This window comes from Sorex araneus, chromosome X (genome assembly GCF_027595985.1).
Source record: "Sorex araneus isolate mSorAra2 chromosome X, mSorAra2.pri, whole genome shotgun sequence".
NCBI classification, from domain to species: Eukaryota; Metazoa; Chordata; class Mammalia; order Eulipotyphla; family Soricidae; genus Sorex; species Sorex araneus.
The window spans coordinates 341245223-341317311 of NC_073313.1; the positions used below are offsets into that span (position 1 = coordinate 341245223).

The 72089-nt window shown below is 40.8% G+C and overlaps 1 protein-coding gene across 2 annotated transcripts; it reads left to right on the top strand.

Annotated features, from left to right (window-relative positions):
- The first annotated feature begins 20038 nt into the window (after nucleotides 1-20038).
- SOX11 (SRY-box transcription factor 11) lies at nucleotides 20039-42098 on the top strand. 2 transcript variants are annotated; one of them, XR_008627286.1, is made up of 2 exons: nucleotides 20039-24032; nucleotides 41996-42098. XR_008627286.1 is itself a non-coding variant. In XM_055120931.1 (1 exon), exon 1 carries the CDS (start codon nucleotides 20176-20178, stop codon nucleotides 21577-21579), a length of 1404 nt encoding a protein of 467 aa, XP_054976906.1. In that variant the 5' UTR covers nucleotides 20039-20175; the 3' UTR covers nucleotides 21580-29312. The 2 variants fall into 2 exon arrangements, 1 of the variants encoding a protein (XP_054976906.1); XM_055120931.1 differs by lacking the exon at nucleotides 41996-42098 and having other exon boundaries at nucleotides 20039-29312.
- Nucleotides 42099-72089: the final 29991 nt, after the last annotated feature.

The following is a 72089-nucleotide window of genomic DNA, read 5'->3' on the forward strand; positions in this document are numbered from 1 at the left end:
TGCTTCTGAGGCATGATAAGACATTGGAGAATTTTTCTGGGTGGGGTTCACACCTGGTGACCAGGGGTTACTCCTGGCTCTGCACTCAGGAATTACCCCTGGCGGTGCTCAGGGGACCATATGGGATGCTGGGATCAAACCTGGGTCAGCTGCGTGCAAGGCAAACGCCCTACCTGCTGTGCTAATTGCTCCAGCTCCAACATTAGAAAATTTAAAGAGAGAACACAGGTCCTGCCTGTCTTGCTTGCCTTCCCAAGGGTTACCTCTAAAGACAAATTATATTCTAATTTGTCTCAGAACATGTCCGTAAGGATGCTTTCATAAATTTGGCCAACATGTTTTTGTTTTGTTTAGGAGCCACATCCAGCAATGCTTGTGGCTTACTCTGGCTCTGTGCTCAGGGATCACTCCTAGGAAGCTCATGGGACCATATGGGCCCTAGCAATTGAACTCAGGGTGACCACATGCAAAACAAGTGCCCTACCCATGGCGCTAACACTGTGGACCCACATTTGACCACCGTATTTTAGTCATTTATAGAAATTTATAAACATTTCTATAATTCACAGTTATAGAACTTTCTGGGATAGAAGTAATGACAAATGTAATCAAGCTCTTCTATACTCCACTTGATTTTCAGAATTGTTTTGGAAACAACTTTTGCTTTGCACTTTAAATATATATATGCATGTAGGTATATATATATATACATATATACATATATATATATACAATACATCTATACATAGATCCAACATTCTTTACCCCAACACCACCACACCATAACTGGGGTCAGGAGCAGGTGGTGGTAGTGTAGTAATCTGAAGTAATAAGGGACTTGGGGAGGTAGTGATTAGTTGCCCTGAGCATGGAAGGCGTGGCTTTCTTTGGAAGGGTCTTTATCTTCCCTTTACAGAGTACTGGTGCCCCTGAAATCTTTGGAGGATGCAAGCTTCCCATTTTAGGAAGGGCAGCCCGGAGCCTCCTTCCTACACCTGGCTGCTCACACACATCAGTGATCATCTTACAAGGGAAAAACGCAGCTCCTCCTTCCAAGTCCCAGGTGAGGCCCAAACGGTTGCCTCTCTAAGAAGCTGCCAGATGATGTCAACATGGCTGGTCGCCGACTCCAGTTTTCACAAGGCTCCAGCCTCAGTGAGGAAGAGGCCAATAGAAGCTATAAATTGCGAGCCTGGGAATGCAGGGTCAGGGGAAATAGAGCTGGTTTCCACACCCTGATAAACTGCGGTTCCGCTCAGTGCCCTCGGCCCTCCTGTCTTACTGGGAGTGCTGTGTCAGGGCCCTTGAGAGCTCTGGCCAGCGGCCAGCTCTGCCATCCAGTGTCTCTCCCCGCTGGCTCTGTGCGCATCCAGAGGCGCCAATGCTCACGAAGCACCTGGCTTCTTTCCACCAGCAACCACAGTTCCTGCAGCTGAACACCTGCCTGCCCCACTCATGCTGCCAGGCTGTTCCGGCTGTAGGGCTCCAGGGCAAGAGGTGGCACCGTGGTGGCCCAGGCTGCTGTAGAGTATGTCGCTTGGGGAGTCTGGGAGGCGGCAGCTGGCAGAAGAAAAAGCAGATGCGGCAGCAGCAGTTTAATAAAAGGGGTCTCGGGAGAGCTGTGGTGCAGGCAGGTGGCTGGGGAGGCGCAGGAGAAGGGGAGAGCCTGCTGTCTGGAAGCAGCTGAGAGAAAAACAGAGTGTGTGTGGAGGGGGGAGTGAGGACAGGGTTTGGAAGAAGGGGAATCACTGCCCAGTCGGATCTGAGGGGCTGAGGGGCGCTCTCCAGGTAGTCAGGGTGACTACTGGCAGAGAAAGATCCTGAAATGCACCTCTTGAAAAAGTCATTGCAGCCTTCAAAAGCAAACACACCCAACGGTAAAGATGAAACAGGATCTGTTTTCCTTTACTGGATAGAGAGAAAATAATTATACTTTAGGTTTTGGTGTGTGTGTTTTTTTTTTTAGAACTGTTTAAAAGCCAAATTTTTCCCATTTCAGTGAAAGTCCATACTTCGATGTTTTATTCCCCCTTGTGTTCAATTAAGCTACTGGAATTCCTGTGATTTTTTTTAAAAAGCTGTTTACTCCAAACTGAGTCATCCTGAGTGATATATGGGTTTATGAGCATGAATATCTATACTTGAGTAATAAGTCAGTAGTAATTGAATATCTGCATGATGGTCATAAGCTTCAAGTGCAATCACATATAATTAATCATCTTATAAATAATTATTCTGATGCTAAATATATTTATATTTCTGCCCGGTAGTCAAGTATTATCCAAATATTAAATATTTATTGCATATTTCTTAGAGTTTACACTTGAGAGCTCATCTCAGCAGCTACTTCCTCTCTTCCTGCAAGCCATCAGGTCCTACTCAATGAATTGAAGCACCTGCATTAGTCCTTTGCTTAGGAAAGTAATGTCTAAAAATGAATGTAACACTAACACCAATTCACTGGAAAATATTGATTCCTTAAAGCAATGTCCTATTTAAAAAATTAATACCTCAAATGTTCTTTAAAAAATGAGTTTTGATTTACTGATTGCAAATTCAAGAGCCATCCCACACATTTGGATGAACCAGGAGAACAGCAGAGTGGTAGATCCCAGGCCTTGTATGTTCAAGCCTTGAGTTTGAACTTGAGAGCTCCACTGGGTGTGACACCCACTAAACACAGACACACACACACACACACACACACACACACACACACACACCACTTGGCTGAGAATGTGTTAATTTGAAGATGAGTCTGAAAGTGCTTGTGGTACGCACAGAGAGACGAGACTAATATAATGCCCTGAAGTGGGACAACAGAGCTGCACAGAGAGTATGGCCATGCTGGATGCAGGGTAATGCCCAGTGACTTAAGTGAAAAAGCAGAAATCACATCTGACCTCACTTCCACCTGTCTCTGCTCTGTCCTCTCTGGATTCTGTTCAGCAGTTTAAGTTAAACACTTGAGTTGACCCAGAGCTGCAAAGTTGCATGACCAATCTGGGGCCTATCCCCAGCACCATCTGGACCCTGAAGCATGGTCAAGTATAGCCCTGGAGGACCCAGAGCGGTGCCAAGTGTTGCCCAGTTGGCCTCTAGTACCTCTGGCTGGCACTGGTATTTCCTGGCACTGCAGGACCTGAGCTAAGCTATATTCCAGGGTCCTAGCATTCAATCTGTGCTGGCTAGTGAAGAATTGCAGGGAGTGTCCCCCAGGGACCCCTTCCCCAAAAACCAGTTGGGAGGCCCTCACTTTAAATACTGCTCATAAGGTAGCAAACATTTTCAACAATATGTCTGTAAGTGCCCCAAAGAAAAACAAAAACAAAATACAGAATCATTATCAACATATTACTGGTGCACTTCAGATGCACTGAGAGTTTCATATTTAATTTTAAATATTCATCTATTTAAAATAGATAAATAAGAAATTTCTATACAGACAAGGGTATAAAAAACACAAATCCGTGGCTATACACAACACACATAAAACACACAATAGACACAAGCTTGTAATATAGGTCTTAATATTCCTGTAGCCCAATTGAAAGAACATGAGACACATGCTATTTTGGTTTTGCATAAATAAGTGCTTTTAAAAATTAAGAAACAACCATAGCTCCTACCTCATATTTTCATTATCATGTTATGTTTCACAATACTGCAACAAGCGATTGTCATCTTGTATCTATAAAAACAACTGGAGATGCAGGCAAATGCAGAGTTTAGCAGCAGAAAACAGCAACCTTGCAAACAGGAAGCTGTAAATTCAATCCTGGAACCACACACTTGCTCTGAGTGGTCCCAGCATTTCTGCCGTCTGAGAGCACCCTTCCACTGCAATAGAGTGTGCGATCTTCCAGGCATAGCCTAGGAGCACTACAAATGAAGGATGGATGAACATATCTGTTCAGGGTTCGATCCCCAGTGAGCAAATGAATGAATACCGCAGAGATACTGGCTACTACCTTAATCAGAGCAGGCACCAGCACAACAACTGAATAAGCAGAACCCTGTGCAAGTACATATGCAAGCACTGCAACTAAACTGTGTGACGTTTGGTCAGTACTAATGGTCAAATGAGCAAGCCACACAACTAAATGTGCAATCACCTGATCACCATGATAATATCAACAAAAGAAGGGAAAGGGGTAGAGAAGTTCTGAACATAGAAATGAAGCCTTTGTCACCTCAGTTTGGGATATAAGGAAAGATTCCCATTGCAATTACCTGACCTCTCAATCTTCCAAGGTCAAGCTCTAGTAAAAAGTCATGACAATTTTAAGGGAAAGAATGCCTAGCACTTTCCCTTTTGAAGTGAGTAAGTCTTTTCATCTCACCACAGTAGAAAATAATTCAAAGTAATAATAAAAAGGAATTTATTATATAAAAAGTCATTGTAGTATGTCTAAGAATCATTTCCTTGTTTAATCTATGGTACCAAAATGCTATGGTACCAAACACACACACACACACACACACACACACACACACTCAAAGGACTGTGAAGGCAAAATCCTGAACTCTTGCTTATATCTTCTGTGACAGCAAGAATCCTGAATTTTTCCTTTATATTCTCAGATTTAAACTAAAGCTAGGTGTATAGTAGGAGCACATTGAATATATGTCTGACTAAACACTTTCCTTGATGATTGTTTGGAATGAAAGTATATACTTAACACATACATTAATGAAACGAAAGAATGGTGGAAGTATAATGATGCTCCTTAACAGAAAATTCTGAGGCAAAAATGATCTGAAAGTATTTCATTACAACATATGAAACAAAGAAATTGTTCCTTGTTTAAAGTGAAATATTTTGCTAGTCATGATAGCCTCACTTCTTGAAAAACTTCCACTGACGTTAATTGGAATGACTTCTAGCAAGGATCATGTCATTCCAAACTCCAATTGACTCTTACAGAAATGTAAAATTGAGTAGGATCTAACTTTTAAGCACAGTCATAATTGCTTACTGTGAGAAACTATTAATTCTTCAGGTGAAAGATACAAAAAATTAATCCAAGGTCAGACTGACATCTGATCTAGTCATAAGCTACACTGTGCTCCTCTCATACATAGATTAAACATATAGGAATAAAATTAAACATAATATGTTTGAAATGTTACTTTCAGTATAATTTGACTTACATGTATGCTAAGACAGTCAAATTTTGAAATTGGGGTCCTGTGAGTTTGACATCATATTGTTTCTCTCCAGACTCCAAGTGGAGTCAAAGGTGGAAAATACCACAGACGCTAGCTGATGAAATAAATCACCAATGAGTTATTCTATAATTGACTGTATTATTTATTGATGATCCCCTATTTCTGTCAACTCCCATCTAGCTGAAATTGCAAAAGTATATAAATAGGATGAACAATATAAAGAGCAAAATTGGCATGGTGTAAGTAGTGTGCATTATAGTTGAACTTCAGCAGAGTTAGCCAATATTTTCCCTATTGTCCTTTTCATCTCCTCCTGCAGCTCTGAGCTGGACAAGGACCCTGCAGTTTTGCAACTATTGTTCTTGGAATTCCATACTCTAAGTTCCCTGGCTTCATTTCAACCTAACTTAATTTTCCTAATCTATCAAGACAACATTGTCAAGTGATATTAAAAAAAGGTGGCCTTTGGGGACTGGAGCAATAGCATAGCAGGTAGGGCATTTGCCTTGCACACGGCCAACCCAGGTTCGATTCCCAGCATCCCATATAGTCCCATGAATATTGCCAGGGGTAATTCCTGAGTGCAGAGCCAAAAGTAACCCCTGTGCATCGCCAGGTGTGACCCAAAAAGCAAAAAAAAAAAAAAAGTGGCCTTTAAAATATGCTCTCTCTGCTTACCATCTCTTTATTCCAGAACATATTTTAACCAAGACATCATCTAATATAAACTAGAAATAATCACATTGACAGGATAGATACACATTTAACAAGATTTTTTCCCTAAATTTGGTCTCAGTTCCAAAATATCTTGAGCAACTTTTGTACAAAAGATTTATCATAAAGGTACCTCAGAGAGAACTTCTCAGAGAGAACCAACTAATGCTAGAAATAGGTAAGTAATAAGAACCATTTTTCCAGTAACAAAGTTATGGCTCACACAGAATAAGCACCCAAGTTAGACTCCGAGATTTTGGCATGAAATTGAAACTTCTTACTCAAAATTTTGTTTGCTAGGGGCTGGAGCAATAGCACATCTGGTAGGGCATTTGCCTTGCACTCGGCCGACCCAGATTTGATTCCCAGCATCCCATATGGTCCCCTGAGCACCGCCAGGGGTGACTCCTGAGTGCAGAGCCAAGAGTAACCCCTGTGCATCTCCAGGTATGACCCAAAAAGCAAAAAAAAAAACCTTGGTTGCTAAACAATCTTTAGGACTTATTCATTTTAGAGTGCAATGAATGAAATATGGTTATATGCTATCAATGCCACATGGAAAAAAATCCATACTAAGTATACTGCAGAATATTGAGGACACAAAATATTGTCTCAAAAGCTCTAACTATTTAATAAAAATGGTATGGTAAGGAAAATGCAGTATGTTCTCTACTCTTTACTTAGGGAATCCATGTGGATATGATACATTGTCTTTGGATTTAAGGTGGATGACTTGAGATGGGGAAGTTTTTTCATAATTCTCATATTTCTCTTCTGGGAAACATGGTCAAATCTAGACTTGAATCATGTCAGTGAGTAGGAGTTTTTGTAATACCATGTACTGGGTCTTGAGTAAGTAATGTAGCATAGTTCTCTAGCAATTTTTGGAGAGAACAGAATAGGAGTGTTGCTTGCTGCAATTAACATTAATGCAATAAACAAGTCACAGCTGAGGTAGCTGAGCAAGTAAATGTATGACCAGGAAATACTATAAATATCTTTCCTTTTATGCCTCAGATTCTATTTTTCACTGTTAGAATCAAAAAATAAACCATGCTGTCATTGATTCACCCACATTATTGTTAATACCTCCTTGCTTCCTGCTCACGCCAAGGTAAATGGAGGCGTGTCACGTGGTATAAGAAACTGTAGAGCTGAGACCTGGGGAAAATGTTAAATATACTAAGACAAACAACTTCATTGTTCTAAGAAATGCACTGAGAGATGAAGGAGAGACAATTGCACTTAGCTTCAGAGGAATATTTTTTCTAAAACTCTGGGATTATAACATTATCTGGCTAAGGACAGAAATTCCAAAACCCTCAATCAGATTCAAGCTCTTTGCAACCTTGGCACCCTGGAGCATGTGACGGGAGAGGAGAAATGGGCACCAAAACACCCTATTTTACTCAGAGTATGTCTGCACATTACATGGAGCAATACTTGCTTCGAGGCATGGCAATACATACATTTGTGTAGATATTTATAGATTTTAGGATCGCCCATAGTTGTGATTCTTAGCTCACTAAAGGAAAAGAAATCTAGTCAGAGAACTCATCCTCAGGGAATGAGAATTAAGGTGCTGGAAATGCAAGCATTTTTATTGTTGGAAAATGCAAGAGTCAATGAGCAGAAGAATAAGTCAAAAGGCAATACATCAGGCTACACTGGATTATCCCTTGGCCCAGCCCCTAGGGCATCACGCCTGAGGAAAAAAAATGGATTCCTAATATCTTGGTAACATATTGAAAACACAAAACTATATCAGATGGAAAAATAACAGACAAGCTCAAGGGAAAAAATATTACTAAAATGCCTTTCACAATGATCTGGACTGAGTTATCATTCAAGACAAATCAGAGATAAAAACTTGAGACGGGAAAGCATATGCCCTTTTTTGGTTGTTACTGTTTTGGGTTTTTTTTCCCTTTGCTTGCAACTAATGCCAAATTACCTTAGTCTATATGTTTTGTTCCACATTTATTATTCTCTTCACTTCACTGACTAATGTTTAATTAAACTGAATTAGATGGAGGCACTTTTCTGCTTTAAAATATGAATGGGAAATGAATATCGCTTAACTTTAAGGTAATTCATAATAAGGGACTGGATCCATTCTATAGCAGGTAGGGCATTTGCCTTGCACACAGACGACCTGGGTTTAACCCCTGCCATCCCATATAGTCCCCCAAGCACTGCTAGGAGTAATTCTTGATTGCAGAGCCAGGAGTAACTCCTGAACACCTCTGGGCATGGCCCCATGTTTTGGGGCCATAATATAAATTTTTGGCCATGTTTTGGGGCCAAAAACATAATAATGTAAATCACAGTAAAATAAGAGAGACTTTTAGTCGTGATCTTAAGATTGTCTTCTAGCTAAACTTCCACAAAAATGGTAACATCTCTAAACTGAAAACTCACCTTCATTTCCTAATATTTGTCAGCTACTCCTTTCACCAAAAATACACCAGAGAAATTGACTACAAGAATTTCATTGTATAACAACATTTTAGTGCTGAAATAAGTCCTTGTAAATAGCATGGAAAAATTTCCTCTATGATAGTCCTCAGTCCTGTAATGTCTCTCAAGTGTCATTTCTGGACCAACTTGGGTATGGAAAAATGAGTAAATTTGTCTCTTTGTCACTGGGAAGTAAAAGTGATAAATATTATAATAAAGGTATATGTGAAATGCTCTACAGGCTGCAAAGATGCAGCAACCATTCTGCCAAATATGGGAGACATAGTAAGCAAATGCTACTATAAAATGTTGTGATACTGCAACTGCTCCCCAATAATATTTTTCTGACTCTCAGTGCTCTAAAGAACTAGAAACCATCTCTACAGCACAGATCGAGTTCCAAACTTAAATTGATTGAGAGATCCTCCGTTAGCTTAATTAGAGTGTTATCAGTACGTTTTCACTTCTAAAAGAATTATGCCTGAGGCTCCAGAATTAAATGGACAACACAGCACCTGTACCCCGAAGATGTGACCACCAAATGCAGTAACAAAAGCCCTACTGTTTTGAGTTAATTGGACATTTTCTTATCTGCTTCTGTCATCTCCTTGTGGCCTATGAAAAAGGAGTCTAGAAATTCAGTAGAGGAAAAGTAATTTGAAGAGAATATACAAGAAAATAAGGCTTTATGGTTTTTTTGGCCCATCTATATATGTTTCCTAAGCTTCTATAACAAAGCACCACATTCCAAGGATTTAAGCAACAGCAGTCTACTAGCTCAGTGATCAGGCCAGAAGTCTGTGTCAGATATGGGGAAGAATGGGTTCTCCTGAGAGTGAGAGACTCTAAACCAGGCCTTTTTCTTTACTTTGTCCATTCTTTATAATGTCCATTCTCATTGTCAACCTCCCTCTGCATATGTCTGACTCTATGTCCAATGACCCCAATTTTAAAAGGACACCATCCATCATTAGAGTTCATCCTAATGTCCTCATTTATCTCAATCATCTGCAAAGTCCTCCTCTCTAAAAACATTCCCATTTTGCCATACTGAGGTAAAGATATAAACATATAAATTTGGGGTGAATTTAATTCAACCTCTGAGCCCTGAAAGTCCACATCCTTCCACATGTAGATTCCATTCATTCCATAACAACATCTGCGATAGTCTTAGTCAATTCCAACATCAACTTAAAGTTCAATATCACCATTTAAAGTTGGGGATGGGTGACCTATGATATCCACTATTCCAAAGTACAAATATATTCCAGGCATAGAATAGACATCCCCAATTAAAAATAAAAAAAGAAAAGGATAAACGAGCCATGGATCCCACTTAAACCAGAAACCTAATCATAAAATTACCTTGGAGTTCAATATTTGAGAATAATTCTCTTGGGCTTCTTGTTCTGTCCTGGGCCCATTAGACAGTACCTTCACCTTCCTTTGAAGATCTTGTCCTGGTATAAAGACTGCTCATTGTCTTGTAGCCAAGACAGATTTCTGGCATAGGAGGAAACTCAGAAAAGACAGAGGTTTCAAAATTCTCTGGAGAAGTGGCAAATAAGCTGCACTTATTTGGAGCTGCACTAAGACAGCAGAACAGAATGCACTAGATACAGATTTTTTTACCAAGAACTGGCATAGAAAGAACTTGAAAAATTTCGATGGGTCAGAAAGTAGAGTTCCCAAGAGAACCCTGACAAGGGAGGCTGGACACCCTCTTTCAGATACTATGGAATGGAGGGTTATCAGCTGAAAAGAAACCCCAGGGAGTCATCTGCAGAAGGGACATACTCCACTCCAGCGAAGAAAACCAAGGTTCAAAGGACATTGTCTTCCAGTGACTCCCAAAGCTGCCCAGCATCTGAATCCTGGTGGGTTGCAGTGGGTGGGTTCTGCCATCTTGGGGAGATTGACACTTTGGATCTCATTCTCAGCTAGCCTGATCTGGTGGGAAAAAGTAAGCCTTGAATGATAATCCTGGGTCAGCGAAAGAAAACCAGAGCTACATATCCTGATTAGTCCCAGATAATCCTGCAAGCTGAATATACCATTCACACCCCTGATTATGATACAAAAACAAAGAAAAACTACATTTATCATTATATCATTGACCAGCTGCTACTGTGGGAGAAAAATAATGATGACTCTGACACTTTTAGTCAATTGAAAGAACATCATGATATCAATGGAAGAGGCAGCGACAAGTTGGCAGTGGATATTTTAGGTAACTTAAATGGTTTTCGATTTATTTTCGAACATTCAAATTTTCTATAATAAATGTATCTGACCTTTAAGTGGAGAGAATAAATGACAACTGTCAACAATAATAGATTCATATCAATCTGACTATACTAGACATATAATGAATCCACGTATGCCAAATCTATGACCAAAATAATTTTCTCTAATTAAAGGTTTCTATAAGAATAATGTGTTTAGTGGTAGAAAATTATAAAAGGGTGAAAAGCAGACGTAAACTTGGAAGATATCTAGACTCAAATGTCTCAATACAGATGAGAAACTCAGGGGTATCCACTGGTATCAAGGTTATACAGTTGATGTACAGTACAAGAGGATGAGTAGAGTTTCTTATCAGTCCCACCATCTCTCTGTTCTCTGCAGAGCTGTACCTCAGGGTCAGTAGACCTGTGGGTCTTCTTGTTGTCCACTCTCCCCCATTTCTACCAGTAGATGCCCGTCCATTCACACAGTAACTTACAGCTATCCTAGTAGAAATCAAAAGCAGTCAAATCTTCAATGTCCTTTCTGGGGAAGAGCACAAAATGCTTCCTCTCTCTCTCTCTCTCTCTCTCTCTAATTTTCCTTCAGTTCACTAAATTTTGGTTCCTTCTATAACAATATAATAAATTAAATTCCACTTTTAAAACATATGGTACAAATAATATAAACATCCCATTATCAGAAATATTTAAATATAAATTTTTGAATATAAAAAATGAACACAAAAGAAAAAGAATCAAGACACCAACAGAATGAGCATGGATAAAGGGAAAAAAAGAAAGTAAAAGAAGGGAGATATAGACTTAACAGTAAACATCAAGTTCAGGAGTCAGTCAAGAAGAGGTTTAGTTAGATGCAGAGCTAGTAGTTGATTGCAGTATTATGATCATGGTAAGTCAGAAAGAATCAAGGCCAGGACTTTATCTCCTCCCATCCAGAAGTATTACATCTAATATAACGAATTTGATCTATCATCTGGTGAGGCTCACGTATACGTACCTTCCTCCTGTCCTGCCCCTAAAGACCACCACCCTAAAATCAACTGGATTCTGATGACTAGTCAAGAGCTCTCTGAGGCCCCACCACCTTAGTGGAGATCATCAAAAATGATGATATATCATGGCTCTGGGCAAGGAAGAGATTAGACACGCCAACTTGGAGAATATTTGTCAAGAAATCACATCTGGTGAATTTTTTAATTGTACTCTCAAAATTCATGAAGAATCATGAAGTATTCTTTTTTTTATTTTACACACACAGGCACACTCGTGCGCGCACGCGCGCGCGCACACACACACACACACACACACACACACTGCTTATCCCTTTTCTTAGTGTATTAAACAACAACAAAGATGCTGATACAAAAGAGAGCAAAGTCTCTAGGAGAATAGCCTTCCTGTCCTGAAGGGACATTGTATGCTCTCTGGGAAGTGTACCCCAGCATTCCTGCAGCTCCTGCCCCTCTCCTTTGTTCAAATGGCAAAGGATTAGCATAATGTGCAGAAGCCATCTCCCCACCTCACCCTAATGCTATGTTCTTCTTTCTTGGAGCAATAGGTGAGGCAGCTAAGGATAAACAGCAGCTGAGCACACCATTTGGGTTGTACAACAACATAGCTTAATTAACTTAAAAATATAGTTAATTTTTTAGAAATTTTTAAAGAAATATTTATGTTCTTTAATAACTACTTTAAAAACTTTGTATGCATTTGTTATTTACTTTTTGCATAGATAGATCCCAGTTCCATGTTTTTCCTAGAACAGTTTCTAAAAAAACACTGAAGTTAACCTATATTTTTAATGAAAATGAGATTTGTCTAAATTGCTAAGGAAATCAAGTTCTAACAGATACCAGGTTAAAAGGAACAGCATGAATGTGTGAAATGGCTTTGTCTTGAACCATAGACATCTCTCCTGTAGTTGTAACTTGAGGGGGGGTTGTATGTTTTTTGTATGTTTTTATTTCTGGTACTGAATATGCACAGTGCCATTATTGTATCTCTGGATATTTAAAAATATATAGGCACTGTTCTAAATACTTGTTATATATTCAATTATGATTCTATAATGTTTTAACTAATGTGCCATTTTACAAGTGAATAATATTTCTGAGAAATGTGGTGCAAACTATAACTAGTAATTCACTCAAGACATTGTGAAATGAGAAGACAAATCAGAGAATGAAATAATCTGCAAAAGCTACATAGGATAAGGACTACCATCCAATATATGTGGGGGAAAACCTTGAAATTCAATAAAAAATTAAGTGAAGCATCTGATTGAAAGGTGAAGACTAGATCTAAACAGATACCTCATCAAAGGAAATATACATAAGTATAAAAGATTAATTAACTTAATCTGATGTCATCAGAGTATTGCAAATTAAAGCAACAATGGATTATCAACATTCACCCCTCAGATAGCCAAAATTTCAAACATTGGCAACCTGAGTTCTAGCGGGATGTGGGTAATAAGAAGACAACATGGCACAATCACTTTGAAAGACAATCTGGAATTTTCTGAAAACTTACCATATCCTTACCATTTATTCAGGCAATCATACTTCTGCATATTTACCACAAATAACTGAAAAAATATATGTCCGCACAAAAACTTCTCCGGTGTGTAAATAATAATAGCTTTACTCATAATTTTGAAAAATTTGAAGCAGCCAATATATTCTTCAGTAGGTGAATTAGTAGAGTGTGGAACATCTAAATAACAGATTATTCTTCAATACTAAAGATAAGTGATCCATCAAACTTGAAAAGACATGGAAAAAACTTAAACAAATAGCATGATTTAAAAGTTTATCCCAAAAAGGCTACATTTTGTGTTACAAGTATGCGCATTATAGGAAAAACAAAATATGTAGAGTCAAAAAAAGACCAGCACTTAGCAAGGGTTAGAGGGAGAGGAGATAAATAAGTGAAAAATAGATAATTTTAGTTTTTAAATTTTATTTTATCTTCATAAAGTTCACAATTGGGGCTGGAGCTATAGCACAGTGTGTAGGGCATTTTCCTTGCATGCGGCTGACCCGGGTTCAATTCCCAGCATCCCATATGGTTCCCCGAGCACCGCCAAAAGGAATTCCTGAGTGCAGAGTCAGGAGTAACCCCTGTGCATTACTGGGTATGACTGCTCCCCCAAAAAAGTTGTTCACGATAGTTCATAACATTTAATATTCAAACACCAATCCCACCATCATTGTACCTTCCCGCCACCATATTTCGAACTTTTCCACCCGAAATCCCAAACAGTGCTCCAAAAGCAGAACCAAAATAATTAATTTGTATTGCTTGTTATGAATAATCCACTAAAAATGGTCTAAAAGTTTCCTTAAAGGAAGCTGTGTGAAGATTGTTGTATTTCACCCTTGAGCCATTAAGTACTTTTATAAGAGATAATATACGGTAATTTCTTATAAATATATATTTATGCATTCATATTATTTATATATTTTATAATGTATAATATAATCCCTGAACAGCACTGGGTGCACCACCACCCCCCGCTAAAAACAAGAGCCTTCCTCGCCCCAAGGGACCCGGCAACTGACCTTCACTACCCAATGTCTCTCAGAAAGCCTGGCAAGCTACCAAGAGTATCCCGCCTGCACAGCAGAGCCTGGCAAGCTCCCCATGCCATACTTGATATGCCAAGAACAGTAACAATAGCAGGCCTCATTCCCCTGACCCTAAAAGAGCTTCTAATCATTGGAAAAGATGAGTAAGGAGAGGCTGCTAAAATCTCAGGACTGGGACAAATGGAGACGTTACTGGTGCCCACTCGAGTAAATTGAAGAACTGGATGACAGTGATACAGCATTATATATTATTTATATATAATTTTTATATTATAATGTGTATATATGCATATATACATATATATATATATATTCCCTCTGAAATTGGTTGCCTTCTACTTTAAACCTCTTCAAATGTGGTGGGCTACTCTTGGTACGTCAGTGGCATAGAGTATGAGATACTACGCTCCCGGAATACTAAAACTTAAAATACATTTACACAACAAAATCACTCATGGGTGAAACTCCTTCAAGCATGTGGAGAGCAGCTGTGAGCATGGCTGCAATTGAGTTCTGGGGGGTTTTGGCTGCTGGGGCTCTGTTGAGGCAGGGAGGGGAACTCACTTGCCCCCTTCTAGTTGTCCCTGATGTGACAGCCTGGTACAAGGTCTGGAGGCATCTCTGCAGTGTGTAATTCTCTGTTTCTCTCTTCCTAGAGAGCTTTATTTCTGAGCCTCTGGATCATGGCTGTTAATGAGATTATATGGTGCCAGGGGCAGTTTGTGGGTGTGACTGCCAAGCTACCGGTAAACTAGGGAGATGAGGGGAAGTCACCTATCCCCACTCCATGTGAGCCTGTAAATTTGAGTCACAAGCCCTGCATACCTGGGTTTTTCGCAGATTCACACATACAGGATTTTAAAGGCAATTCAACTACCTAGCATGATACTGATGGGTACCTATCATATGCAGTTGTCTAAAACCACTAAATATATACAACCAAGAGTAACTTTGGTGGAAACTATGACAATTGTTGATAGTGATATCTTTGTATTTTAGAAATGTATCTCCTTATGACGGCTGTCGATGATGGGGGAGACTACGTATGTATGTGAATTATCTGTACCATCCACTGAGTTTCTTTCTTTTTTTTTTTTGGTCTTTGTTGTTGTAAGCTTAAAACAGCTCTAAAAATAAAGTCTATTTTAAGGAATCATGTAATTCATGTGAATAGCAAAGAAAAGTTGTGAATTTCAGAAGCAGCAGGTTTGTTGAATTAAGTTTTTATTAAGTCTACCAAAGGCTACATGATAAAGGACTACATAATAAGACCAGAAAACATAAAAACACTGAAAGGTAGAGTTTTAAAACCAAGATAGACCAGTACAGAATCTTAGCTCTCAATACCTAGGGCAATGTTTTTCAAACTTCAATAATGTCTCATCAACAGACTGATTCAGATGGCTTTAACTCACATTGTTTAAATTAATGGAATGGAAAGTAGCTGGGGCTACATTCGATAAGGAGATATTGGGGAGTGACACTTTTAGGTCTCTTCATTGTGTGTACAGTCTGTATTTAAGGATATACAAATATATCTCAGAAGTTTTATAACTGCTACACCTATTACCTATGCTTTTGTGAAACATACTTTGGATGGGTAATTCAAAGAATAAACTAGTAGAAATACTACTTTTTGTTTTTCTCAATATTGTTTTAGCTACTGAAATGTGTTCTGAAGAATCAAGCAGGGAAGTGACATCGTTGACCTTGTATGTTGGGAGGAAGGCAGAAGGAGCCCAAGAAATTCCTTGACGTTACTGGTGCCCACTTGAGTAAATCAAAGAACGGGATGACAGTGATACAGTATTATACATTATTTATATATAATTTTTATATTATAATGTATATGAATACTTATATATATATGTATATTCCCTCTGAAATTGGTTGCCTTCTACTTTAAACCCCATCAAATGTGGTGGGCTAGTCTTGGTACATCAGTGGCATAGAACCTGCGGACTGAATACAGTGAAAGAAATTAAAAGTAAAATATTTGGGGAAAGAAACCTCTAGGTAAATAGAATATAACACAAGAGCTCTATAGCATTGAGAGGTTAGGTTGGAAGTTAGATAATAAAAAATTCACCTGTAGGGACCTCAGTGTTTCCCTATATGTGTGTTAAATAAAGATTCTGAAATGGAATCCTACATTTCTCTTTTAATCAAGATATATGTTGTGATAAGTTTCACCAGCTAGGAAATACACAAAGAACAGCTGTGAAGCATCGGGTGTGTGTGAATGTATGCGTGTTCAAAGATGAAAAAATGGGGAAACACATGTAGTCAGAATATTTCTAAAAATGGCATGTTCAATTCAGTAAGTTGAATATTTACCCAGTAGTATTTATAGCATATTATTTGCTTAGCAAAGTTTTTCTTCAGAGAAGAAAGCAATTATTTGTTCAGATTTTAATACAATATTGAGAGATTTCTATAACTATCTTACTCCCTTAATAATTGTCTTTCTAAATCAAGCATTCCTTAATAAGGATGCAATTATTAAATGATAATGACAATGACCAAAAAAGTTATCTGTGTTCTAGCCAAATGTATATCTTAAAACTCTGAACAGTAAGCATATATTCTAAAAAGTGTATTGCTGGCAAGAAATTTGTGTGTCCTTCTTGTAAACAGTTATAGGCACATAAATGAACTGCATATTGGCTTTAAAAAGATATAGGTAGACCTAATCCTGATATATACAGTATCTTTAAAAAATAGCAGATATATTTCCACTTTACCAAATCACTGTCAAGAGTAGGCATGTCTTGGAAAGAAAACCCATTTTCTATTTGCTAGCTTAAAATCACTTTAAATAGTTACTGCTGCTGTTGCAAATTTCTGATTTTCACAAGTAAATACTGTTCCATGAAAAGAAAGCAAGTCCCAAATATGTTCTCATTCCTTACTTTTTACAAATGTCATACTTATTTTAAAATGTTCCCTTAGGAAGCAAAAAATTAAAGTACACATAATAGGTAAATTAGTCAGGTAGTTTTCCATTTCTCAGTGAAATATTCACTAAAGTGACTAACATTAAATATGTATGGTGGGCCCATGTTACAAAACAGCTATCAAGTGAATCCTTATAGATAATTCTAACCTGTCTATAATACCGAGGGAGAAATTTGCCTTTGCACATTGCTTAGTACCCCAGGAACTCCTGCTCTACGACTTCCAATCTCTGCAAAGTGTTTACTGCAAAGACTCATCAAATTACACCACTTACCTCTCATTCTCAGGCCAGTCCTTTCACACTATTAAGCAACCCCCTCACTGCATTTTCTGAGACAAATGAACCACCTTTCCTTGAACAGTGATTAGATTTCTAATTTCAAGGAGTAAATTTCAATTATATATCCTCTAACATCATCGCACCATGAGAATAAAATCCATCATTTCCCAGTCCTACTACACTGTAATTCGTACTCAAAATTTAAACATGATTTGTGTTAAAGGGTGAAGGCAAATGAATATTGGATTTACCAAACATTTCAAATGCATTTTCTATCAGAGCCTGAACGATTAGATGCCTTCATTGTTTGCATGAAAATAATGCAACTGAGCTAAATTATTTCAAGCCCACTCGCTAGAATGTGGATTTGTACTGTGTTGGGGGAGTGGGAGAGAGCTTCTCTAGGGGTGTTCCCAGAAGCTGAACTAGACGGAAAATCTGAGAAAAACACGATCCAGTGTTTGCTCTGATAGGAGTGAAGATGAATTTTCACACACCGCCAGGGTTTTATACATTTCCAGACTCCAGGTCACACGAAGGCAGGACTGTAAATTCTTTTAGCTCCGATTGTCCTAAAAAAAATAAATAATAATAATAATAAAATAAGCGCCAGCATTATTAAAATTGTAAGTATGTGATGCCGTTTTTGCTATTTCTTTAGGACGAATCTGAGGTGGACGGTACAGCGATGGTAGCAATTTCTTTTAAATAATGAACTGTAAAAACATGGTACCATTTCATGTTATTAAAGTCCGAGCGGGGGTGGAGGGAGGGAGCAGCGCTTAGGTAATGCCGTGATATGTGCGGGGAGAGCGCCTGAAAGGAAGCACGTTTGGGTCATTTCACCAGTCTTAGCAGCTGACTTTTCTTGTGAAATACTCCGGGCAGGATCTTAGGAACTATTCAAAGTTGCCAGCTCCCCCAACGCTGGCGGGTGTGAAGACACGTATGACGACAGACAATGAAGAGGAAGCGGCGGTTTTCTTTTAATTGCCCCCAGAATATCCTTAGTTGGATGGGTAAAAAGGGACTAAATAAAGCAGCACAAAGGGAAACGCGTTCCGAAGTAGCACGGCAAGATCGGCAGGGCACGGGGCAGCTTTACCAAACTAAAAGAGTCTGAGCCTGTGTTCTAAAGGCAGCCCCAACCCACCTTTTCTCGGAGAGTCAATACTGGAAACTTGGGGTGCACCTTGTTTTCTCCTTGCGGTGTGCTGTTCACCCAGACGGAAAGGCGTGCTAGATTTTTGGACGAGGCTGCTCTAGGGGGGTCGCTGACAGAGAAGGGGGGGAGGGATGAAAAGGAAGAGGAAGGCTGCAAAAGAAGTGAGGGAGTTGGGGGGAGGGGTCCGGGAGAGGGGCGGGAGCGGAGAGCGAGCGGGGTAGACGGGTGACGCAGGGGTGGGGGCTGGGGGTTGTGCAGTTTGCAGGTCCTAGACCGGGATTTCCAATCAGCATCCCGAGTGGCCAGATTGAACTCGAGGACCCAGCCCCTGCCAAACCCCACACAGACCGTTACTCCGGCCTCTCCTCCTCGGGGCGGGGCGCGCGGGGGTCCGGCCCAGCCAAACCGTCCCTGCGGCGTTTCCTTACCCCACGGAGGAAGGGGAACTGATGGAGAAAAAAGAGAGAAAGAGAGAGAGGGGGAAAAATGAAGAATGCAAACGAATAAAAGAGAATACCGGCTTTCGGGTTTTAAATGGATTTCTTTGCTCTAGAAAGAGGGAGAAAGAAGAAAAGAGCCCACGTGCCCGGGGAAGGTTGTTGTGTTAAAGCGCCACCTTCCGTCGGCCGGTGGCGCCCCGGCTTCCCCCCCGGCGGACTCGGTCCCCTGCGCTCCGGGGCCGCCAAACCCTCGCGGGGGGACGGACCGGGGAGCAGCTGCGCCCACCCCGGGGCGGGCAGGGCAGCACCCTCCTCCAAGGCTGTGCGCGTGCTCCTGTGTGCACACGGGGAGGGAGCGCGCCCCGTCCGTTCACACCGACGGTCTTCGGGGGTGGAAAAACTGGGCACAAAGGGGCTCGGGGCCTCTCTCCCGGGACCCGGTCCGGAGCGCGGGCTTCGGGACCCGCCGGGCTCGCCCCGGGCACGCCTGCTCGTCGAGGTGCCGTGGGCGGCTCCCGAGCATCCCGGAGAGAGGCGCATCTGTGCACACACGCGGATTTTTTAAAAATAACATATTTCTAGACTTGTCTCCTCCCTCCCCCTCCCCACCACATAGCCCCCATCTTTGCAAAGCGGCCCCGAGGGCGGGGGGACGGGGCGGGGTCTCGGAGTTAATAATGGGAGATGGGCGGAGCCGGTCCCCAGCCATTGGCTGGCCCTGGGAGTGATGTCACCCATATGACACCCTGATAACTAGTTGGTAGAGAGCCCTCAACTTTTTTGCAGAAGGAGCGCGCGCGCCTGGGAGTGCTCGGGGTCCGGCACTTGCGGCGAGAGCCACGAGCCGGAGAGAAGGGGGTCCCGGGCTGCTTCGACCGTCGCCGCCGCCGCCGCCGCCACCACCACCACCTACGTTTCTCCGGTCGCGGCCGCAGCTTCCCGGGCACCGGGCGGCCGTCGCCGCCGAAAGCACCGCAGCCGCTGTGTGCAGCCTGGAAGGGGGGGCGGGGGGGAGGGGGGGAGCCGCGGCCGCGGGGTGCCGAGGACTTTGCAACTTGCCCGGGAAGGTGGAGGGGCGAGAGGGGGAGGGGGACCACCGCACGACACCGAGCGGCCCGGGTTGGAGCGCCCAGCCCCGCAGCGGATCATGGTGCAGCAAGCGGAGAGCTTGGAAGCGGAGAGCAACCTGCCCCGGGAGGCTCTGGACACGGAGGAGGGCGAATTCATGGCTTGCAGCCCGGTGGCCCTGGACGAGAGCGACCCGGACTGGTGCAAGACGGCGTCGGGCCACATCAAGCGGCCGATGAACGCGTTCATGGTGTGGTCCAAGATCGAGCGCAGGAAGATCATGGAGCAGTCTCCAGACATGCATAACGCCGAGATCTCCAAGAGGCTGGGCAAGCGGTGGAAAATGCTGAAGGACAGCGAGAAGATCCCGTTCATCCGAGAGGCGGAGCGGCTGCGGCTCAAGCACATGGCCGACTATCCCGACTACAAGTACCGGCCCCGGAAAAAGCCCAAAATGGACCCCTCGGCCAAGCCCAGCGCCAGCCAGAGCCCCGAGAAGAGCGCGGCGGGCGGCGGCGGCGGCGGCGGCGGGGGTGCGAGCGGCGGCGCGGGTGGCGCCAAGACCTCCAAGAGCTCCAACAAGAAATGCGGCAAGCTCAAGGCCCCCGCCGCCCCCGCGGCCGCCGGCGCCAAGGCCGGCGCGGGCAAAGCGACTCAGGCGGGGGACTTCGGGGGCGCGGGCGAAGACTACGTGCTCGGCAGCCTGCGCGTGAGCGGCGCGGGCGGCGGCGGCCCCGGCAAGACGGTCAAGTGCGTGTTCCTGGACGAGGACGACGAGGAGGATGAAGACGACGACGAGCTGCAGCTGCGAATCAAGCAGGAGGCGGACGAGGACGACGAGGACCCGCCGCACCAGCAGCTCCTGCAGCCTCCGGGCCAGCAGCCGCCGCAGCTGCTGAGACGCTACAACGTCGCCAAAGTCCCCGCCAGCCCCACGCTGAGCAGCTCGGCCGAGTCCCCCGAGGGCGCGAGCCTGTACGACGAGGTTCGGGCCGGCGCCACCTCGGGCTCGGGGAACGGGAGCCGCCTCTACTACAGCTTCAAGAACATCACCAAGCAGCATCCGCCACCGCTCGCGCAGCCCGCGCTGTCGCCCGCGTCCTCGCGCTCCGTCTCCACCTCTTCGTCCTCCTCGTCCAGCAGCAGCAGCGGCGGCAGCAGCAGCAGCAGCAGCAGCAGCGGCAGCAGCAGCAGCAGCAGCAGCAGCAGCAGCAGCGGCGGCGAGGACGCCGACGACCTGATGTTCGACCTGAGCTTGAATTTCTCCCAAAGCGCACACAGCGCCAGCGAGCAGCAGCTGGGGGGCAGCGCGGCGGCCGGGAACCTGTCCCTTTCTCTGGTGGATAAGGATTTGGATTCGTTCAGCGAGGGCAGCCTGGGCTCCCACTTCGAGTTCCCCGACTACTGCACGCCCGAGCTGAGCGAGATGATCGCAGGGGACTGGCTGGAGGCGAACTTCTCTGATCTGGTGTTCACGTATTGAGAAGGGGCGCCCTGCGTTCTCGCTCTTTCTCTCGGCGGGTGCAGAGCTGGGTTCTTTGGGAGGAAGTCGTGGCGATCATGATGATGATGATGATGATGATGATGATGATGATGATGGTGTTTGTTGATGGTGGTGGTGGTAGGGTGGAGGGGAGAGAAGAAGATGTTGATATGATGTCGTGACACAAAGAAATTGGAAAAGATGAAAATTTTGGTGGAGTTAAAAGTGAAATGAGTAGTTTTTAAACATTTTTTTTCCTGTCCTTTTTTTTTTTTTTTTGGTTTTGTTCCCCCTCCCCTCCCTTTCTTTATCGTGTCTCAAGGTAGTTGCTTACCTAGTACGGAGTTGTGATTTTTTTCCCCCAAAAAATGTGTTTTTGTAATTACCATTTCTTTTTTTCCTGAAATTCGTGATTGCAACAAAGGCGGAGGGGAAGGGGCGGGGGAGGGGAGGGAGGACCCGCTCCGGAAGGCGCTGTTTGAAGCTTGTCTGTCTTTGAAGTCTGGAAGACGTCTGCAGAGAGGACCCTTTTGGCAGCACAACTGTTACGCTAGGGAGTTGATTGGAGTTTTTTTGTTTGTTTGTTTGTTTTCTGTTTTATTTTTCTTAAGAGATCTTAAAGAACTGGTGTGTTTTTTTTAACGAACACAAAAACAAAAAGGGACCATTACAACTTTTTTTTATTATTATTTTTTGGAGGGAGAAAACTGATGTCTTCTATGCATCCGATTCTTAACAAAACTGCAGGGAGCTTGAAAAAATGCAGACTGTACAAACGCTTACAAAAAAAAAACTGTGAACTGACTTAAGATCAGAGTTTACTTTTCAGATCAAATTGTTTATGGTTTTACAAATGTGATTTCTACTTGCCAACTTTTTTTTTGTAACTTGTTCCCTTATACCTCCTTGATTGAATACCAGACAGCCTAGACCTCAGTACAAAAGGTATTGAAACATTTTTGATACATAACAGACCTCAGTCTTTTTTAAAAATTAATATATTTTCAGGCGTATTTTTGTACAGTGAAAAGGGAACATTCTTGCTGTGTTTTTTCAGTAAGACTTTCAGGCACTTCTTCCCTTTTGATTTTTTTTCCTCTGTTTTTTAGCATGCAAGTATGTTGGTACGTTATGTCCTGGTTTTAAAAGGATTAAAATTTTAAAATAATCCTTGCATCTAAAGGCCTTGTGGTTTAAAAAAAAAAAAAGCAAACTTTTTTTTGTACAGCTATAGTAGAGATTTGTTCAATATTTGTAGGTAAAGATTTATTGAAAATGGTGATATAGACCTCAGAGCTGTTATCTTAGTTTAAAGATTGTATATGTACTGTACTATAGTAGGACTTTATGTATCTCATACGCTGTGATATGTGGATGGGGCCCCAGATGGAAGGTTTGAAACTGGATTCTCGATTTTTAGCAAAAAAGAAAAGGCACATAGTTTAAAAAGTTTCTCATTTTGTGCAATATAATCTAAATAAAGTACAGACCATCTGCATATTTTGTAGCAAATGGTGGCAAAGCAGACTCAATGCACTGTCGACATCATTGCCTGTTTTTTTTAAAAAAAATTTTTTTTTGTGCTGGAAGTCTGTTTCTTGACAATTTTTAAATAAATCAGCTGGAACTGATAGAAGAAACTCTCATCGCCAGTAGTCTCGATGGAAGCCAAACTGGAGGTCCTGTTGGCGCAGAGCATTCAGTGACCAGGCTGTTGTAAGCGCGGCTGGGAGGTGGCAGAAGAGAATTCTCCATGTAGAGGGTTAGGCTGGAAAGTGCTTCATTGCCAGGCCAATTTCTTTCCTCTTCATTCCGTGGTTATTGAAAAACCGAGGAGGAGAATCCTGTCTTCCCTTTTCCTCTGCTCCCCTCCCCCTTTCCTTTCTCACCTCCAACTCCCGACCCCTCTCCCCACCCAATCTGGTTGTCCGGCGAGTTGGCGCTGGGAGGGTGGGGTAGCTGGCCGGGGAGGGGCGGGCTCGCGTGATCAGTGCCCCGCGCTCGCCTTTGGGGGCGCGGGACGGGCTCCTTTCTTCTCTTCTTGGCTGCGTGTCGTGGCGACAACCTTCCTCCGGAGCCGCGAGCGCTCCGGGCGCTCGGCTCCCCGTCGCTGCTGTCCCTTAGAGGGTGGAGCAGGCTTCGTTTTGTGATTCAAACTCTTCCCACCACCATCCTGCCCCCCTCCCCCCCACGCCCCTTTTGACGTATCTTTTCTGCTTGTGCTTAGAGGTTAGACACAGCTTTGGAGTGCGACCACAGTTCTTGACTTGGAGAGGTGACGAGTGCCAGGGGAGTGGTTGTCCGCGTCCGGCTCTTCTCTTCTCCCCCCCCTCCTCCCCACGCCCCCTCCCCACCCCTCCCCTGGCTGGGGAGCTCCCCCAGGATGGGCGATGCAGGAAAGGCGGCGGGGCGCGGCCAGGGAGAGGCTGAGCGAACAGGCGGGAGACTGGCAGGTCGGCCCAAGGCGCGGCGGTTACTGTGTGACGGGAGTCGCAGTCACCTGGGGATTTGTACGGGACGCGAGGGGTCAGGGGGAGTTAGGGCGGGGGGGAAGCCCACCTCCACGTGGGTCAGGAGGAGATGATCGCGGGGTCCATCGAGGGTACCCGGGCCTCTCGGGACAAGCCCCTGCCGCCCCGCGCGCTCCAGGGTGCAATCGGGGCCCGGGAGCGCCGGGATGCCCACGCGGTTGCCTGGTGTCTCCCGGAGCCAGAGGGAAAGCTGCTAGGCTTTGGGGTGGGGTGGTGGAGGGGGAGGGGGGCCCAAAGAGGCTCCCGCCACACCCAGCGCCCTGAGCTCGAGCACTGGCTCCCCTGGCCCGCTGGCCGCCTCTGAGAAGGCGGTTGGGCTCCTTGATTGTTTTCCATCTGCCTCCTTGGGGCGCGGGCGCGACCCCAGCGCGCGCGCTCCCTGCTCGCTGGGGACCATTTGCCTGACTCCTCCGCCCTCTTCTTCACGCGCACCCCTCCACCACCACCCCTTCTCTCCCCCCCGCCCCCCCAGATCCGGCCTGAGCTTCCGAGCCCTCGCGATCAGCCCTGGCTGGTGACCTCAGCGAGCCACGCTCACCCCTGGCTCGGGTCCCCCCCTTCCGTGCCTTCCGCCCCTCTTTTCTCCAGGGGGCCGCGCAGCGCCCGGCGCGCGGTTTTCAGCCTCGGTGTTCAGCCTCTCCGAAGTGCGGCGCTTGCAATAGAGGAGACTTTTCTCTTGTCTGTTTGAAACTTGGTGCAAATCAGCATTACTGGTTTTTTTTTTTTTTTAACCTATTGAAATGATTTCCTAAGGCTTGGCCTCCAGTTTTACTGAAATTTGGCGAGACCTAACAGAGGTGTTCGCACACCACCAAGAGCTGCTAGGCCCAAGGCGCCCCAGTGCACCCTGGCTGCCTCCCCTTCCACTTTTGCGCTCAGAGCTCGGGCCTCCCCCAGCCTCGCGGTGGCTCCGGGCGAGCCTCCCCCACCCTCCGGATGTGAAATTAGCAAGCTTCTGCTGCAGATCAGCAGATTTTCTTTTCTGTGACTTTTTCCTTTCGGTGAACCATCACATTTCGGTAGTACACTTGGGAAAAGAGAGTCTGATGGCGTTAAGGTCCTCAATGTAGAACTGGATTTCTCTGGAGTTGTTTACTTTTTTCCCCCCCAAATGCTAAACTAATGCAGTTACTGGTCGGACATTTATTTTAGCCACGGATAATTGAACCAGCGGTTTACAATTGACAGTTCTCTCTGTGCTGGTGATTTTACGTGGCTGCCCTTTGCTGCAATTCTAAATCTTGTTGAAAACACAAACCCCTTTACAAGACTGAGTCTATGTATTTTGAAAATCTGAAAACTTTGCATGTGCTCTATGTTTTAATCATAGATGAATCTTGGACATTTTCTGTGGTGAGGTAGAAACTTTACGTTAAGTAAATTAGTGATATGTAATAAATTGGCCTCAGAATGGAAACAGTCATGACTAAGAGACAGAAAAAAAAAAAAGAAGCTTGGTAGACTTAAGTTTTTTGAGAGTACAATAAGAGAAATAGAGCTAAATTAAAAGACCTGTTAGAACTCAGGACCGGCGCTTAAATGCGCTTTCCACAATATTTAAGGCTGTTTTGATGAATGCATTGTGAAGATCATTCTTAATGAATTCTTTATTGAATGTCTAAAACATAATATAATACACAAGGTATTCTTGCCACTGGATAGTCTTCAATAAAAGTTGAAATGCATTTTTTTTGTCTCTTAAGTAAGTCTTATTTTAACTAAGCATTGACAGAATATTTTAAAATGGAAATATGGGGGGTGGGGTGGGTGTGAGTGCATTGCAGCCACTGGGTATCCTGCTGTTTATAACTAGTTCACAGACTTTGATGATGGCATTTTGGTAAGATTTACATCTTTAAGAACTTGAACCAGCATTCTCTTATTAATTCTTTAAACTGTGGAAATAATCTTCCAGTTCTTACACTCTGAGATGCATCCCTTTTATTTTTTAAAAAATATGCTAATAAAAGGCAGTGTATTTAAACTGTGCTTTGCAAATATTATGTATGTTATGAATGACTACAGTCACAGGGCAAATTATTTGTAGAATGGTTATCCTTTAGCTAAGAAAAAAAATCATTTCAGCCCTTTTTGGGCAGAGATGTTTCTTTTTTTAATGTTAATCAAGGGGAAGTGATTTAAATATGCATGCATATAGCAGTCAGGATGATTTAGTTGTTTTTTTCCAGAAAGAAAAAGACTCAAAAGGCAAGGCTTGTTTTTCTCTTTTCTGGGAGTTGAAACAATAATCACTTGATATTGGTACAGTACAAGAAATTTACATTTGTTTTACAGTTCAGGATTTAAATGACTTTTGCCCAAGGATTCTGAGAAATAAAGCAAATAAGTTGCTCTATTTTAAAGTAGTCATTCAATATAAATATATTATATCAATCTTAACTTTTTTATTCTCTGATATGATTAATAATATGTATATTCTTACTTTTTCTTCTAATGAGCATATGTATCCTTGTGGACACTTTGGAGAGAGGTTTTCTTGAACTCTCCCATTTATAGAATCTTTATACTCTTTTACTGCGTGGTCCCCTGCTTTTAACAGATTTCTGAGGCAAATATATTTGTGCTTTTTTCTTATGTAGGATGACCAGTGAAATAGTTTACTGAGTTATCGATTTTATCAGTAGATAAAAAACTTTCTTTATTACAGTTTCAGGGAAGATTTTTTCAGGATATTTCTCAGTTACTCTAAGGGCCAAATTTTATAAAATTTCCATTAGGAATGTCAGTTACAAATACCCTTTGTATAGCCTAGGCCTGTGAGGATACCAAGACTGAGCCTTATGTATCCAAACAGGAATTTACCAGTTCCCAAAGTAACCGTCTCCATGTAACAATGCTTGCACATGCTTTTCTGACATTTGGCTTATTTTAATTATTTGGATATTTTCCTCCCTCATTGTTCACTTATTAGATTTATTCCACTCTCTCTCCTTTTATTTGATGATCTGGCAAATTCTGCCCTTTGTTCACAACTCAGTATTTTTTGCCCTTTCTTTAGAGTCCACATTTTCAATCACAGTAAAGATTAAACAAAATGAATTGAGCTCTCTTCCATTTTACTTGCTACTGGCTTTTTTTTTCTTGAATCCTAACATATCTTCATTTTTTTCCATTGTAGTTATTTTTTAACACTACCTATATCAATTAGCTGCCTAATTAGTTTTATCTATTCCATGTGGATGCAGTGAGTTTATAAGAGAATTTCACAAACAAGTAGTTTTTTAGTGAACTTAAACAGAATTTTAAAGGAGACCTATTTTTATACTCAATAAAAGCACAAAAGTGCAGAAAGTATAAAATGGCTTACAAAGGGAAACATACGTTCATAATGTTCCATGTATAAAAGTAATAATTTTATTGGGTAGAGATACTCTTAAAAGATTCAATACCTCTGCCAGTGCACAGATAGGACTGTTTTAAATGACTTGGGAACTTCTATTGCCTGCAGTTGCAAGCAGATGACTTTTCTGTAGAGAAAACAAACCACTAAAAGCAATATGATCGAGTTGAGATGTGGTTTCACATGAGCAATTGATGAAACGACCTGGACATGCAAAATGGAGGCTCCCTTTTCATTGTTTGATCAAACTTCTTGTATGTAGTCAATAGACTTGGGTTTTCTCTGCTGTGAAAGTGACAAGAATAAAGCAATATGACAAAAAAAAAGTTTGAAAATGTGTAAAAAATATATATATTTACGGTAGGGTCCTTAAAGTGACTTTGATCCTTAAGTTGTTTTATTAGACATTTTACAGTCCCTCTTCAAAGATAAAACAACTGGAAATAACATTGATATGCCATATAAAGAATTTTGATCAAATAAGTATTGGCAAAGGGCCCTCTAAACACATTTTCTTCATCCAACTTACGTTCAAAACACTATGCCTCATCCCTTGAATCACATAGGGAGAAACATTCTATGCCATTATACCATTAATTTCCCATTTTGTCTACTTTTACTCTTGTACATATGTTGTGGGTTTAAGAGTCTTTTGCATTTGTTCTGTGACACCTATTTTTGAGTGGACTGTATTAAGATGGAGGCCTACTTTTCTGGTTTGGGACTCCTAGTGGCTATGGCATCCCGTAAGATTTCATGATGGCCATCATGGCAACCACCTGATGTTAGAGCAGTTTTTAGCATGACACTGTTAGCAAGTATGTATTTTCCAAGGCCACATGAAACTTAACCTTTGGTAGCCACTCCAGGTTTGGGAGCAGAAGAGCTGAAAAACCCTTTTGTTTAGAAGTCTGAGTGGTTTGTGGGGGGGACCGTTTTTTAGAGTTTGCATGCCAGCGCAGGACCTAATGCTGTGAGACAGAGGGGTAAAGCTAGCCTAGGCAGTGCGCTGGAGGGTGAAGTGTTTGATAGCACTAGGGGGAAAAGAAAATGCATGGCAAAGTTTCGTCTTCTGTAGACTATCTAGCATGCAGAGTTTAGTGTGTTGAAACAGTGTATGACAATTGCTGTATCAAAGTTGTAAAATTAAGCATTATTTATTGAAAACTATGTATTTTTTTGTAAAAACCTGATCACATAGAGAATATCAGTGGCTTGTGCTTGTGCTTCGGTCGAACCAGCTTCCTGACCCGCCCCCTTTGGTATGAAGTGTTGATGCTCAGGGTTGAAAATAGTATACCCCCATGTCTCTTTTGCAAGAGCTTTCACAGAGGAATACATTTGTTCAAAAGACTCTAATAAAATTGTGTGATCGATCTGCACTTGTGGTTTTTATGTGACTTTTTTCCAGTTTTGCATTTGATAACTACTGTTTAATTCCTGAAGTAATGTCCTTAAAATTGATGTCAAGGACAGGCTTGAAAAGTACTGGGGGTCAGTCTAGGGAAAAGTAGGCCCCACAGGAATGCTGGGGCAGGTCTGAGCTGCTCATAATTGGATTAAGCATGGTATTAAAGTCTCCAGATGTTTAACTGGCCAATAGAATTTTTAAAAAAGTAATAGACAAAGTATAGAAGGGTAGATGAACATGTTTTGTCATTAATGTTTGAACTAGAAAATGAAGGAAAAATATCAGGGCAGTAGCTGCTGTGGAATTCAATGCCAGCAAACTCCATTTCTCTGTGTCTTTTTTTTTTCTATAAACAATTTACAGTGTAAATGTATTTTGACATAGAAATCATTCTGTATTGAGATTCTTGATATAAAATGCTTTTATGGAAGCCTGTAAGTGATCCTTGGAATTATTATCAGATTTTTTAAAAGATGTGTTTACATGGTGAGTGTTTGTTGTATATTAAATTTGGTTTTGTAGAAATGTTTGTGTTGTATTGTAACAAATTTCCCAGTGCACAATTAACACAGCCACCCATAGGTTCTTTCTTAAATCAATTTTCACTACAAACCAAAGAAGGAATATCAAAAATGGCCTTGGCATCTCAAATTATTATGGTACCTATTCAGTATTTTTAAATTTTTTTACCTTGGTAGAATCTTATCCTTATTTATATTTTGAAGCAAACAAAAAATAGAACTTGTATACGTTTCACTGAGTTAAAAAAAAAAGGTTCTTTGCAGTTAGTACTATTGGACCTAAATATGTTTCAAATTCCTCATTTAGAGTCCTATTTATTATACTACTTGACTTTTAATAATGTAAGTGTTTTAGACAGAAAGTATTTTCAAGGCAACAATTAGATTTATTGAAGATAATCTCGAGCTAAAACTTCACAGGTAGGAGAACATACATATAAAACGTAAAATTGTGACCCAAAATGTTCTCACAGTAAATCTGGAAGTAAAAGGACAAACTGAGATGCTGTCACCTTACTGATTTCTTAACTTCAAAATGATCCCAAAGAATAATGCTATATTCTTATTGAAAGATACATGGGGTCTACCCCAAAAGGAATCTTTTATGACACATGTAGCTTTGGTTGAATTTGAAATAATTGAATTCTGATTTTGACATTGGTTCAATGGGATATATTTAATAGTCTGATATTTTAAGATTGGTGGGAGTATATGTAGCTGTGCCAGCACAGATATCACTGAATATTTTGTCATCTGATATGACTGAATTACAGAGATAGAAATTTTATCTTCTATGATCAAATAAAACACTAGATCTAATTATAATACATAACTCATGAGAAAGTTTGGAAAAACATAGAAATTAGACCCCTTAGATTTCTCTTTCTACAAAATGATCACTGATGTGTATTTAGCTTGAGCTGACATACCATAGGTGCCAATTATTGGCTGCCTTCCAAGTCTCCTGTAGGATTTTGCATGCTCCCATTTCCTGCTGGACTAAATAATCACCCTCTGAATAGTGGCCCTGACTACAGTTAATTTACCAGGATGGCTGCCAATCATGGATGACATTTCTTGCTCATAAACTGAAACACATTTGATTTTTTTAGTAGTTAAACTGGACTAGTAATCTCCTTGGATTTAAAACCTCACCCAGATGTGTGGCTAAAAAACAGACAGACTGATCAAGTGCTCTGCAGAATTTGAGCTGAGAGTCCATGAGGGACTCTTAGGGCTGAAATAGCCATTATAAGATGAAATGTTAAGGTTAAAAAAAAAAAAAGAAAGGAGAGGCAGGAATGTGGCTAAGTGGCAGAATGCATGATTTGCATGTTGTGAGGCCCTGAGTGAAATCCCCAAAATAATGGTTAGGAGGGAAAGGAAGGGAAAAGTAGGTGAAATATAAAGAAAAAGGAAAGAAGACAAAATCTGAAGGACAAAAGAGAAGCTGATAAATTATTGACGGGGTGGTGGGGGCAGGGGTATAATATGACTTGGAAAAAGGAATCAATCCAATACTTCAAGGAAAGCATTTTCTTAGTGACTTCCTGGCTCCAGTTTAGTAGAACTTACTATTAAAGTAGATGTTAGTACAAGTTGTGAAGTGAGTTCTTCAGGAAAACTTCTCTACAAGGAGGCGTGTGTTTTCTGCACTGGTGCTGTTGTGTTTGTTTCTTCCTTGTGAAATACAGATACAGTTACTGGAGCTACAGGTGTGATAGTGTGAAAAGAATTCCATAATCTTTGATCAACGCCATTGCCAACGATGGCCCATTTTTGTATATCCAAAGTTGCTCAGATTTTCTCTAAAATGAAGCCAAACCCAAATCACAATAAACCCCTAGTTTCTTGAGATTATTTGGTTATGTCTTTTTTTTTAAATCCTCTGAGTATAGCTAAAACCACCTCTAGGGTTAGGATGATGTGTTAAATGTGAAAAAATATATAGGGAGAGATTTTAGTAATACAAAAGCTAAAGACATGATTTGAAAATACAGAAATAAATTAAGTAACTTTAGGGGCTGGAGCAATAGTACAGTGGGTAGGACTTCTGCTTTGCATGTAGCTGACCCGGGTTCAATTCCCAGCAACCCGTATGGTGCCCTGAGCACTACCAGGAGTAATTCCTGAGTGCAGAGCCAGGAGTAACCCTGAGCATCTCCAGGAGAGACCCAAAAAGAAAAAAAAAGAAGAAATTAAGTGACTTTAAATTTACTAATGGAACATTGAACTTGCTCACTTAAATTTTAAGATTCAAGAAGTATTAAAATATTTTTAGAGAATTAGTATACATTTGTAGAGTTTCTATTTTTTTTAAAGTTTCTATTTTTTTAATATTTTTTATTTTTTGAGTGGGAGAGAGCGGGTAGGACCACACCTGTTGGATTCCGGAGCTACTCCTAGATCCAAGCTTGGGAGTCACTTCCAGCAGTGCTTAGGGGTGGTGCTAGGAATCAAACATGGGTTGGCTGCATGAGAGGCAAGCATCACAGTCCTTGTGCTATCTTTCCAACTCTGTAGAGTATTTTCACTTTAGTATGATACAGTAGTTTTCATCTGTCTTCACATAACAAACATATCATGACTCCTTTGGCGAAAGTAGCTGTTCTAGATGGTCTAGAGCTGACATAAGGACAGAGTGATGGAGAATCTTGGCATTTGGTGGTAGCAAAGCTAAGGTGTAGTAACTTTGTACATCAAAAACAGAAACATTAATGTGACCGTAAATAATATTGCTACCTTGACTACAATTAGAAAAAAATACACTAAAGGAAGGACAGCAAAAATAAAAGTGAAAATAAGGTGTGGGATGGAAGTAACTCTTCTAAGTCTATCACTCTCATCATCCTTTTCTGCTGCCAGGTTAGATAAAATCTTATTTGACTTGAAATTGAATATTTCAAAATAGGATATTTTGTCTCTTCTAGTCTTGGTTTCTTAACACATAGCATATCAAAAGTCACAAAGTCACAAAAGAGTGCAAAGAAATCAAATTAACGAGGAGGCTATAATATACAAAACGCTAAAATATGTGGGATAATTTCATGAGCACAAACAGCTATATTGAAATGACCCTTAGTATACCAATATATCATATTACCAAAAATTGGTATAATAGTGACAGTAAATTATTCAAAAAATGCTAGAATTGTATTCACTGTGACCTACTCGAGAAGGCAGAAGACTATGAAATACATTATTATTACTACTCAATACTAAAGTCCAAATGTTCTGGAAGAATTATTATTTTTGCAAGACCATTTTCACTCACTACTGCATTATAAATAAGAAAATTATTTTTAATCTAATAGGAGATAGTTAAAGATAATGAGCCTTTGCATTTTGAAATCAGGTAAGCTACAAAGGCAGAATAGCATTTGAGTGAGACCAACTGTAATGTCTTCACCAACAGGCTACAATCACGTACCACAAGGCCCTCTATTTCAGTCCCAGTTTGCACAGTGCAGGAAGGTAAACAGAAGCAGATGAAAACAATTGCAAAACTCCATGAAAAAGGAATTAGGAGATCAGGGGCTTGGATGACAGAATGGGTGAGAAAGCATTTCCCAAAAAAATGTGTAGATGGAAATAATCAGAGTGAACTGGGATGGACCTTGTCTGGTTTACCAGATAGCCAATCACCTCAGTAAAGCAGATTTCTTTGTACAGCGCCATAATTAGTGACCCACGCTAAGTGAGAGAAGCTAAAGATGTGGAGTTGACCACAGAAGCGAGGGAGTAGGAGATTAAGAACAAAATGAAATAACAAAAGACATGTACATGTACGTGTATTTAGATTAGAAAAAAGAAAGAACAGTGTCAGGAAAGAGTGTAATCTTAAATTTTCACTTAATAAGATAATAATTTGAATTTAGGAATACTCTTGAGCACTGTTTTTATGATATTTGATCTTTTAGGTATTAACAAAAGTATCTGTAGGGAAATGTTCCGGAAGCAGTGATGTAAAGGATGATTATAGTGAACACACACAAACCTGCTCAGTCATCCTAGAGCCTTCACTTTTCCTCCTTTGTTCCCAAATGGAGACATTTGTTCCTACAGTAGTACTGAGTCAGAAGTGGTAGGGGGCAAAATATGGCCATAGGAGTCTAAGTTCTATAGTCGAAATAATGGACTTCTGCTTAGTTATGCTCCTTTCTGCCACATGTCCCTGGAGAATTTACTGAATCCTATTGCTGCCTTTCTGTCCGTACGTTTTATTAGAGCATTACGAGTAGACAAGATTCTTGCATTACCAAAAAGGAGTCAGTTAATTAACTCTATTGCTCTATGATCATTGTGGTTAGGCAGAGACCCTTCTGCATGAACTCCATTTTTCCCGACCCTGGCAGAGACGTCTTCTTGGAGCTCCCTAAAGCTCGCACTGTATGAATGATGGGGATGTGAAAGCATATTTGGGAAGGTCTGTGTTCTGAGGGAAGATCTAGGTGGAGGCATAGCATGCCCCATTAAAAATGAGAGCCCAGTTTCAAAACAAGATTGCTCAGTTCCTGCAGTCAGCAGAGAGATTGGCACCTATAACTTTCTATCCAGTATTCTTCCACCAGAAAACAGTGAAATAGAATATGTTGCTGCTGTGATTCCTATGCATAAGAGATGAGACCCTTAAAGCACAGTGGAAAAGTAATTTACGCAATGAGACATGAAAGTCATTGCAATTACTATAGTTAACTCACAATTACCTCCAACTAACAAGGTCTTATCAAAAATGTTTGGTTACTTTAGATTGCATGAAGATGACATTGGTCATGGATTAAAGGCCATTCTTAGCATTGCACCCATTTACAAAAACTCAGAGGAAGAGAAAAGGGAAAGATCAAAATGAATTTTTCAATACATTATGATTTTTAAGGTAATTCAGTTGTCTCCAAACTCTAGTATGCCAGAAATTATTAGCCAGAAATTCTTTTGAGAACCTTCAATGACTGCAACATACCATTACACCTTAAGAAGTTGTCTTCTAAGGCAATAATCTCCAAAAGAAGATTCTGACATTCTTATATTCAGACAGGATCCAGAGATAATAGTAAGGAATAGTGGTGCAACAGCTTACAATTAGATTCATACTAAATGTATTTATATTTTTAAATAATTCATACATTTAAATACCTGCTCAAGAAAATGTAATGACTAGAATTGTATGATGTGCCACAGTTAAGATTCAAGGTTAATCCTTGTTCTGGAATAGAGAAGAGATGGTATGGGACTGAAGGGATTATGACTTCTACTTCTGCTGTGTCCCAGCTCAGCCTGTGAGGTATTAAACAACTAATATTGCCTCCTCTGTGTCTTCAGGTGAAAAATTGCAGTTGAAATAGTTGACATTTGAGATATTTTTTAGCATGTCTAACATATAATACAAATAACTACAATACATTTAAATTTAGGTTTTGATGCATTAGTATAAAGTGGTTTCAGAGAGAGCAGGTTATATGAAAAAGAAACAGACCAAGAAAAAAAGCCTTGTAATTTGTGAAACTAGAAACATAATCCAAAATGTAAATTTATTCATACTTTAAACATTTTCAATGCTGTGAGGGTCAAAATGCATGACCATTGTCCCTGAGTTTTTTTGTCTGTTTGGGGGATCATCTGTAGTTTGGAGGCCCTGACTTAGAACAAATGAGATGAAAAAAGAAAAGGAGGGAGGAGGAGAGGAAGAGAGAGAAGGAGATGAGGAGGAGAAAGTACAGAATAGCACTGTAGAACTGTTATCCTATTGTTCATTGATTTGCTCGAGCGGGCACCAGTAATGTCTCCATTGTGAGACTTGTTGTTACTGTTTGTGGTATATCAAATATGCCACAGATAGTTTGCCAGGCTCTGCTGTGCAAGGTCCAGAATCAGCAGAGATAAATTCTTAAAAAAAAAAGAAAGAAATTGGAGCCAGAGAGATAGTACAATGAGTAAGTCATTTGCCTTGCAGACAGCCAAATCAGTCTCAATTACACTGATCCCTGCACAGAGTGAACCCTGAGCCCAGAGTAAGCCCTGAGCACCACTTGGTATGACCCAAAAACCAAAGGGGAAAATAATTGCAGAAGAGAAGGTAAGTGATGGGGGAGAATGCTCCCCAGAGTTCTCAGGGGGAAAGGGAGCCACAGCCCAGGCTGGCTTCTACTTTTCAATAATTGGACCAGGTAGTAATGGTACTGTTCAAGTACATTGAGGCTAAGCCCATAAGGATCACTCTGATGACCAGGAGCCACAGAACCAAACCTGGCTATGCTGGGGCAGGGGGGTGGGGGACGGCGAGGATGGCATGACGTAATGCAAGGAATTAAACTCAGGACTTCGTGAGTGCCAGACATAAGCCCTTTGAATTATTGCTTCTGCCCTAAATAAAATCTTTTTATAGCTATGTCAATTGACAAATTCCTTAAATTGAGAAAACATAAACATATTTTAGCATTAATAGAGATAACGTGTCATGAAACACAAATCTGGTTTCAAAAAAATACCAAACTTCAAAATCACACAACCAAAAATACAGACGTCTGGGCTCATGTCCCAAAATACTGATTCATTGTATTCATAACAAAACCTAGAATCTATATTTTTTTAAACACTGTATCTTGATAATTCTGAAACTGTTTGGTCACAAAGGAGCTTCTTGAAATCCTATATTTTTATGTTTTGCCAAAATTAGTGCCTCAGGGTTAAATAGAAATATACAAATATATATTCATAATATAATGTATGCTAATATAGTCTTGTGATATGTGTATATAAGTTTTGTTTTACCATTTTTTTTTTATTTTTGTGCTACCAGGGATTGAACCCAGGGCCTCACACACATGAAGCGAACTCTCTCTGGCTGAGTTACATCTCCCAGTCTAAGCTTTCTGTTTCTAAATTTACCCATGTGCTGCTATCTTTAGTCCATGCTCTTGTGACCTAAGATGCGTTTGTTGAGTCCTGAGTGTGTTTGGTGTGAGATGACATTTCCCTTGGGCCCCCGTGGTCAGCTGAGAGGACATTCATGGTTGCATTGCACACTGAGGACTGTGACTCAGATGAGCTCAGGGCTTGGAACGAGAGGCAGGGAGGTGAGAGAGGGGTCCCAGAGGTCACTGGTCCAAAAGGGGGGGGGCGATTTCTATGTGGCACCCATTCAAGGAGTTAGAAACAATGCACGCACCCAGAACTTGTACCTCATATTTTCCTTGGAGCCGCTGTCTAGAGGGAGAACTGTAGGGTGCTGTGCAGATGACAGGAAATATGAAAGGCCTGGGGAAAGCCTTGGTTTTTGTTTCAATGTTATCTCTGTTGTTCTTAGTATTACTTGTGCTGGCATAGGACACTTGTGCTTTTTTCGTTTAATTTTTTATTTTGGTTTGGGGGCCGCACCTGGCTATGTGCAAGGTTCATCACTCCTGGCAGGGTTTGGGGTATGGTGGACCACATACAGTGTCAAGGATTGAACCCAAGTCAGCAATGTGGAAAGTGGGTGTCTTACCTGTTGTATTACTCCTCTAGTCCCAACACTCATCTTTTGAGTGGGGCCCTTTGATTTAAAGCATCTTCTCTCTATATCCCCACCATCAGGCCTGACATCCTTACTTCACAGATGCAGTCCAAGACTTTATGTAAGCGAAACAACACTAAATGTACAACTTGATGTTTCAAATTGCTTAGGTTGGCCTGGGGGTTTGGGTTGAGGGAGCAAAACTATATTTTAAAAAAAAGCCCAATTAGATAATGACTAATGAATAATTCTGAATAATTGACATTGTTCAGATACTGTCTTAGACTTTGTCAGTTCATTTTTTTTTTTTTTTTTGCATCTGAGAACTGGGGCAATAGCACTGAGAAGTGCATTGAAACTACTGTGGTCAGGCATGGCCATGAAGATGACAGCCGTTTTCAAATATGGACAAGTGTTAGTGTCACTCAGGCTTTGATATTTACATTTTTAAGCACTTGTAAAATCAAGATCATATTCCTTGCTTCATTGCTATGTTCCTGATTAACATTTGCAAAGTTATAAAACCTCTGGACTTAAAAAGCTGGTGTTAGAGCTGGCCTTGAATAATATGAAGCTGGAACTGGGTGATTAAAGAAGGAGCAAAGGGAATTCATTTTGGGAAAATTTGTTACAAACTTAAACATGAAATAAAACAGGAGCTAGAGAGTTCTGTATCAGATAGCAAAGACTAAAACAAAAGGACATTTTCCACATAATTGCAAGGGCAGATAAGAAAAATAGCTAACCCCTGTGTAATGCAAAAAGAGTTATTACCTCCTGAATATGAGATTGTTGATGGAAGACTTTTCAGAATTGGAATGTCAATACGGATACATATACAAGACAGGAAGAACAGGAGGAGATAGTCTTGTACATCAAAATGATTTATCATGCTAATAAGATAGAATTTGACAGTGGCGAGTGCTGTTTATATACTTCAGATGGAAAGATGGATGGAAAAGCTAAGTGCAGTTACAGGGAGGCCGCCACCTATTCAATTAGATGAGCCCTGAAGAAGAACAAACCTTGGCTAAAGAACTACAGGGTAGATCATTCAGGATAATGTCCAAAGTCAACAAGAAACTTTGTAAAGCAGAAAGTATGGAAGAAATTGACCCTGGGCAGGAAAAAATAACTAACTCTTGATACAGTGAAGCTCAGATGAGGACATAACCTGGGGCCTTCCAATATAGCCATGAGCTTGCAAGGGATGAGTCTTGCGTAAAACTTGTTCCAGCAGACATTGTATATAGTCCCAGAGGGAAGTCTGGATAGAAATGCACAGAATACCCCCAATAATTTGAGGCATGTCTTTGTAGCACCTCTCTACAGAGAGAACCCTACATCTCCACCCACCATCAAATCCCACTTGACAAAATAACTCTATGACAGCTTGATTATAAAATGGATTAATTATTTCTCCAGAGAAACAATCAATGGGCCATATATGCATAAAGACAGGTTTATTACATGAATTGGCTCATATAAATATTGAAATTATAGATATATGTGTGTGTGCACATATATATAAGTATCTGATGGGGTAGAAACTCCAGGAAAGTGTTGCATTTGAATATGAAAATGCAGGACCCACAGATGACGTAGATAAAGTCTGAAGACTGATTGCTTGCAGAATTATATGGGAAATCAGGGTTTTTTTTTTTCTTAAACCTCCACCTGATTTCATAAGGCCCACCAGGTACAATGACATGCAATCTGCTCTACCCAAAATTCCATCAATTGAAATGTCTAATCTAGGTCACACTCATAGGAGCATGCAGAACAATGTTGGTACCCAATAGAGGGGTACTGTAGCCTCGTCAAGTTGACACAAAAAATATACCCATTACAATATGGGGGAGCAGAAACCTGTTACTGTACTATGAACATACATGAATGTAAAAGAACACTGCTATCGAACTATAGACATCTGCCTCTCAGAGGCATTTAATGCCATAAAAAGTATTTCCAAATATTCCCCAAAATGGCCGACTCAGGTTCGATTCCTCCATCCCTTTTGGAGATCCTGCCAAGCTACTGAGAGTATCCCTCCCGCACTACAGAACCTGGCAAGCTACCCGTGGCGTATTTCTTATGCCAAAAACAGTAATAACAAGTCTCACAATGGAGACGTTACTGGTGCCTGCTCAAGCAAATCGATGAACAATGGTACGACAGTGCTACAGTACAGTACAATTCCCCAAAGTACTATTATTTAATTTTACCTTGGAAGCTCTATAGTCTGATTCACCTAAAATCAGTTCCATGGCAGTGGCCAAGTCTATGGCTTCTCAGGTGAGAGCCTGCCCAAGGCAATGTTCCGCCCTGGCCCATTCCCTAATCTATAACCTAGATGTTGCAGAAGGAAATGGTACTTTCTTCTTTAAATGCTACTTTTCTTTTAAGTAGAGGCCATCCTCCGCAGCACTGAGGGGGCCAAGTTGCTCCTGCAGGTGCTAGGATGTGAGCCTTTGGTGCTCAGCCAGTGGTGTCATACTGTGCTGGGCTCAAGGCCTCCAGGTCACCCCTCGTTGGTACTGGGTGTGGACCACATGTGACTCAAGGTAGAGAACTGAGACTCTTTTTGAGTGCTCTACCACCTGAGTTAGCTTCCCAGGCTTTTAAAAACTTGTTCTGTTCTTACATGCATTTGTATTGGGTCAATGAAATTCTTCTCAAGCATTTGTGGTTTGAACAACTGAGTATAAGAAAGACCTGGAAGTAAATCTTCAGGGACAAGAAGGAGTGTTTAGTGTAAAGCTGGAAGTGTTACCTATGCATTAAAGGATGCAAGCATTCAGGGTGGAAGCGGGTGTGATTATTCATTTCGCTGACACTATCCCCCTCAGTACTTTGTTTCATGGGAGACCAATCCAGCATACTTAGAGAAGACATTGGAGTAACTGCATTGCGTCCTGGGATGTGAATTTTATATCGATTGGCAACGTGAAGAGATGGTCAGTGACCTGGTTAAACTTTTCTTCCTGCTGACTCTGTGAAGGCCTTTCCAGAAGGGATGTGCATTGGAATGGGCAGAAAAAAGGAGTGAAGATTTGTTCTCATCCGAATGGGTGAGCACCATCCAAACCTTGGAGGGCTCCAGCGAAGGAGAAGTGCAGAAAGGTTGTACTGATTCTGCTTGACTTGGTGAGCTCGGACTCCAGCTTTCCCTGGCCCAGGAACTTCAGAACTCCTGGACTTTGTGCCTATGGGTTAGAGAACTTCCGCCAGTCACTTTTGTATTTCTCAGACCTTTAGTCTTATACTAGAAAACACCGTCAGCTTTCCTGGGTCTTCTGCTTTCAGAAGGGAGATCAGGAAATCCTTTCCCTCCATAATCATGTGAGTCGATTCCATATTTAATCTCCTCAATATATTTCTCTGTATCCTGTGGTTCTGTGTATCTGGGGACCCTAAATGGGTCCCCCAGTCCTATTACTGAGCTCTAATGCTTCAGTGAAAATTTCTTACTGCTTCCAGCTAAATAAATTCTTAAAAACGCAAAACTATGCACAACATATTACTTGAAAGAGAATTACTTGTACCTCATATTAAATATTAAGAAAAATATTTGTTAATTTTTAGCAGTTTAAACTTGATTTTTCCTCTACAGAGATAAGACTTCAAATAGGCTAGAGAAAAAAAGAAAACAATTTAGCTCTATTTCAGTGATGGATTGTGGTTCCATTAGCTTTGGGTTTTTTTTTTTCATGTGTTTGTTATTTTTCTTTTACTTTGTAAAGGTTTCCAATAATCTTCAGGGTGAAAGATACCATATAATGAGTCTTATTATTTGTATTTAATGCATTTTTGTAGTTCATATTTTAAAGACAAAACATGCAGAAGCATTCATTTTATTTTCTAAATGGAGAAATATTAACATATTAACACAGCTATAAATTTACTATGCTGCAGATAGGAAATTAATATTGAATACATAATGAAGGTAAATAACAAAGGAAGAAAATATGATGCTTTACAACAGGAAAAAAATTCACAAACTCCAACATAATTCTATTTGAATCTCTCTAATTATTCCATAAAATAAGTCATATGAAATAGCAGACACTGAGTAATGGCCTCATGCTGAATACGACTCTGGCTACTTTTGAAATAGTTGGTTTCCCATTAGCAAGATTCAAAAAATTCTAATAAAATATTTACCAGCTATTACTTTTCTTGACCTATTAGTGGAGTTCACTAATGGACTCGGGGTTTTTTAAAATGGAAAGTTACATATTTCTCCAGCATATAAACCAGGAAGCCTCTGTGCATATTGTGTGTCTATTACACTTTCTGAACTATAAGCTGGTATACTTTCCAAGGTCACATTTGGTACTGAACCTTGTACGCTGTCATGATCACACAGTCCAGGCAGCTATGTCCCTTCAGCACAAGCAGGACAAATGGACTCTGCTGAATAAATGGCAAACAAACGTGTTGAAGAATATGTAGTGAGTTATAGCATTTCAGAAAGATTGCAGGGCTACCTTCTACCGTCCATGCAGCTGTCACTGCCAGAACTAATGTGTAACCGCAAACACAAGCATTTTCTCTATATTCTTTATTTCTAGTTTAGATTTGGTGCTGTGAATTGGCTGACAGCCTAAGCCTAAGTTCCAACCACTGTTTCTAGTATTTTTGTTGTTGTTATTGCTTTATTTATGTAAGTCACAGTGACTTACAATATTGTTAATGATAGGGTTTAGTGCCTTCAACATTCCAACACTACACTCTCTACCAGAGTATCTGCCTTTCTCCACCATTGTCTCAGGGCCCCACCGTGCAAAACTGCCATTCCCTGCCTGGTCTCCCCAACATGGTAAATTCAGTTCTATACACCAAACTTTGGTCTTTGTTGCCTCTGGCCCTTTGCTATTCCCTTATTATGCTTCCTTATATCCAATACATGAGAGAGATTATTTTGCATCTGTCTCTCTCCTTCTGGCTGACTTAACTCAGCATGACTCCCTTTTGCTCAATTCATGTTGTGGCAAATTACATGATTTTGTCTTTTTTATTGTTATTTGCATAGCTGAATAGTATTCCATTATGATATAAACACTATCATTTCTCTCTTTCTATTTTTTTTTTTTTTAGTATTTAGAGCACACCCAGCAATGCCTAGGGATTAATCCTGGTTCTGCACTCAGAATTTATTCCTGGAGAGGCCTGGGGGCCCAGGATTAAATTTAGTTCAAGGTAAGGAATTTACTTGTTGTATTATTTTCTCAGCCTGAACATCATAGCTGTTTGTTTTTTTTTTTAATCTAGACATCTGGTTTTGGACACGGGTTATTTCCAGATTTTGGTTATTGTGAATAGTGCTTTAATAAACATTGACACACATGTCTTCTAAATAGAATTTTTGGTTATTGTGAAGAGTGCTTTAATAAACATTGACACATATGTCTTCTAAATAGAATTTTTGAGTCCTTGAGATAGACAGTCAAAAGTGGGATTTCTGAGCTATATGGAAGGCTGATTCTTACTTTTTTTGAAAAGTTTCAATATTGTTTTCAAAAACGGTAGAAGCAGTTGACATTCCCACCAATAGTGAATGAGGGTGACATTGAATCTAAGGCATCTTCAATAATTTAATGCTAGTCACCAAGAAAACAGAAACACAGATTAACAAACGGGGTTACATCAAATTAAGAATCTTCTACACTGCAAAATAAGCCATGGCTAGGATAATAAGACACTCCAAAGATAAAGAATATATTTGCCCATCACTCTTCTGATAAAGGGTTACTATCCAAGATAGATAAAACACTTGTAAAACTTAAGAAAAAATACCCAATCCCATCAAAATTGGAAAAGATAAAACAAAAACTTCCTCATAGAAGATGTGCAGATGACTAATAGGTATTTGAAAAATATGCTCTGCATAATTTATCAGGGAAATGCAAAACAATACAAGGAGGTATTGCTTTATATAAACTAAACTGACTGGCACACGTCAAGGAGAACTAAAACAACCGGTGTTGAAGTGCCTGTTGTTTTTATTTTTTTCTACACTGAGAAGGAGCAGTATATTAAAAGAAGGACATTTCCTAAATATGGGAAGTTAAATAGAAGAAGTAAAAGATGCTGGGAGTAATAACAAAAAAGCGAAATACACAGATGTCACATTTGCATTTATGTGCACATACACACAGATGCACAGATGCACAGAGCTATAGATACATAACACATGATACATTTGATAATTTGTTGGGCTTTTGTATCAGTTTCATTTTGCATCTATAAAAGAAATTGAGGGCTCTTCTTATCAGTTTAGAAAGGGTTACTCTAGAAATACTCCATTACACACATGCTGTTTTTTAAAAAAAGGGAAATAAAATTAACAAAAATTAATTTTGCTATTTTCATATGTACATTATAAAGATTTGGGGAAACAACAAATGATAAGGTGCAAGATTAAAATCACACACAATTTCAGACTAAACCACTGTTTAATATTGAAATTGTTTATGCTGATATACACATACAAACACAAACATAAACAAATGTACATACATACATACATACATATACTTGAGATTTTATTAAATTCAAAGCACCCTAGATATTTTGCATCTGATAGATGAGGCTTTTGATAATGAATTTTTTCCAAGAATGATTTTTTAAAAATTAACATTCTCTGTGTGCAAAATGATTTCATTAACCTTTTCCCTATTGCAAGGCATGTTAGAGAGAATTTAGGAGTCTCTCTTTTGTGAAATTACACAAGAAAAGTTTTGTGATGCTAATCGCAGGAGTGTCTATCCCAGCCCAGAGGTGTGGCCAGTGAGAGTTGCACTCAGTTTATTATTTCACATAATTTTGTACCTGTTCACATGCTTGGGCTGGAGCAATAGCACAGCATGTAGGGCATTTGCCTTGTGCGAGGCCCACCCGGGTTTGATTTCTCCGTCCCTCTCAGAGAGCCCAGCAAGCTACCGAGAGTATCCCGCCCATACCGTAGAACCTGGCAAGCTACCCGTGGAATATTCGATATGCCAAAAACAATAACAAGTCTCACAATGGAGACATTACTGGTTCCTGCTCGAGCAAATCGATGAACAATGGGACGACAGTGCTACAGTTCACATGCTTAGTGTTTAATGTACAATTAATAAAATAAATGATTTAATGTATTAACAAAGTAAAATACAAATAGTAATAAGAAAATGGTGAATTAAATATGCAGTTAAATTGGGAAGACAGATATTTACGATATAAATCCAAACATAACCCATGGGTTGCTTCTCTGATGAGCTTGCCTAAGGTAGGGTACATTGGATAGTAGAGTATCTCCCACTGAAGGAGGGTTTCCTCCAGGGTGGAATCCATTGTAAAGTTCTTGAATTTATTTTTAAATCCCTATGCAGCAACCCCCTATTATGATGCTTTATGTCTCTAACTATTTGTCTTTTCTTCTGTGAAGGAGAATTCTAGGAGGGCGTTAAGGTGTGAATCTGGGATCATCCCCAGAGAAGTCACATACATGTAGTAGATCCCAAGATTGTTTCATTTTTATGCTTACTAACACACCTTCGAGTGAAGTTGGTGCATGAAGCTTTCTAGTGGGCACAATGTAGGTATCAGAGTGGGGACACCCACCCAGAATTTCTTTCTGAAAGCTCCACACTCCTCCTCCTGCTTCCTGCCAGCAAGGCTGTGTGGAACAGGTTGTATTTTGCTTCTGTCACTGATGTTGTTGCTGACCCTGCTGTTAACGTCTCTTCTGTTTCCTCATCTACCTAATTAATACCAGTTCCTATTCCCAAGAGGGGTGCCTATGGACTCTCTCTTCCTTAATTACCATACTGAAGCTGATCCTTTGCGTAGGGTTAAGATTTGGTCTGTAATCAGACCATAAGATCAGGGACAGGAAGGGAAAAAAATAACTGGAAGAAAGTTCAGTTTATAATTTTCCTCCTATAACTAGTGTTGGTGGCATACCCATGCATAAACTCCCTTGAAGTATTTATGAAGAGAACTATGGTATAAGTAATGCTAGAGATAATGGGAAGAATTATGTTCTCCATTCCATTATTGAAATCCTCGTCTCTGTATCTCCGAATGTGACATTAATGCCAGGAGTAATTCCTGAGTGTAGAGCCAGGAGTAACCCCTGAGCATCATAGGGTGTGACACAAAAAGAAAAAAAAAGAAAGAAAAAAAAAGTGACATTATTTGGAAATAGTTTCCTTGGAGATGTGACCAGTTACAATGGGATGGCAATAGAGTAGCTGACAGTGTTTGGTGTCATTTGGTGTCAAAAAAGGGAATATTTGTATACTAATACATGTAAAGGAGGAAAGCCATGAGAAGATAAAGATTGGAAGAATACCATAAATCAAGAAACATCAGAGATCACCAGAAAACTATCTCAAAGTCTTGGAGCAGATTTAACTTATAACATAAGAGGAAATCAACTATCCAACAACTTGACCTCACACCTTGGGTGTCCAGAATTGATTAAACTTGAATAGACAATAAATTTCTTGTGTTTAAATCAACCACTCTGTGTTATTTCATTCTAGGAACCCAAAGAAAAAGAAACTGTATATTTACTACTTGAGAAGTCATTTGATTAAAAATGGTTTGCTTCCTTTTCAACAAGTCCAGCTGCATAACTCCCTCCTTTAAATTCCACCAAAAAAAAAAAATTAAAAGTCACAGTAAATAGGCACCTCGGGAATATCTCCCTAATTTTGGTACAAACATTGATAGAAGAAGCAGTAGTGGGTCAAACACTTTGTTGCATTTTTGGAAAGCTAAAAGGAATTAAGGTGAGAGTAAGTAATAGGGAGAAGGAATTAGCCCAGAGTACACAGAAGTTAGTGGCACAGTGTTTCCTTGCTAAGTGTAGAAGCAACATTTTTCTACGAACAGTCTTAAGACTTGGAAGGGGTGAAAAAATCTGCTATGTAGAGATGACTCATGTGAAAATGATATCAAATAGTTATGCCTGTCAGATCCAGGAAGTGGTTTTTAAGTCACAGAGTCTGAATGGCAGTTCAAACCGGTGTCAGAAAGTTACCCATTCTGCCACTTGCACTACGGTGTTTCCCCAGATGATGGTTTTTGGCAATGACAGCTGAACTGTCGAAGGGGAACATTTATGTGTGCTGTGGGATGAAAGCTTGCACTGAATGAGCTGGCACTGACTGAAAGGACAGTCACTCACATCACTGCCTCCACCTCATGTAGTAAATGAAGAAACTTGACATCATGCAGAAGAGAAACAAGACCTGGACCCTAAATAAAACATCTCACAGAGTGAAAAAAGGTGGTCAAAGGAATAACATTTCTGAAGATAACAGTAGTTACCTGAGTCAGCATTGCCAGAGGTCTTATTATGCATTTGTGGAAAATATGACAGCTATATATAAAGCATGCTGTTCTTATTTAAATATATTTTCTATGTTTCCTTATACAATATTAGACAAAATGAAATGAACAGAGCAGTTCTCAATTTCTTCTGGAATGTTATTTTCCAATTTGTAAAAGTTTTCAAGAAAAAGCCACTGTAATAGACTTTCTAAATTTTATCTGCTCAGGAAGGCTAGTCTGAATCAGTCAGGATAAAGAAAAGTTTTTAAAACAGTAATAGCAAAACAAATAAGTAGAAAATCTAAACAAAAATCATTCCTGAATTCTCAGTGACTAAATAGAGCGAAAGGATATTCCTTGCTCCTATCTCTCATTCCTTAGATTTGCTGGATTCACTCTTCCTAATATCATTCCAGAATCCAGGACGCTATTGGAAATTTAACTGGTTGCTAAAGCAAAGGGAAGAGACAAATGTACTTAGCCAGAAATTTTGTAGTCTTGTTTTCCCCCCAAGCCATTGGCTTAATTAAACCAGTCACATGCCCTCAATTGAGCTCTAGAAAGATCAACCCTCTGATCAGGTCAAAACCCAGATGAAAGGTGGTGATTTTAAACTGCCACCATGTAATATTAATTAACAAGTGAACCCATAAGATGCTTTATTTATATATATGTATATATACATATACACACATGTATATATATGCAAGCATATATATATACGTATATATGGCACTCCTTTTCATTCTACCATTATTATTTTATTTGTTTTCTATAAATAAATACCACTTCTGTTTAAACCTCTAACTGAATGTGGCAAAAACTTACTGTTAGATAATTAGAATGAATTTAGTCAAATAGATGTTCATTTAGTTCAAGCCTTTATACAATGAAGGATTGGCTTTCCTTAGCAAAGAGATTTAATTTCCTTGGTATTCTACATCTGACCACATGGGACATTAGCTGGAGTCCTGAATTTCTTCTGTGTTGTTGACATTCACTTGACTGCAAATGCTCTCACTGGGTCCAGACTTGGGGGCCAGTTCTCAGCGAGTGTAAATGAAAAACAGTTGATTTGTTCCATGTATAAACTGGGGATGGACAGTAATTGATCTGCTTAGGCTGCTTCTCCAAGGCACTCATATCTGCTGCAGATCAGGAGAAGAATTTTGCATCTTGCTAGGTTCCAGTCTGGTTGGTGGGGGTTAAGGATGGGTAATGATCAGAAAGTTTGTGACTTTCATCATCTGGCAGTGATGTTGCACTAATTGCAAGTATTCCTTCAAATCTACACTTTACACCAAAGAAACAACTAACGGCACTTAGCTTTCACATTAAAAAAATAACAGTTACATTTAATTTCAAATTTTGGTTTCCCAATGTGACAACTGTGATCACTTGGATTTCTACTGACCCAGGATCAAATATATTTTCAGATATTTGCTGATTGCTTAATATTGGGCAAAATATTTTTTCTGTTTGAATGTTATTTTTTTTGAAAATTTTGAGAATTAGGTTTGTACTTAATATAAAAAACACTTAAATAAATGACTTGTTTTTATATAAATGCAATGCATTTTAGACATATGCAATGTGTTTAGTAAATATACATTCATTAGAATATATCTAACATCACTGTATCACTGTCATTCCATTGCTCATCGATTTGCTTGAGTGGGCACCAGTAACGTCTCCATTTGTCCCTGTCGCATGCTAGTATAGCCCAATGGCATGGAGTCTGCTAACTCCAGGAACATAAAGAGCATCAAGCCATTCATTCAGGGTCTTGAAGAAGATAAAATACGATGTCATCTTGTAGGGAATTATTAGCTTATTATTAGGTATTCAAGAGATATTCTACCATTGAGGACCTGAGCACAGAAGATCAAATACGATGTCATTGGACTGATAGAGACAAGACCATGGGACGTCAAAAGAATGCCTAGCCGCCCACCTACAAGATGACATTCTTTTATAATTTATTTTTTATTGAATCACGATGAGATACATAGTTTCAAAGTTGTTCATGATTAGGTTTCAATCATACAAATTCCAACACCCATCCCTTTACTGGCATGGCTGTAGCTAGGTTCTGGTGGTCTTCGGCTGCCGGGAGCTCTGCTCGGGGTGGGTAGGGAAACTGGAGCCCATCCCCTCCGAGGGGCCCTGGGGAAGACAGCAAGGCATGTGGGCAAGAGACTCTCATGCTGGAGGCCCCGCTCCACACGTTCGGACAGGCCTCAGCAGAGGAACCCAGGTGTGTGTAATCCCATCAATGGCCAACATCCAGAGAGAGACTTAAAAGCAAGCTCCCAGAAGCGTGAGGCTATCTTGTAGCCTACTTCTCCCTCTGGGAGACACTGGCAATCTTCTGAGAGTTTCCTGCGCACATGGGACAGCCTTGCAAGCTTCCCATGGTGTATTCATATGCAAAATCCAGTAACAAGCTGAATCTCATTCCCCTGACCCTGAAGAGCCCCCAGTGCAACATCCTTAGGAGGGCCGAGTCAAGATAGATTTCTAAGATCTCAAGGAAAGGACGAAATGAGATGTTACTGAGCCTGCCCGAGAAATCGGTGATTAACGGGACTTCATGATTCGTGATTCGTGATCCCTTCACCAGTGTACATTTCTCACCACCAATGTCCCCAGTTTCCCTCCTTCCACCCCAACCTCCTCCTGTCTGCCTTTATGGAAGGCACTTTCCCTCTCTCTCTCTCTCTCTATCTCTCTCTCTCTCTCTCTCTCTCTCTCTCTCTCTCTCTCTCTCTCACTATCCCTTTGTCTCTCTCTCTCTGTGTCTCTAATTCTATAATGTCTTTTTTGTACATTAGTTCATGCTTCTCTATAGCATTTGTTTGTTGTCATCATGGGAACAGTCACATCTTATGAATAAGTCAAGAAAGGAACAGAAAACTTCAGTAATCAGTTTAAGAAAATTCAGCTACTATATGACATCACTGTAGTCAAGTCACTCTGGACTAAAGCCCTTAATTCTTCTAGCCTATATATTTTCACTTGGTCAACACAGCTGTTCATTAAACACCTAGAAACCACCCTTCAAAATGAATCTAGGAATGAGATCATTTGATTAGGTCAACACTGAGAATAACAACTTAAAAATCAGATTTAGCAGCTGTTAATTATGGGAACTGTACGTTTGGGTGGTACGGGTACTACTTTTAAAGATGCCTAGTGAACCTGGGTGTGTGACATTTGTTGGCATTGCCCTGGCCTCATTAGAACCCTCTTCCTGTTTTGTTTGAGGGGACTTGTAGTTTGCACCAAGTGAGAGCCCAGCCTAAAGGTTCTTCGGGCTTGAGTTGCTCCTGAGCTTCTTAGTGGCTACTCTAGCCACTACATCTCCTGATCTCCTAGTCAACCTGTTTGCCCTTTTGAGTGAGTGTAACCCTTGGACTTTGTCCCTCTAAAACCGCATTTATCACTTGTGTTTATGTGTTTATACAAGTGCTTACATTGATTCCTGGGTTCATGTCCCCTCTGTTTAAACTGCTTTTTAGAGGCAGTAGCTCTGTGTCATTAATCTCAGGATCCCAGCACCTCCCATTAGTCCTATCAGATGGTTAGTGTTCAGCAAATGTTTGGGACATTGAATCAATCTATTTCTTTTCCTCTCAGTTAAGCCCCTTCACCTCATCTATCTAAACTAGTCAAGACGGCTCTCTACTCGAAAGCTTATTAACAAATGGCACCAACAATTTTATTTAAAGTGGTGTTATTTACCCAGTGAGTGTGATGGAAAAATGAGTTTTGGGAAATGTGTATGTATGAGGGTGCATGTAAAAGTTTAGAAAGGGCTGAAGAAATAGCTCAAAGGGTTGGAGTGTATGCTTTGCCTTTCAGCCCCGGGTTTAATCACATGTACCACATGCTCCCCACGGTATTGCTAGGAGTGACCCCCAAACATTGAACTGTATGTAGCCAGTGAGCACCTCTGAATGTGAGCCAGAAACAAACAATAAATAAGTTAAATAAATAAACAAATGCCTGGTGAGAAGTGTGTTATGTTGGAGTATGAGAGACCTGGGATCTGCTCCAGATCCACCATTAACTCACTATGGGGTCCCTGACTAATCACTAAATTGCTCAACCTCACTTTTCTTATCTGAGTAATCGTTGGATTGTGATTAAGATCTGAGTCTCGGAGGAGTTTAGGAAGAATCTGGGCTTGAATTTTGGCTACAAATTTATATCTTGGGCAAGTTGCTTAACTTCTTTGCCTCAGTTTCCTTATCTGTGAAAGAGAATAGTTTCTATCTCAGCAGGTTCTTGTGAGGTGGCATTTGATGAATGCAAAGTGGTTTGCACATAATAAAATTATCCCAAGGGTCAGTTTTACTCACTACTATAATCCTAGGATTTGTTGGAACACTAGAAAAAGATAATGCAGATGTACCTAATTCCTAAAAGGAAAAGAATTTAAAAGAAATAATTATTTTAAAAAAAATTATAAAAATAATAATGTTGAGTTAACATAGTTTACAAGAATTTCAATTGTTATGCTTTGTAATGTGCTAAGTCACTGTATCTACACCACCAAAGTTCTCCATACATGGCTCCATATAGTTAGTATCAATTTGGGAAACGTTAATAAAACAGAAACAATCATTTCAGTGATAAAGGAGAAAGCAAATCATTTTTATATGCTCATACTCGACTTTCCAAGTTTAGCCATTTTTTATGCTAATGTGGATATTAAATATGAAATTATCAGTCCCTCACTTCTTCCCCAGGCATCTTCCTTTTTATTCCTTTATTTGCCATAAGCATGCAGTGAAGTCCCACTTTAGTAATCTGAAACAAAAAGTCAATTAGGGAATGCAGAAATATAACTCAACAATTTAAAGTGGGGACTTGGGGTTAATCAAATTAGTAAAATTCTAAAGGAAATTGAGGGCAACTGAGTCTTCCATAAGAAGTGGGCAGTCATGATGTATTTAGCCCTCCCTGAGCCAGGCCATGCTTCATTGTCACCACTGACAGGGATTGTGAGTCCAGTTTCACCAAAGGTGGGTGTCAGACAGTCACTGATGGATCAGCTACCAATCATTAACCAACTTTTTTTCTTACTTCTTTCCAAAGGAACTAGGGGTGATTGGAGAGGGGCAATATTAGAACAATACCATGACTTTAGAGGTGAAAAGAAACTCATGAAAGAAAAAAGAAAAGGTGATTTTTCTAGATCTCATTCGCAGGTCTGGAAGACCTGAACTCGAGCCCGAGCCACCTACCTAAGGCTTGCAGCCTTGGGCGTTTTCTTTACATCTAGCAGGGCATTCTAAAATTGAAGACTGGGTTTGAAGGCATTTGAATTGGCCTGGGGAACCCCTGCCTGGCCAAACCCCTTCTGGCTTTGTCATGGTTTTCAGAATTAGGGAAGAAGCATGCATAAGAAAGCAGAGGGTGAAGGGGCATGGACTAGCGGTGGGTTTCCTCCACAACACCAATCTTGTAGAGGTTAAAGAGCTAAAAGTGACCTTTAAGTATCACTAAAACTATCTGAAAATTTTAGTGACGTATCCTTTTACTGTAAAGTAGCAGGGGAAATTTTTTTCTCACATTAAGTTGAACTCTACAACCAACTCTGAGGCTTTGGGAAAGTAGTTTAACCTCCCTCGTTAAACCCTTCACTCTTTATTTATTTACATTGTTATAATGAGAATAATGATGGGTTAGTTTGATATTTAAATAAAGGAATATATGTAAATTGTTCTAAGCCTTTAAATCTATATAAATAAAGAGTTTATCATGGTAATCTGATATCATTTGCATTGCTTTGCTCTTTTTAGAAGACGGATAACTCAAGAAATTTATTTCCCTGAGCACACTGGGGTGTGATTTCCAAAACAAAACAAAAAACATTTTCAAAGAAATTTATTAAATTGCAATAAATTAAGCAAACGTAAATCAAGAAAACAGATAGGACCTCAAATTGAAATTTTGTGATTTCACGATTCAAAGTTAAACATAATAAATGCATAGCTTTTCCCTTTTAGCATTTAAATGAACTTGAGAAAGTAGTTTATAATTTATGATGTGTCAGGGACTGTTCTAAACCTAAGTAGAGTAAATCATGCAAGACTGGCAGTAAACTGAAGACATAAATGATGTTATTATTGCTGGTATATCATGAGTAAACTGAGGCACAAAGAGGGAAAGCAACTCTGCCAAGGTTACTGAACAAGGGCTGGAGCTATAGTACAGCAGGCAGGATGCTTGCCTTCCACATGGAGTTTGAGCCCCGACCCCCACCCAACCCCCTAGAAGTGATCCGTGAAGAGAGAAAGAGCAAGCAGCAAGCCCTGAGCACAACTGGGCTTAGCCAAACCCCATTCCTCAAGTTGATTCAAATCCAGGCAATTCTTAATATGCATCGAGTATGCATAGGGTATATAGCCCCATTTCTCTGGAGAAATGACTTTGTTAAGGAGAAATATCAGAACTTATTAGTAATTACGATTATGTTTTGATTGTTCTTATTGATCAGGCACTTAAGTAAATGTTTTACATATATGGAATATTGTTATGGTACGTTGGACTTAGGATACCTTTGGGGAACTATGTAATATTAGTTAAAAAAATGAACTTCTAGTCCAGTAAAGACTATGATGCACTCAGAAGTATCTTTTAAAGGCCACCTAACACACAGCTTTTTGTCTATGTTACCAAGTTTATCTCTCCAAGCTATCTCTCTTCTAAACTATTCACATATACTCCACATAGGGTACATTTAAAAATTCATTCTTCATTTCTTTTTTAATATAGTCTTTTTTTTCTTTTTGGGTCACACCCAGCCAAGTGTTATTCAGGAGTTATTCCTGGCTCATGCACTCAGGAATTACTCCTGGTGATGCTCGGGGGACCAACTGGGATGCTGGGAATTGAACCTGGGCCTGCCGCGTGCAAGGCAAACACCCTACCTGCTGTGCTATCACTCCAGCCCTTAATATAGTCTTTAGTGCAACATTTTTCTTCCTTCATTTCCATTAAAGTCAAATTCACAAACACAGTTTCAAAAGAAAATAGAAGTAAAATTTTCTGAGCTCCCATTTTCTCTAAGATTTGTCCCCTCATTTTTCCTGTACAGTCTTTGCAAAGCCAGAATCATGAGTTAAACCTGGTTGGCCATATGTCACCTTGCTCTTGGAGGGAGAGCACAGCCGGTGATGCTCAGGGCTTACTCCTGACTCTGCTCAGATAGCACTCCTGTCAGTGCACAGGGTACCATATGGGATGCTAGAGGTTGAATCCAGATAAGCAGCATGCAAGACAAATGCTCTACCTGCTGTATAGTCTCTCTGGCTTTACCTATGTCACCTTGAATCCTTCCTATACTTCCTGCAAAGTCTGTCACAGAGAATAGGTTAGCTGTTCTGTAGAACTTTATAGATTGGTCTTTTTGTCCGCATCTAATTGTAATTGTAACTGGATTCAAATGAAAGATTTTAGAGAGAAAACATAATTGGTACAAATTTAATTCACTTGCAAATTATACTGTTACATGTTTTTTAACCATAATTATTTATAATGTTTCTATGAGTATATGTGGCTTAACAAAGTCATACTGTTTCCTTCTTTAATATCCCAATGTCCATTCCTCATGTTTGCTGTCTTCAGTGTTTCTCATAAAATTAATGAAGGAAGAAAAAAGTCAGATGGCTAATACCTTCCCAAGAAGCTGTTGAAATTGGTGCATTTACTCAAACTCATCTGTCCCAATTGAAGTTCATGACAAGCAGTATAATTTGTTTTCAGCTCAACTTAGTGGCATTAATAAAATTAGTGTTTGGAAAGTGTTTACAAATGCTGTTTGACTATTGCTATGCAATTCCATAGATTCACACTTAATTGCTCCAAACTACCCTTTTTTGGGGTATTTACATATAAATCTTTTTGTTATAAGAACTACAGTTTTCTGAACAGCTTGAGGAGAGAGTATTTATGCCAAGTGCTATGTTATGCCCTCAAGTAGTACATGACCATAAAAATTAGAGCGAGTATTTATCTGACTCCTTATGTGCCAGGAACTGATATCCTACCTGCATATAATAAAATTTTTCATCTCATAGCTCTTCCTATGTTACCCTTTTTGTAGAGATGAGGAAACTGAAGCACAGAAGGATTTATTGATTTAAAATTGCAGTCATTGAACTATAGAATCAGGATTTGAATTCAGTCTTCTGGGTCAAAGGACTTTGTTTTCAATTGTATAATCTTAAATATATTAATCAGAGCCTCAAAGAGGGGTACTTTATATTGGGATCTTTTTATTTTAATATCTTCCTGGAACCTCCCTGAGGGAGAAAGGACATTTTGTTTACCTTGGACTTGCTCTCTTAGACTGAACCACCTTCCTGACTTCCTGGAATGTTTCATCTTCTGAATTTTTGGTCAGAAGACTGAATTTGTGTTGTCCCCCATGTCATTCATTTTTTCCTGTATCCCCGACTGTGAAGTTTTGGCTGAACATGGTCTGAGACGTATTGAGATATAGAACCAGGAGGGTTAGTTCCTGGTTGCCAACAAGGGTGTCCTGAGAACCTCCTGCCAAGAGTTTACTTGGCTCACAAAGCCTTAGATCTCCCCAAGCCTATGATCCTCTGACAAAAGAGAATTGCATGCAGCTCCTTTCTGCTCCATTTGGAATATGTTGCAAGAGGAAATCATGGAGTATTTAGTATGGAGAGATATGAGGCAGAATTTCAGTTCTGCCACATATTGCTTATCTTTCTGCTCCTCTGCCCCAGCCTCATACCCTCTGTTCCTTCCCATTAGGCACACTTGCCCCCCCCCCCCCCACACACACACAAATCCTATGCCCAGAACTGCCTCAGTGCTTCCTCTTCAAGTCTGCATGTTAAATGAGTCCCTGGATGAGAATACATTTTGAAAACAGAGAACTTTGGCTTCATTATCATTTGTCTAGCTAGACAATATTTGAAATATTTTCATTTCCTTTGAAAAAGGAGTATCTCTAACTTTTTGGATACTGTAGCATAGTTATTAGCAGAATATTTGACCAATAATGAGTTCTTATTGGCGGCCCATCTATGAGATGGTCAGACTTCTCTGTCAAAACTCTGAATGAGGGGCCAGAGCGATAACACAGCGGGTAGGGCGTTTGCCTTGCACGCGGCCGACCCGGGTTCGATCCCCGGCATCCCATAGGGTCCCCCAAGCACCACCAGGAGTAATTCCTGAGTGCAAAGCCAGGAGTAACCCCTGAGCATCGCTGGGTGTGACCCAAAAAGCAAAAAAAAAAAAAAAAAAAAAAAAAAACCCTGAATGAATGGTTTGAGGCTATTCGTATTCCTGGAGCGAGCAGATACCATTGGGCTACACTAGCCCGTGACAGGGACGAATGGAGACATTACTGGCGCCCGCTCTAGCAAATCGAAGATCAATGGGATGACAAGTGATACAAGTGAATGAGTTCTTGGCAATTAGGGAGCTTTACTTATTAGCATTGTGTATCTACCAGGTATGTGCCCACCATATGTGTGCGGGGCCCACTGGCACACATAAGGTAGGTACATGCATGTGCACATGTGCTTGGGTGCATGCTTTATGTACATGTGCATGGACATGTACACATGTACAGTGAGGGTTACATCATCAAATTGTTAAACAGCCTAGTGGAAGCAAATTCTTTCTACTTTTGCCTATCTTGTCTCTTGGGACTTCTAGATATGTAGCTATTCACTTCAAATATTAGTATTGTTGAGTGGGCCTCTCTCTTCACCTGTTTACATATTTCACGGTGACTGGGAGTTCTTGAAGATGATATCCATGTCTGTTTTCTGCATTTCTTTCTTTTTTTTGTTTTGCTTTTGGGTCACACCCAGCGATGCTCAGGGGTTCCTGGCTCTGCACTCAGAAATTACTCCTGGCGGTGCTGGGGGAACCATATGGGATGCCAGGGATTGAACCCAGGTCTGCCATGTGCAAGGCAAATGCCCTACCTGATGTACTATTGCTCTGGCTCCTCCAGATTTCTTTTGCAAAGATTGTTCTTGAAGGATTTTCATGTCAATCTTAAATATGTGTTGAATAAGTGAACAGATTCTCTTAAGCACTAGGAATGATAATTCTTTCCATGCCAACCCCATGCTCAGAAAGTATTTATTCAGCTACAGATCAGATTCAACAGTGCTGAGAGCTCAGAGAAACCAGAAATTCAGGTCTGGTTCTCTACCTACTCTCCAGGGGCTGTCCCTACCCCCAACTCTGCTCACATTGGAGAGTGAATCAGCCACTTCACACTCTTTGGAGGGTGGTGCATGGAGGAACTGAACAGAGCACTGTGAACCCAGCAACTCCTTGCATGCACGTTTAGTTGCTATTTTGACACGGCTCTACCAATGCATTTCTGTTGTATCTGCATCTCATCAGCCAGTGGTCATGAGTAGAGTATGCAGTTAAACAAGGCCTGAGCATATGAAAAGACTAGGAGGGAATGTCAACAAACCTCTTCCTTCCTCTATCTCTTCCAGGAACAGGATTCAACTAAATTCATGGGTTCTCAAGACATTTCAGTTTTTCCTTTAGTTTGATTTACTAGCGTCTTATTTTTGGCTCTCACGGGGTGGGAGAGGAGGGGAGAGGTGGGGGCGGGGGGCCTCAGGTGGCCCAAGCACCACATTGGGGATTCTTAGCCACTAAGCTGAATGCAGGTACTTGAGAATTTAGTGGTGCTGCTTGGACCATGTGGTTCTGAGGATTACCTGGGCAGCCCAGAAAGTGCTGGGGGACCTTTAGGGCTGTATCCAGTGATGCTCAGAGAACGATGGTGCCAGGAACTGAATCTTACTCAGGCATATGCTAGGCATGTGGCTGAGACAAACTACTGTGTTATCTCCCGGACCCATAGTTATTCCTTTAATAATGAGTTGCCTAGAAAATTAAAGGGAATCAGTATTAAATCTTTATATTTTGTCCTTGTTTCTGGGCACGGTAAGGTAATAAATATACACCCCTATCCCACAAGTAAATGTTCCTTTTTATCTACGGAAACAGAAAGTAGATTAGTGGTTACCAGGGACAGGGATAGAGGGTGACTACTAATGGGGATGGGATTGCTTTGGGGATAATAAAAATGCTCTGGAATGAAATGGTTGTGGTGCTTGCACAACTCGAAAAACCACAGAATTGTATCTTACCAAAAGGGTGACTGTTACGGTATGTTAATTATACTGCAATAAAGCTGTTATTTAAAAATAACAACAACAACACAAGAGTCAGTCTCAACCCTGTTCCTCTTTCCCAGGTGCTTGTTTTCTCTTTCCCCGGGAGCTTTCTGTCCAAGGAAGGATGCACGGAGGTGAGGAGAGCAGGGAGTCTCTTATAACAGACTGAAAATTCCTAATTAACAATTACAAATGCAGCAGGAAGACCACGTTTGTGACACCTCCCTAGGCCAGAAAGAGCAAGCACTCACTTCCTTTGTGTTATATCTCTGTCAATTAGAAGGTGTAGCCATAGGATAAAGTACAGGATGTTTGCCCTTAAAATCTGTAAGCACACCTTGAAACTTGATCCCAGAGATGGTTGAAAACAGTGTGCCTAGGAAGGGCAGACTGAAACTCTTCTTCCTAAAGAGTCACGTGCCTTCTAAGGAAGGGTTGGCTGGTAATGAGTTAGTGACACTCAGAACTTTTGTTTAAGGGCTGCAAATGTTTGCTAAGAAACTTCACCGGGAAGGGTCAAGAGGGGAGCAATTAAATTTCGTTTAGAAAAGCACTAACTGTATGCTCTCTGACTTGGATTGTTTAATAAAATATTTTAGGGAAGAAAAACCTATTTTCAGAGGTAACTTGTTCAGAAAGGAATAGTTTCTTGTCATGGCTTCCTATAAAAGGGACAGGAATGGCCCGAAGGAGTCCACCCTGGTCTTCTTTAAGGGCCAGTGCAAGGTCAGACCCTGTCTTCTCCTGTACCATGTATCAGTTGATGGGACAAATCTGGAGCTTTCTGGCTTTCTCCACAAAAAAATTCAGTACTCTAGAATGTGAGATGGAAAGGACAAGGACCCAACCCAGAAGGAATTTGTTACCCCAGAGTAGAGAGAAAACTAAGTGATCCAAATATTCCAAAGAAACAACTCGTTAACTTCATAGTCATTGATTCCCCATCCCTGTTCTGAGGGAGTTTTTATGCACTGGTGGTGTCCTGTGGGAACGTTGGGTGAGGATCAGAGAATGAAACGGTTCTGCCTGCTGGCAGCCTGATGTGGAAATTCTACGCATAGGCTGTGAGCTCATGAAAGAAGTACCTGGCTCTGCCTAGTGGGGTGAGAGTAGGAGATAAAAGAGTAAAGAGAAATTGTTCTGGGTTCATTGAGCAGCCCCCACAACATGTTCTAATCCTAACAACCCAACCTCCGGTTCTTAAAAATGTCACTTATTTGTAAACATGTCCTTTGCAGATGAGATAAGACATGAGGTTTAGCCTAGTCTATGAAGACGGGCATCTTTATAAAAAGTGGAATATCTAATTGCAGGCACCGATAAAAGGATCATGTGAGAAAGAGTTTGAAGCAAATTTTCCTGTAAATCAAGGTATATAAAGATTGACAGCAAGTCAGCAGAGGCTAAGACTCTTCATATCTTATAAAGAACCATCTTTGCCCACACCTTAATTTTAAACTTCCAGTCTCTAGATAACAAGACAGTAAGCATATTTTGTTTTACGACATACAATGTGTAGTACTTTGTGGTTACAGTCTGAGCAAAGCAATACATGAATTTTATATCCTTTCCTTAATGAGACCCTTAATGTTTTCTTTAAAACAGAGGAGAGGACTTCCATGGCCCTTGGGGATGGGAGTACAGGTGGGATAAGTGATTGTCCTATGTGGTCCCAGCAAGAAGCAGCACCTGTGAGCTAAGAAATGTAACCTAGAACTGAGAGTATCTTCAGGAATGGTGTTAGTTCAGAGACTGTATTATCAGATACACATTAAAATTCAATAGTTAAAAAATTACTAATCTGCCCCCCAGGGCTCAATACCAAGATTCCTAGTGGATGCTTCAACTGTAACCAGGGTTGTTTTTTTTTACACCATGAGTCTCTGAAAAAATCAGTGAAGAGGGCCCAGTTAAGGGACTGACAAAAGTCACAATTAAGTCGAACAATCTCGACCAAAACATAACCCCGTACCACCAACTAGGTAACTGAAAGGGGCTATAAAGGGCATGGGGTGGGGGGTGATCGAAGGGCTTCAAAGGTAAAGCAACTATGCAGATTCTGAAACAGAAGACGGGAAGGGTGTGTGTGTGTGTGTGTGCGTGCGCACACACATACACCCATACAACCTAGTAGCTGATCATGGTGGAGACGCCGAACCAAACACACAACAGTTGTTTCCAGACCTTTATATCACAAATGAGCTCGTCTTCCCAAGCACGCTGCCATAGGGGTGACACGGCAGCCCGGGGCTCTTCCCCCATTTCTACTTACTCGATATGCCCCACACTCAACCCATCCCACCTGGGTTCCCTCCGCAGTAGCTGAAACTGGTTTCAAACTTGCTGCAATGCCCAGGAAGAGCCAGCACCACATACTTGCCAATAACGTGGGGCCATGTGGGCCCAAGACGACAGAGATGAAGCCATCAAGATCCAAGGGTGGAGAATTCCTTTCCGGAATGAGCTGGACCTCCTCAGCCCAGGGCTTTGGCCTATATTCCCCTGCATACTGAACCCTCCTCACCCTTCTCCTGATAGCAGCATCCAATTCTGGGCCACAGGGCCCAGGTCAGGCCCACACCAAGTCTCACTTTGAATGGACAAAACTCCATTACAGTTCAGAGACTGTGTAAGCAGAATTATAGAAAACCAGACACCATTGATATTATCCTGTAAGAGTCAGGAAATTGGGGCAGATATACAGCTCAGTAGTAGAGCACTTGCCTTGCCTGGATAAGGTCCCGGGCTTGATTCCTGGTCACTGCCAGAACAAAGAACAACCAGTATGAAGTAAGAAACCCTCCGCAAAGCTTTTGTGGGTCTCCTACATGTGGGAGAGCAGGCATAGGGTGCAAGGTGCCAGGTGATGCCCAAGACAAAGCCTGGCCACCTGATGACCGAATATCAGTGCTTTTCTAGTTAACTGAATGGGTTCAAGCCCAGCCTCACACACTGACCTGAATCTGGGGCTTCAGAATTCTCTGCTGTGCACCGGTGATCCTGGTCATTGGTCCCTCCTTCCTGCCAGCGCTGAGAAGGGAAAGGAGTCTGGGCCTCTTTTCTTGGTTCTTGCCAGGTTGTGATGTGATACTCTGGGAAAGGCCTCAGACACCGGGACTAGTTATTTCATGTTAATCCAGAAAGTGAGCAAGAAGTGAGACAGCCCAGGTTGCAGTGGGATTCCATCCTGTGTCTGATATAGGGTACATTGCACCCGGATGGTGAATCGAGCTTTCCCTTTGTAATAAGAGTAATGCGGGGGAGGGTGGAGACTCGACTTTATTTCCCTTGGTAGCTTTTCCTGATGAAGGCACCTCAATGTAGCTGGATACCCCAGCTTTTACCAGAGACACAGTAGATCTGTACTTCAATATTCATTTCTTGGCTTTCACTTGACCTGAATGGCATGACATCCCCAGTATCATCAATTCCAGAAAGCAGGTGCCCTCTGAGGGAAAGGAGAAAATGCTGAGTGTTTACTATGCGCCAGAAGCACATGCCTCTGGATGCTGCCATGAGACACTTACTGAAGAAAGTATATGGTACCTGCAGGACTGGCTACCTAACAGCAGCCTACTCAGGCCAGTCGTATCTTCCTCCTACCTGGGTGATTTTTTTTGATCTTTTTCTTCTTCTCTAGAGAAGAAAGGCCAGGAAGGTTGAAAATTGATTTGAATCTGTGCATTTTCATGAAGTCTGAACACATTCTATGACTGAAATGCATTCTATGAAAATTGATCCATTTCGGGGATGACAGGGGCTGTTGTGTGGAATATTGGAACAGCTCAAATCTTGCTACCAAACTCACTATAAACTGGCTTTCTGAGTATGACAAGGAGTCATTATCCTCAAAATTTGACAAGAGTTTAAATAGTCTAGAATCTTGGAAGTTTTTGCTGCAACAACCAGAATGATCATTTTTTCCCCTACAAATTTAAGATTGAAATTAAAATGCCTCCTGCTCAACAATGTGTACTTTTTTTTTTCTTTTCTCTCTTGGTGTAACAAGTTTCTTCCAAAGCTTTTTTCAAAGCTGCAGTTCAGTCAATATTATTGTCTATGAATCTTTTCATTCTAGTAACAAAACTTTGGCCTTGCTTCCAAAACTGATAACAAAGGGGCAAGGAGGGGTGAGTAGAATGAAGAGTGCTGTGGGCACTTTGGTGGTGGAGGGACAGAGGGAGTGCATACATCAGCAACAGTTTTGAACATCAACACTAGTTTTGCACATCAATATTATTTTCAGTACACTAATACCATTCTTGCTATACTTATCATGGCTTAATGTTCCATCCAGAACTTCAGGTAGAAAAGACTGTTAAGCATGTTGAACTGAATACACGAAGAGAAAAGAATTCAACTAAATTATATACAAAATAAAAATCTCTACAAAATCTCTTCACCTTTTGAAATTTCTCATGGAGTGTTCTAGAATGTTGGCACTAGCCCTGTAGGATAAGTCTATCCTGGAAGAATCCTTGGTTGATGTGGTTTCATGGGACAGGCTGAAGTCTTTCTTATTCCCAACATGTGATTAAAAGCCTTCAAGTTATATACCTTTTTTAAAAATAAAGAAGTCAGTTCTTAATGCTACCAATGCTTTAATAACAGCAACAAGAAACAAAAGAGCTGTTTCTCTTACCTACAAAGATCATCTCAACTCTTTAGTGAATTTCTAGGTACTAAAAAGTGAATTCAGGGCTGGAGCAATAATACAGTGGGTAGGGCATCTGCCTTGCAGGAGACCGACCCGGTTTCAATTCCCAGCATCCCATATGGTCTCCCGAGCTCCGTCAGGAGTGATTCCTGAGTGCATGAGTAACCCCTGTGCATAGCCATGTGTGACCCAAAAAGCAAAAAAAAAAAAAGTGAATTCACATACATTGTTTACTTTAGGGCATGTTAAATGGGTTGTTTTGCCCAAACAGGATAGGCATTTGGTTTGCTATGGTGATTGTGTTGGAAACTATGAAACATAGAGCTGTGTATGTGTGTGTGTGTGTGTGTGTAAGAGAGAGAGAAAGAGAGAGAGAGAGAGAGAGAGAGAGAGAGAGAGAGAGAAAGAGAGAGAGAGGGAAAGAGAGAGGTGGGGAGAGAGAGAGAAAACACAATATAACAATCTTTGTTCAAGAGATATTCATGTTAGAATGACTAGCAATTACTATTCATTTGTAGGTATAACTATGTGGTACTTGACATTAAAATTAAAAGACTTTTCTGTAAAAGGGACATTCATTTCTAGGAGCAGGAAAACAGTAGCAGGTTTTATGGTCTCACTGGATATTCACATTATGGAGTAAGTGTTACAGAAAAATTAGAGTACAAGTGCACATTAACCTTACAAGGTAGCATCCAGAGCCCATTACTCAGACATTTAAAGGCACAGAATTATACCTCTGCTGCGTCTACCAAACCAAGGCTGCCTACAAATTGACGAGGAGATTCTTTGGATGGATTTCAGAGTGTCTTAAAATTTTGGTAGAGGGAAAACATTTTGGTACCGCAGACCCATTTTGAGAAATGTAAGATACAAAGTCTTGAATTTTGCTTTCCATATAACCACTTCCTTTTCTTCTTGAGCCACTTGGAGATGTTAAGATCCACTCAAACTAAGGATCCCACCTTTCTCAATGCATTTTATTGACACTGGAATATTTGCTGACTTTCTAAAAGCAATGTGGAAGATGAATTTCCAGCAATAGGGGAAACACATATCTGAATAAAATTCTCAGCATGATCTGAGGGGTAGAAGTAGCTCATTGCTTTCTAAATTGCACTTTATAAAACACCCGGTCCCCAAAATTAAACTGCTAAAGTAATAAGAAACATTAGGCTTATTACTAAAGAGTGCCAGAGTACTTTAGAATTTGCTTGAGGACACATTTATGAATAAATGACACCCCACGAATCATTCCTCATGGTGCTTTTCAACCATAATTAGACAAGCCCTTTCTGTAATGGACTGGAGTAATTCATCTGCGAAGAAATTTTTTTTATCAGATTCTTACTTTCACTGAATTTGTGTATTTTATTTCAAACAAAAAGAGTTATCCATTCATTCATCCATTCATCAATCTAATAATTTTAGAGAATAACTCCACGAAACACTCCCAGGGTCCAGTATCCAGTACAACACAGACCAGTCCTTGAGCAAATAAATTTCATCACAGTGAATAAAGCATCAGTAGAGATTCTTACAGGACAGCTAGGGAGGATGAACTCAATTTAACCTGAGATGCAAAAGGAATCATGAGGACTCGGGGGCATGGGCTGATTTGCCTGAATATTGATGATTAAGAGGGATGTGTTTAGTTCACCTCTGGAAAATGGGAATAGTTCGTCCTGTTCGTCAAGATAGAGGAGTAGAGGAATGAAAATAAATAGCATAAGTTAATGTGTTGCTGCAGGAAAATTTGGTCTGTGGGATCAGACTGAATCTGGGTATTCTCGCTGGGATCTGTTTAATCTGTCTGGGGAAGTAGCAGTCTCCTCATCTGTAAATGGAGTAATAACTCAACCCACAGTGGCATGGTGCAATAAACCAACTCATACAGTGATGGTGCGGATTAGAATGGGAGTACACACAAAGGACCAGTTAAATACTGCAAGCACTCATCAAGGGGGAGATGCTGACACTTTCCACAGCAGACTATATGAATTAATAAATATTTCTTCCCTGTATTTTCCATTCCTTTCTCTGACCTTTCTGATAAATGCTTAAGCTTGGAGGTAACAAAAATCCACATTTTATAATTCAGAAGTTGCACTGATTATACACTTGCATGTCTTTGGGGATGAAAAGAAAATGTTCAACAATATGAAAGTCAGTATTACAATCATAGTAAAGTGGATTTGTTAGTGACCAGACTCAACCTCTGCTCTAAAATAGACAGGTTTCATTCTCCTTTAATAGAGAATACTGAATATGAACACTACCTTTGAAATGTGTATTATTACTGCTCTAGAAAACTCTCCCATGAGTTATTTCAATATAATTTACCATTAAACATTTAAGGAAAAAAAGTAAGTCTTTGTATTATTAAAAATTCAAGAAAGTCTGGGTTTCTTAGGAGAATGTTAATCGGGAAAAAAAATCATTTGTGAAGTTGCGAATTTGCCAAAAATCACATGGAATGCTTGACAAATTAGGATACAAACTCTTTTGACTTTTACAAATATCCCTCCATCTAAAGAATATTACATATAGATGTTATCCTCTCTGAGAATCTTGTAGGCTCCAGTGAGACTCAGAAGCAGTGATAGCCAGAAATCTTTCTACCAGTGGCAAATGTCCAAACACTATTTCAGAAAGAATTTTCAAGCAAGTTCTCCTGACTCCTTTGAAAAGTAGCAAGAAGTTAGAAAAGATGAAATCTTGCAGATCACTGTAATATTGAAGGACATCATAAATGAAATAAGTCCGAGGAAAAAGGATAAATAACAGATGATCTCACTCATCTGTGGTATTTATTAAGACACAAGAGAATAAATGCTATTAAATAATAAAAACCCCTTGTCCTTGGATTATAAAGCTCGTATTCCCAAGTAGGGGGAGGGGGAGGGAAATGAAAGGGTAGACTAGCGGTGACAGGGATCATGGTGGATGGGCCTACGCACTTTGGTGGTTGTGGGGGGCAGCAACTGTATATACCAGTACCATAAACATAAAAACGATTTTAACCATGTTACCTACCCTATAAATTTACCTACATTGTAAGTTTTTCAGTGAAAAATTCAAAGAAGAAAATAAGTAAATAAATGAGTTTGAAAAATGTGCACGTGTCTGAGCCTACTGCAATGGCCGTACAAGTCAGTGCGAACTGAGATGAGCAGTTGAGATTCTGTCCTATGACACCTTCTTTTGGGTCTAGGGAAAGGTGAGGGGGTCAACGCACAAGGCAATGACACTATTGGTTAACTCGTGCTTTTGATCTCTTCAGTAAAAGCCATTTCTGTTTGAGTCAAGAAAACTGCAAGTGGTGGTTTATGTGCTGTTTTAGGCCTAGGTTCTGAGTGGGAACTTTATGTACCTGTCTATTTCTTAGCAGTGATGACCAAATGTTAGGCTTGCTTAAAAATGCAACATTAAGGAGAACAGGGTCATGTATGCAGCTTAAAGATTTAATCCAGTGAGCAAGTCTGGAGCTGAGATGATTTAGTGTGTTTCATATGTATTATAAAAGAATGTCAATATTCTCACTGATATTTTTAATAAGAACTGAAAGATCCTTTCACCAGTTTCAAAACCAAACACATCATATTCACAAGCACTTAACACTATTACTGGATGAAAGGGTAGGAATTAGGTAGCCACTTTGATTACTTGGTTTTATAGCATTAAGGAAAGTTTGGCATTTCTTTTTTTTTTTTGCTTTTTGGGTCACACCCAGCAATGCACAGGGGTTACTCCTGGCTCTGCACTCAGGAATTACTCCTGGCGGTGCTCAAGAGACCATATGGGATGCTGGGAATCAAACCCGGGTTGGCCATGTCTAAGTCAAACGCCCTACCTGCTATACTATCGCTCCAGCCCCAAGTTTGATATTTCTTCTTAAAAGGAACAAACCCCCAAATCAGTTATGGCAAACGATCCAATGTAGATGGGAGGATGGCTGATGTCCATCTGACTCTCACTGTTTGTTTTCTGCCCCTCTTGATTTCCAGGGTGATTCCCACTTCCATGCTCCCCAGAATCTTGCAAGAAAACGACCTCTACTTTCTTCTATAGAGCTGGTTTTCATCTCCAAAACTGTCAAAAGACCAATGCACCTGCTTTACAGAATCTGGTACGTAGAAATTCTGACCACTCACGGTCCCAAAGACTATAGACAACTCCTCCCTCCCCTCCCTTCTGATTTTTGTCTTGACCTGGGAAAAGTGTCTTTCTCTGGGTAGGACAATTCTCTAATCAAGGATCAATGTCTTTTCCCCTAGAATCTGAAACACAGGGGAAATTTTGAGAACCTTTTATTCTTCTTTGCTGAAATCTTCAACCTTACCTTGTACACCGGAGCCTTCCTGCCTGAATGCACCTAGCTGTAGCTTTTGTAAACCTGAAAACTAAAAGCATAAACAAAACCAACTGAAAAATCATCCTCACTCCTTCCCTTCCAGGGTATTACTCTTGTTCCTTTCAAGACACTTTTACATTGGCTCCAACTCTGTGTTTACTTCCTCACCTGGCAATTCATGGGATTTTTCTTTCTCTCACTGCACAGAAATGTTTTTGCCAAAGCAATTGAAGCTTCTTGAAGATCTAAATTCAAAAGGCACTTTTAGATTCTAATTTCTTTTGGCTGCTGTTGAAAACCTGAGGCACTTCTCTATGTTTACACTTTGTTTTACCTCATTTGTTACTGCATTTTACTGAGTTTCTGCCTTCTTATTGTCTAGTCCTTTCTACTCATCTTGTTCATTTATTCCTCTTTGTCTGCGGCTGACACTATAAAACTGCTCTTTTTAAGAAAATCTGCCCCAGTTCTTTCCACACTACACTTACTCTCTCAAGGCAAGCTCTGCTTACTCTCATAAATTGGGCTTCTACTCCCCAAACCTATTTCTGGTCTGAATTCCTCTGCATTCTAAATTCCACAATCACGGTTCTAGTCATTTCTTGGATTTCTCAAAGGCATTTTCCAATGCAACATTTTGAACTTGAGAGATCTGCCTTTTCTTGACTCTTGCACCTTAAGCCCCACCACTCTTCCTCTGCTGTTCTATGTAGAAATCTAAGTCAAGAATACAACCATGAAAGTGACATATGATGACAAATGTGGAATATTAATTCAGGGAAAAAGAACAGTCAAGTGTATGACCAATGCATCTGTGACCAGGCTTCTAACATTCACCAAACATATTATTCACACCTTCACTTCCTAAGAGTCTCGTGTAGCCAGAAGTTGTCTCAGAAGTTCAGAGTACAGGAAGATGTAGAGCCCAAACTAGGATATGCTCATCTGTGTCCAGGTACACTCATGCACACTCTCACTCTCAGAGACAGAGTCGTTTGTGATCCACCAAAGTTCCTTATGAGCATCTTAGGGATGTTGGAAGAAATTGAAGCAGCCAAAGAAAATCCAGCTAGATATAGAGCAAAAATGAAGTCTGGCATCAGTCCAGAATTGATTACTTTTTCCTTATTAATGTTCTTCCAGATGATAATAAATAATGTTTATTATAGGTCTGAGTGACCAGCTTAGAGGGGCAGCTCCATGATGCTTTTGTGTTCAATGCATTTCCTAGTTCCTAGCACAGACCTCTCTCAAAAATAAAAATCAAAAATCGTATGTGCATGGATAGATGAGTTAGATGATAAACATCTGTTTCAACTAGTAAACTGTTATACATCCAACAAATGTATAAAAATATTCCTCTTAGTATAAAGTAACAGAATGGGAGACTAACACCCAAGAATAGTAGAGATAAGTACCAAGAGGAGTTCTCCACAGTTTGGAAGCTGACCTCACTTACTAGGTGAAGAAGCAGCTCTGATAGAGAAGGGATCACCAAGCAAAGGGTGCTAGGGATGGGCCCATTAGGGATGGGAGATACAGGATAAAAATAGACTCTAGACCGAACATGATGCCTACTCCATACCTCTGTAGCAAACCACAACACCCAAAAAGAGAGAGCGAGCAAATGGGAATGCCCTGCCACAGAGGCAGGGTGGGGTGAAGGGGAGAGGGTGGGGGTGATGGGAGGGATGCTGGGACCATTGGTGGTGGAAAATGGGCACTGGTGGAGGGATGGGCACTCGATCATTGTATGACTGAAACGTAAGCATGAAAACCTGTAAGTCCGTAACTGTCTCACGGTGATTCACTAATAAAAAAGAAAGAAAGAAAAATAAATAAGAGTCTCAGTTCCTACTCTGAACTGGAGTGAAGCTATGTGGTTATCAAAAAAAAAATATTCCTCTTGAGCTGCATTTTTCAATGGAGGGTCATCTGCCTCTCAATGAGCCTCTAGGAATGTATTCTAAGGGGATGCAGGTGAAAGTTGAAAAAATGACAGCATGAGATCAGGGGTCCAACCTGTGCAACAGGAGCTGCCAGGAAGGAAATAAAACCTAAAAGAAGCCACAGTCGCAAAAGGTTAAGAAACACAGCTCTAGGGGATAAAGAAGGCAGCTGAAACTAAGGAAATGGGAGGTCATCATCTTTAAAATTCCTCCTCAGGGTCCAGTAACAGACCCGGTCACAAGTTTCTTCCTCTGTGGGCTTCTAGTAGGAAGGTAACACAAATGTTTCTCTTTCCAGTTTGATATTATCAAATTCCTAAAACATAGATGCCCTTCCCCAGATAAGGGATAAGGACCCTGCATGTGCCGTGAAACCTGTGACCGCTGGGTAGCTATTTCTTGCATCAGTGCGTCAGTCTGTCAGAAATGAGCTGGCCACACTGCAGTCTGTCTGCGGATCATCTGGTTTGGTGCTGCCCTCCCTCTCTGACCCTGGAAGGTTTGCTCGGATAGCAGAGCATCCGGGAAGTGTTCTGAAACCACAGTGGCTGTTGCCCACTTGCGCCAGGGGAGTGTGGGAGGGCTGTGAGCTTGCATTTGGAATCTATCTGACAGGTATCTCTCTCTAATCCTTGGGAGGCAGCAGAGGCCCAGGCTGTGAGCCTGGTCGAGGAAGCTCCAAGTTGCTGGCTGGCTTGTCAGTTACAGTAAATCAAGTTAAGGTAGCACATAAATACAGGCTTTCTTTCCCAAATCCCAACCCTCCCTGGCTGCACAAGCCAAAACAAGATGAGGATTTTTCTTCTTCCTATCTGACAGGACAGAACGCTTTTAGCAGTTAGACTCTTGGTATGTGAACACACCCAGAAAAGCCCATTCTTGATGCAAATTTTGTGTTTTTTACCTGCTTTCTCACAACAGTGAAATTTTGTCACAATATTGCTTTACATTTCTGACATTGTCACTATAACAGAGTGCTGTTTCTTTTTTCTTCCCTCCCTCCCTCCCTCCCTCCCTCCCTCCCTCCCTCCCTCCCTCCCTCCCTCCCTCCCTTCCTTCCTTCCTTCCTTCCTTCCTTCCTTCCTTCCTTCCTTCCTTCCTTCCTTCCTTCCTTCCTTCCTTCCTTCCATCCTCCCTCCCTCCCTCCCTCCCTCCCTCCCTCCCTCCCTCCCTCCCTCCCTCCCTCTCTCTCTCTCTCTCTCTCTTTCTTTCTTTCTTTCTTTCTTTCTTTCTTTCTTTCTTTCTTTCTTTCTTTCTTTCTTTCTTTCTTTCTTTCTTTCTTTCTTTCTTTCTTTCTTCTTTCCTTCTTATTTTCCTTTTTTTGGGGTTACACCTGGTGATACTCAGGAGTTACTCCAGGCTTGATGCTCAAGAATTACTCCTAATGGTGTTCGGAGGAACATATGGGATGCGAGGGACATGACATTGAACCTCGGTCAGTAGCATGCAAGGCGAATTCCCAACCCTGTATACTATGGCTCTGGCCCTCCTATATCTTTTTTTTCAATAGATTTTTCTATGTTATTTCTCAAATAGAGACAAGCATATATGCTTAAACAACACATGACACTAAAGCATTAAAACTAATAATTAAAATTGGGAAAATTGGACAACATATTTCTTTTGGTGCTCAGGACTTATTTCTAGTTCAGAGCTCAGGGATCACTTCTGGTGGTGCTTGGGAGATCATATGCAGTGTCAAGGATTGAACCTCTGCTACACATGTGCAATGCCAGTGCCCTAATACACTCTGGTTCCCTAAATACTTTTTAAAAATTGAGTTAGAATATAACTATGTGTAGACCTATGGGGCATTTTCATTCATTTAGTGGAAGTTTATGAAAGACCTTGTGCAGGGGCTGGAGAAAGAGTACAGCGGGAACAACAGTTGCTTTGTATGCTACACTGGAAACCACATTCAATTCCCAGTGTTCCATATGGTTCCCCAAGCACCAGGAATACTTCCTGAGTGCATGGCCATGAGTAACCTCTGAACATCACTAGGTATGTCTCAAAAGCAAAACAAATAAAAGACCTTTTGTAGATCATGGCTCCTTACAAGGATTATGCCAATGTCTTCTCATGCTCACAAGCATGGGAAAGAAGGAGTCATTGAATATAATATTGAGATGGATAATGTGGCTCTTGAACCAATTCCCAGATCCAGACTCCACAGTCTCATGCCGCTCTTCCCTCTTTAGGACATCTAAAACCACCTGTTGTGGTATCTTCTTTAACCTATTAATCATTTTGATTGGCTATTTCAGGGTTTGGAAGTCTGAGAGTTCAGAAATTTGGCTAGATGATGTGCATCACCTTTACCTGGCCCAGGACCCCTTTGTGAGGAGTGGGGAGAGAACCGCAGAGTGACTTGACAACACATGCAGAGTAGCACGTGGCCTTCAATTCCTTCATCCTCCCCCACACATATCTGCACCCAGACTTACTTCACCACCACTCTCTCATGGTCTTTGTGCAAATAGGCCAGAGTGGTATAATGGTTCTAGACTTCAGTTGGGATAAATATCTCAAAATATTTATTTGTTCATGCCCCTTGTCTGCCTCTCCCCTGGTTCTTGCTACCTTTCCTGAGCCCTGTGATCAATTTTATATTTAAAAAAAGTCTTACCTCTTGGCAAAGAACCAGGATAAAGTCTCAGTTAAAACAACACCACCCCTCTCCTCCCCCATCCCCGCCAAATCACATCATAAAAAAAAAATGATGCTGCAGAATAGACAGAGAGCCTGTGAGAGGCACTGCTCACAAAAGTAGAAAGAAGTTAAGGTCGGGAGATAGATTTGGGGGTCACTCTGTATCACAGCCTGGGGAAAAAGGGTCAGGAGAAGAGCATGGGAGAATATAGCCAAACATCCCAAGGGTCAACTATTAAGTTCCATCATGCAGATCTCAGGGGGTCTCACATATGATGTCCTTAGAAAGCATCAGGAGATGGATGTAAGGGAGGGAGAGCATTTCACCCCAGGAATTAGCCATGACACTGTCCAGTGCTGCCTCTTTTGTACAAGCAGAAGTCTTTTTTCTCACTCTGGTATTGCCTTGTACAAAAAACTCTAGGGAATAAGGTTTAGGTCTCCTGTTAACTTCTATTTCAGAAGAGCCGAAGAGCCCTGTTTTCTATATTATAATGAAAATGGGCCCTGAGGACCTGAGAAGCGAATGTTCCTGGAAATGGGCAGCCTTGTGGATGTAGTAGTGGACTCTGGGGACAGGAAGACCAGGGTACAAGCTCTGGAGCACTTCGCAGTGGTAAACTCAGCAAAGCTTTGCAGGCTTTGGCTTTCTTGCTGTGTAATGTGTAGCACACCGATTCCTGACTCTCAAGGTAAAGTGAGAATCATATGAGACATGGTAATCACTGGAGAGTTGATACTTGGAGCACATAGTAGGCCTTTTGAGGGTAGTGGTCCTTGTAGACTGGTAAAATGATAATTAGAGATTGCCTAATGACCAGTTTCTTTGTGACACAAAGTCCTATATAGAGATGCTGAAACCCAGTTGTAGTTGGTTACTACAATGAAGGTAACTGTGGAAAGAGAGAAAACAGACTGTTCATTTGTGGTTTATCTGTTTGAATTTTTTCTAGATCCTGCTTTGGTGAGCTTTTCATTTTTCTGTATATTGCATGGCAGGGTAGAGTGAGTAGACTAGATGCACATTAAATAACACATCAACATCTTC

What these genes read in the sequence shown, in the direction of transcription:
- SOX11 (XM_055120931.1), top strand. Translation starts at nt 20,176, where the DNA reads ATGGTGCAGCAAGCGGAGAGCTTGGAAGCGGAGAGCAACCTGCCCCGG.